The 72,089-nt window shown below is 43.3% G+C and overlaps 1 protein-coding gene across 1 annotated transcript; it reads right to left on the bottom strand.

Annotated features, from left to right (window-relative positions):
- Positions 1-13,221: 13,221 nt before the first annotated feature.
- Positions 13,222-58,534, bottom strand: PSMB1 (proteasome 20S subunit beta 1). Its single transcript, XM_085612030.1, has 6 exons — positions 58,291-58,534; positions 45,021-45,128; positions 35,064-35,145; positions 15,350-15,479; positions 14,175-14,281; positions 13,222-13,518 (listed from the first exon to the last, which is right to left on the bottom strand). The coding sequence occupies exons 1-6, from the start codon at positions 58,389-58,391 to the stop codon at positions 13,333-13,335; spliced, it is 714 nt and encodes a 237-aa protein (XP_085468156.1). The 5' UTR covers positions 58,392-58,534; the 3' UTR covers positions 13,222-13,332.
- Positions 58,535-72,089: the final 13,555 nt, after the last annotated feature.

Genomic DNA, 72,089 nt, shown 5'->3' on the forward strand with positions numbered 1-72,089 from the left:
TTAAAAAGCGAAAACAAAAAAAGGCATTGTCATTTACAATGTCAATAGCTCAAACTAGCGTAAATGCGAGACCTATTGCATTGCAAATGCTGGTTACATTCTGTGTTTCAAAACACCACTTTTAGAAAGTAGGTATTTTCTTTCTCAGTCATCCTGTGTGCCTCTGCTGGAATGTGGATTGCCTGTCTCGATTTTGGATGACAGAAGGCTGGGGAGCAGGAGTGGCTCCAGATAGTCTAGGTGGGTCAGGAAAGGGCTGAATAGACCTGGGCTGCAATTGGGGAAGAGGGGAGGAGATTTCCTTGCACCTCAAAGGGCCTGGTCTGCCTCTGGTAATGCCGTCTCCACCTCCTGCCAGGAAATTAAACCAGAGAAGGCAGAACTGGTTCTGGCTGGACACAGACACTCTCTGCCTAAGAGAGCAAAGGATTTTGGGATATAAATATTGGGGCCCAGACCTCTGAACTTTAGAACTCTTTTGGACCAAGAAGACTCCCAAGAAGAAGAGCCGGAGAAGCTGTGAGGAGGAACTACCACCTTGCTGTGTGGGCCAACAGTGGCTGTTTCTGTCTTGGGCAGTGAAAGGACTTGACTGAACTTTCTGCAATCTACTTTGTGAGTTTCTCCAAGGGCTTGAGGTAGAGCTTGCCCCCTGTTCTCAGGAACAGCAAAGACTTCAAGCTTGTCTGCCCTCAGCACTGGGGACTGTGTGTTTTGTGCTGCAACAGAAGAAAAGCAACCCGACGACGTCTACGAAGTCGCTTGCAACTCTGTGTCCTGAAGGCACCGCAGAGGGCACTGCCGCAACGTACCACGACCCTGGTCTCACCGACGACGCCTGCTAATGCCGCCTCTGAGCCGCTGCTCGCACCTCAACCTGTGGGCACCGCACTCCGCCTCACTTCACGACGACGCCTTGGTATCCCCAACAACACCGCTCCATGCCAAAACGACGCCGCTGCTTGCACTGTGGTTCGAAAGCACCGCTCATAAAGTTACACGATGCACAGCTCTCATCCCGCACCGCAGCCTTGGCCTACGGACGCCAGCACCATTGACTCCAGTTCGTCAGCCGTCGACAGCGCTTCAGCAATGACGACACCGCTGCTTGCACCGTGACCTGCCAGCACCGCGACGAGCACTGCATTCACCTCGCACCACCACCCTGGTCTCACCGACGTCATCTGACGCTGCCACAGAGCCGCTGCTCGCACCACGACCTGAGGGCACCATACGACGCACTGCCACACTTTGCACCGCAGCACCCGACACCTGCCGACGCCAGCGCTCCTGACTCCAACAGAGAGGAGATTGATCTGCGACGCGTGTGACTTCAAGGGCCCCGAAGACTCATGCACCGACCTCCGGAACCGACGCCTGCGCACGGCGTGATTACGGAAGCCCCACGAGAGGTCGCAGACACCCTGCATTCCTAAAAGGTACTATTTGCGGGTCTTTCTGACACCGTAGCTGATCCACGACATCGCGGTCAGCCAGAACTGTTTGGATTTGTTTGCTTACGACGCCGTGATATCAAGGAACTGTTTTTCGATATTTTGATAACCAAAGATTTTTAAGTACTGTATTGTGGATTTTTATCGTTTTTGGTCTTGTCTTAAGTATATAAAAATATTGGATATTTTTCAAAACTGGTGTGGTGTCCTCCTTTTGTAGTGCTTACACCGTATTACTGTTGGTTGTGTGCTAATGCTTTACACACTGCCTCTAAGATAAGCCTGACTGCTCGTGCCAAGCTACCAAGGGTGTGAGCAGGGGTAACTCCCTTATCCTGACTAGAGTGGTGGTTTCTGCCTGTCTTTGGCACATGCCCTAGCCTACCAAAAATTCCATTGCTAACAGCCATCTATGATTGTTTTTGTGGAGCAAGTAGTCCCTCCCTGCACAAACACTATCATCCCTGCAACGCAAGCACCCTTGTACCAAGGTGCAAGGGTGCCTGCATTGGCAGCTTTTTTAGCACCGGCACAGGGGTGAACACAGGAATTTGTTGTATTCCTAATATGGTGCATCCCTGCGTTTTGAAAGTGACACAGCTCGGCGCAGCAAAATTGCTTGTGGCACCACGCTGTGCCATTTTCATGTAAATATGCACCACTGCGACTCTCCCTAAATATGGTCAGTAATCTTGAGTCGAACTTAACAGTTTTATTGGATCAAACTAATATGGAAGGCGAGGTCAGGCAAAACATTGTATCTAAGTAAGACAGGGAAATAGTTCTTAGACCAGAACAGCTCCAATCGCTTTGGGAGGGGATGGAGGAATAGAATTTAACCCACCACCAAACGCTCAATTTGTTTCAGGTGTGGCGATTTCTAGGTGATAGACGTTATCCCACTGCCCAAAATCAATGACGGATACGAGAATGATTGGGATTCACGTTGTGACGCGGGATGGCTTGCAGTTGCCCCTAGCTGCTACCCCATGTGCGCTTATTCAAAAGTAGTCCCCTTGGATTCAAACCAGAGGGAGGTACAGCAGGTCCTCAAAAATAAGGGGACACATTGGATTAACTTAATTTGGGTGTAAAATCAACACTTATTATCATGCTGAGAAGGATTTTCAAGGTCAATGCTTCTTAGTTCACATTCACTACAGGAAGGCATCACTAAGATTAAAGTGGTCCCGCTTATTTTTAATCAGCCAATGGATCACATTGGGAGGAAACTAGTGGCCAGTTGTAATGCGGATACCCAAGAAATGCCATACACCACTCCAACTGCAAACCCTTTTGCACCATTAGCAGAGTTAGAGGATACAGACTGACGTGCAACTGGAAATGAAGGGGTATCTGGGAGGGACAATAGGAACGAAACAGAGAACAACTCCCCTCCCACCATACATGAGGGTAAATGAAAACCCCCCTCGAAGTCTCTTTCACAGTAGTAGTACCCTTCTTTTAGCATCTAACTTGGGGTCTCCCGGTATTGGATTCCTTTCATGGAATGTAGAATGTCTGGTCACAAAAGTGCTATGATTTAGTGTTACCTCAAGAGAATTGGGTTACAGAAACAGTATATCTGTATGGATATCAATTCTTTTTTTCCTCTGCTGTCCTCTCCACCAGAGGTAGAGAACAAGTTTCCACTTCCTTACAGCGCAAGCTTTTATGGTCAAAACCGGATTTTACAATGCATTAGTTGCTTTTTTACTGTTTTGGACATCGAACTGTTATGTTTCATAGGGTACCCCAATATAGGCTTGAGTAGTCCCCTACATTTAGGGTACCATTACACTACATAACGGGTTTTTGGTATTGACCTTTTGCCTAGTTAAGTGCTGCATAAATGTCGTATGGTTTCCCGAAAACTAGCCACATTAACATAACCGGTGAGGGTGTCTAGAATCAGTCTGGACACCAATCCCACAGTCTATGTTGTCTAAACGCGTAGATCCTATATAGATTTATAGGAACTACATGACATGGCTTCGCCAACGTTGGTTTGGTTCTTATTTAACGGTCAAATCTGAGTAGTTCAGTTGTGCTTTCCTCAGAAGACACCTACTCGCATCTACCCAGAGACGTCTGGAGTGGGAAGGGAAAAATCCACCACAGTTGAGTAGGCAGATCCTATTTATTGACTGTAGGTTTATTCAAGCTTGAAGTACAAATAGTTCCTTTTGTGCATAAAACCTTCTCTGTCTCCTTGAAACCTTTTCAACAATGGCTGTCGAAGATCACGTTGCGCCAGTAGAGCAAGGAAAACATGAAGGTGAAATAAACATTGTGGAAAATGTCAGAACTGCCCTTAGTTTAAAACTAACAGACTACGGAGTCACAGACAAAGGTGGGACAGTAACTTTTGTTATTGAGGCACATGAGTCATATAGAACAGAGGTATTCTATTCATGGCTTAAATTCCCACTAATGAATGCACGCACAAATACATTTCATTCATACACGGAGGATGAAGTACCAGATGAATACTGTCCGCATGAGGACATTGAAGTTCCACTCACCTACCAGGCGCACATAAGCTGGTTTAAAGGCACCCTCCCACACACAAAAGACAAAGTTAGACTCGGTCTGGTCAGCAGAGACGGAGCGACTTAGCCGGTCCGGACGGCTTACACACCGCACCCAGACATTGACACAATGCCTGTTGCAGACTTATGTCCCCTACACAAAAAAATAATAAAACTTTACAGAAGCCTGACAATCCATACGGTCTAGTTTTAGACTACAGACATCTAAACACATGCACAATGACATTTGCAGTACAGAGTGCAAACAGTGCCGCATTAATGAACATTGTGCGGAAAAAAATAAAAAAAACACTAGACATCTTGAATGGATTTTTCTGCCAAAATATAGCGCCTGAGAGCAGATATTTGACAGCATTCTTAGCCCTTAGCTCTCAGCGTCAATTCTGCCAACTACCTCAAAGGTATAAAAATATACCTGGGTAACTGAGTTACTTCAAAATTTAGATGAGAAGGCATTGTCCTACATAGATGACATTTATCTGACGGATGATGATCTAAAAGATCATTTGAAAAGAGGGAGCAACATAATTTTGGGGTTCGCCTCGGAGGGTTACAAATTCAACTTTAAAAAAATTTGAAAATAGCCCACCTCTATGTCCTATTTTTGGGATACAAGTTATCAAATGAAGGGAAAAGTCTAGCAGCTAACTCTTTAGAAAAGTGTGCGCTGCTCCAACCTTGAAAAAACTCTGAAAAACGTAAATCTATTTTGGGATTCTAAATTTTGGCAGAGCATACATTTTGGATTACGCAGAAAAAGTAAAACCTTTCTACGACACATGGATATCCGTTATTCCTTACAAGCAGACATGATAGCTTCAAAACACCTACAAACGTATAAATACCACATATCTGGCAATCCGTATAATCGCGGGTCAATCAGGGTACACCTACCAAACCTTCAATAAAGGCGAAACTGTACCCATTACGTACAAATCACATCTGTACACAAACGCTGCGATTCACTTCGCATCTACTGAAAAGATTTTAGCAGCGGTACAGATGGCTGTAGTGAGAGAAAGAGCATTGGCTGATGGGAAACAAATAATTGTCGTGACTCCAGTACCAGCCTTAGAGGCTGTTAAAAAAGGCTATCGCTGCAAATGCTAAAGCCTTTTATCCAAGATGGATACAATGGGCTAATTTTCTCACAGCATCAGATATAGACTACAAATTTGATTCTACATTAAAAACACAGGCATTCCTGCAGTACAAACAAGAATATTGTCTCCCGAATTAAATTATGTCTCTAGATCAGTATGAATACATCATTTAAATTGACGGTTCTGCTCAGCCAGCCATAGGAAGTAAACAGCAATAAAGAGCAGCTTGTGCGATTGTAAAAGGACGTATGCAGGAAGGCAAGTTCCATCCTAGCAGTACGAAGACGAAGTATCTAGGGGATTGCATGACACAGCTGGCAGAATTAAAAGCACCATTACTGGCACTAATAAATACAGATCGAAAATTCCCTACACTCATTGTGTGCGATTCCTTTTATTATGTCCAATCCTATAATGAATATCTTAATCACTGGGGTCAGAATGGGTTTAAAGACATAAAAGGTTGCACAATAAAGCACAAAATGCCTTGGGAACAAGTGCAAAAGTTGAAGAAAAACTTGCCGAGAGCTCAGCTGATACACACGCTGAGTCATCAACGTGATGGCATTCACGTTGAAGGGAATTAATTGGCTGATGAAGCCGCAAAAAAGGGGGCCGTACGAACTGCTGCAGTAGCTGCAATCACTCGTTCTAGCACGAGAATAGACGGAAGCATAATGGTAGCGGTTATTGCTTCACGCAAAAACAGCAAAGCCTTGCCAAAAGGCTTTCAATTCAAGTACTCCTACAAGTAAGATGCAAAAAATATTCTGTATGCTCAAATTCCAAGAGTGGGGGATAGAGTTATACCAAACATGGATCGCACATTAGGCTTAATTATAGCTGCACACGAGGGTTTTGTGTTCTGCACACAGGAATTACTGCAACTATTTCATTACTGAAACAACGCTATTGGTGGCCAGGTTTAACTAAACAGACAATAATATTTGTCCTTAAGTGCAACGTGTGTCAGCAGATGAAGGGTTCCACCGTAGCACGTCCGGCTCAAACACCACAACTAATTTCAGACAGACCTCTTGCTTGTGTCTATTTGGACCACTGCGGCTCCATACAATCTGATGGGGCTTACAAGTACATCTTGGTTGCAGTGAATTCGTGCTCTAGATTCCGGTGGGTTCGGCCTCAGCACTTGGCTGAAGTTTTGCGAGTCTTCATAGGGACATACGCAGATGGCACTTTACATTCTGACCATGGCCCTGCGTTTAGCTCTAGGGCTTACAAGGAAGCTATGGGAAGTTTGGGTGTTGCATTGCACTACTGCTCTCCATACCATCCCGAGGAAAATTTGGTTGTGGAGAGGAAAAAACGGGACTTAAAGCAATCTTTAAAAGGAAGGGTATAAGGTTTGGTTGGTAGTTTGGTCCATCATCTATATGGGGTCCAGGAGGCACTGAATAATATGCCAAGAAGTTCCCTAGGAGGTGGCACCCCTTACAAAGTCCTATTTGGGACACAAATGAGGGTACCAGACCTCGACTGTGAAAGCACAGTAGTGGATGAAAAGCATCAATAAACGTTTGCTGTTTTACAGGATCTCAATGAATTCCGGGTACTACAAAGCAACGTGCAAGTAAAACGCACCGCTACTGGTGAAGTGAAATCAGCCACAGCAAGACCTGCCTGATCTCAAAAGTCGGGGACCTGGTCAGAGAAAAGACTGTGGACAAGAAAGAATTAAGACAATCATGCAGAAAGCCTGTAGCTGGCTGTCCTGGCTGTTAAAGGAACAAGCAGTACTTCTCCCGCCTATTGCCAGAAAAAAAGAGAAGAGATTTGTCTCCATTGATCTGATCAAACCACACAATGTGGCTGATACTGAATAGTAGGCCACGTGGGCTCCTGGGTAGCCTTCGCTCTCCTCTCACTACAATACGGGAGGTGCAGATGGAAAGAATGATAACATTTGAATATTTTACTCTACGTAGTAATGGAGTTACCAACGAGATGGAACTCGTTCCTATTGAAATTGAACAACAACTAAATTAAAATGAAACGCAAATATCAATTCAGCCTAACACCGACATCTACATCAACATGCTTCCACAAGAGACATCTGCAAGTTCAAGAAAACCTGCTGAGCTACCAAAGATAGTTTGAACTGCATCTGGCTACCTCATTGATTTCGACACCTTTTCTCTGGATCCAAGTGAACCTGAGTCACTGTCCGCTCCAGTTTCCCGTACAAATCAATTTCATGATTTTTACATCTTTCTGAAAAAGGCATACCTCACCATGGCTACAGCTCTAGATAATAACAGGAATACTGTTCCTACTATTTTGGATAGACTTAGTGACTGTCTTTTCCTTACTTGTGAATGGACACTATCTCCCCAAACACTCTGCAGTATCACAAGTGAACTTGTTATTGAAACCTTATACGTCATCTCACCGTGAACAGAGAGACCTGTCCTATGTGAACATTTCAGCAGTTCCAGTTCCTGACTGAATAGTTTGGGATACGGTTTCATATGATGTGCTTGGTCCCAATGAACTTTTAAAAACTCCACATGTATTCACCTCAAGTACATATTCTGACGATTGGGTTTGAAACTGTTAATAATATGTTATCTGATTTTGAAATATCTACAGCATTTTCGAAGAACGAAATGTTTGATGGCTCATCTGATTTTTATACCATGTACGGTTACCAACATTATGGTCATTACTTTCTGAATAAAACAAATGCACCACGTAATGTTTTCACATACCACCAATGGTATCATTGCCCAACACCACCGAAAGGTAGCTAACAAACGTTTGCACAAAAATTTGCTTATTTTTCTGGGTTTAATACATCAGATCCACGCTCATATTATTATATATTTGCACCTACATCTGCAAAGAAAAATATGCTCACTAACACAAAACAGATATATTCTACGTACTTCATTGCCCAACTGGCTGAACATGGTTTTAACTTAAGGAAAGACACCATTGACATAAAAACAATCTGGGGTACTAAGGAACGGCAGGTTCAGGGAACAGAGGCCCTATTTAGAGCATGTCCTAAACCAGAACAGATGATTTTCCTGAACAAAACTGTGCAAAAGACTTCCTGTCTTGCGTTAGCCAAGATGAAGGACTTGAATACACCTTGTGTTCCCTCTCTTTGAACAACACTTTGCAAAAGACTTCCTGTCTTGGGTTAGCCAAGATGAAGGACTTGAATACACCTTGTGGTCCCTCTCTAACACACTTTGAGGTATGGCAAAACTATACAGCAAATGGTGGGGGAACATCAGATGACATCTTGCACAAAGTTTCATACACTTCAACAAGCACACAATTGGAAGGAATGGTTAGTTTGGCCCATCAACACAAATTGGTGTTAATCAAGATTCAAGGTTACCCCTTAAGGGTTTAGTATCCATAGGCCCGACTTACGCTATCTACAACGAGAACATTCGGGAGTGGTGACATCATACAGTATTGGGAAGTTATGTTTAGATAGGCTAAGCAACTCAACACAGTCACAGGTGAAACAATTATCCCTACTGTCAGATGACGTAAATCTTAGGGATTTTTTATTAGGTCCCCGAAAGCCACGTCAGAAACGCTTCCGGTACGCCGTTTATAATGAAATTTGGAAAATCTCTCAACAGGAAGCTGCGGAGAGATTGCATGAGATTGACAGAATTAATCTAGAAAAGGCTTTGGCCGTGGTGGACAATGGCATGACCACACTGACATCCGAGATTTAATCACTCGTCGACATTGTATCTTCTGCTATAGATATAATGGAACAAGATCTGTACGTCTTACTACATGGACAATCATAGTTACATTCTATTGTGTTATTAAGCTGGATGCTATAATCATTGCACTCTGGTTATGTTCCCTCGCGATATATCAACAGTACCTCTCTGTTCTCTGCATAGAATTTGATGAAAAGGCAGAAAAAAATGGCACATAGGGATGTGAAATATACAATGCTGCGCATTGAAAAATTAGACCAATTACCTTTCACCGTGGCGGAATCGCCACCCACAGAATGGTTAATTCATGGCCATATAACATTGCCAATACAAACTTTCCAGTTTCAATTTTGTCTAGTACATCACCAGGTAGGCAGATATGAAGCAATGGGTAGGGAATTCATCTATGAATCTTGGGAATTACCGTATAGGTTTCGATTCAGGAACGGCGACACTGAAGTATTTCTCAGTGGTACAGATTGCGATCTCTAATTTGCCAGGATATTATGCTTCACGCGGCCTGCAATGGTCCAGTAACTAACTTATGCTGTCATTTGAAAGTATCCCCAGCTGCCATGATTAATCCAGTGTTCAGGCTACTGTTAAATGGGAGTTACTTAATGCTGAATGATCAAGGTTGCTGTGGGATGCTTCCAGGCATCGCATATCTGGTCACTGCAAGTTCCAGGGTTACTTGTGTGCAAGTATTGTTGACAACGACCCACACAGTCAGGGAGGCGCTGTTAAGGCCTTCGTTTAAGGTTTCCTTTAGACTGTTTGATACTCTGAGTCGAATGAAAGCCATGCTTTTACAGAAAGATGTGCCCTTAACCTAAGCCCGAGAGACTTTTGATCTCCAGGTTGCAAGCTCCTCAGCTGAGATACAGGCACTGATACGTAAAAAGTGCCCTTTCCATTTCGGAGAAATGGTACAATGCATCTTTAACATGTCTGATACGAAGGTTATAGTACACCTATTTAAGACCATAGGTTCTGGGCTGTTAAGCACCTTTCAGACAGTCTTTGGAGTGACTCCAGCTTTTACACATACCGTGGGTAAAGGCACATTGGGAGCATTTTTGGAGGACTTTGCTAATTCTGCTACTGATAATGGGTATCCAGATTAAAAAAATTCTGCTACACAATGGACGTCCCAGTCACCAAGGAAATGGTAAAAGCACTCATGTAGAGACGTTACTGTGATCGCCTGGTACTCCATCTTGGCACACCTCAACTTCGGGAGCTAAGCGAGTCTTGGTTCCTATCCTTTCGACCTGTGTGCATTGACTGGGTTTTGTTTGTCTTTCGCTGCTGCACCATGGCTTTCAGACGTACTCAGTGGCTCAGACTATAAACTATATATACTATTAGAGTTTATTTTTTTGAGATATTTATGAATTTTTCAAAAAATGTAAACACCTTTTTAGAATGTTTAATGCTCGATTAGTAGGACATTCCCTTTTTAGTATGCCGTCCGGTCGGATGAGGAGTGGGTGTTATGTTTCATAGGGTACTCCAATATAGGCTTGAGTAGTTCCCTAACCCTTCACCTACATTTACCTTACCATTACACTACCTAATGGGTTTTTGGTATTGACCTTTTACCTAGTTAAGCGCTGCATAAATGTCGTATGGTTTTCCCCTTAAACTAGCCACATTAATTATGCAAATAGTGCACACTATTGATCGGAAACGCAGAGGGCTTACACGTAGAAGTCTCCACGCATCATATGCGAAATTGGGTATTTTGTAGAAATAAGGGAGTGCACACAGTCTTCATGCGAGTGGATTGGAAGTGGCTTCTACGGTTTGCCGGTCAGGTTCGTATAGTTGTTTTCAGCGAACACGGTCTCAGAGTCATTCTAGAGTTCCCCTGACTAAGGGTTTTTTGAAACCCGAAATGCTTTGGGAAGAAGAAACTTTTTATTTGTAAAATTTGGATTGTGATGTAACATTGTTGACAAGACAAAAGTATTTTTACAATTACAGATGGGATGAAATATAGGATTGGATTTGATTATATCCTCATTGAATTAAAACTGTTAAACACAGTAAAGAAAATAGTTTAATCACTTTAAATTTTGATTAAGAAAGTTAACTACTACCAGAACCTCACAGGTCTAGGAGTTGTGCACCTTGTGTGTTGTGTACATTTTTGTACTCCATTCAAATATTGATCAATCCAGTGTTACGTGCAATTTTAATTGCACAGTGGGCACTGGACAGAAACATCTTGAGGAAGAACTTAATCCAGCTGAAATCCATAGCGCTTTTGAATTGCTAAGAGAGCTAGTTAGGTTATTCTTATTTGTCACACCACAAGTAGCCCAAGACAAGATACGCAAATGATTTGATCACTCTTGCACATCATAGTTTGAGTCTTTAAGAGATACGGGCATGCAGGAAAGCATATAAAGTTGCATTGGCTGCAAGACAGTAGGTTATTAGGGAAGAAGCATAAGAGGCCCTGCTGTGTGCGAGTGAAGTCAAAGATCAGCAGATTTTCTAGACAGTGATAAATGCTATCTATTTTGCTGATGACTACCCCCCAAAATGAAGAACTCCATTCCACCCAAAATTTAGGTTAACTATTTTAAGGCTGCATATTCTTCAATCCTTTTGAGCGAAGCAAGTAGCACTTTTATGACGTCTAGGGACTGGAAAAAATAGGTCCTATTCAGATCCAGGTGGGACAGGCAATAAAACCAAGTCTCAGTAACGAAGCCCTGATGGGGAACGGGTTGATATATTTAAGGGGAATGCTGAACTCTGGGCTCCATTATATCAAATGTGTTCAGGGCAGCTTGGCCAAGGACAATCCTAAGCCCGATTTTTAAGAAGAATGCCAGGAACGATCCAACTTGTTACCATCTCATCTATCTCCTCCTCAGTAAAGACCTTGGGGAGAGTCCTGTTAAACAGATTAGAAACGTGGGTGAAGGAGAGAGGAATGCTGTCAGATATTCAGTACAGGATTAAACCAGGGGTCGAAACAGTAGAGCAAATTTGAATCTATATTTGTTAGCCAGTAAATATGCACAAAGAAGTTCTCTGTGTAGATTTAATTTATTAACCTCAGTTCAGCAATTGACAACATTTATAGATCAAAATTCTGGGGACTGATGCTAGAGATTGGGAACGCAAGCTCAATGATTAACTACTCAGGGAGATGGGTTTGATACAACAAAATTGGGAATTCATGGAATCATTTTATATTAACTGGGGGGCACCAAGGGTGCATACTGTCCCCCTTCTTGTTCTCTTTACATAAAGCAGAGAACATGCTTTACAAAAAGAGTGAGAACCCCGTAAGTGAACAGAAGATCAATCCCTGTACTACTTTATGCAGATGACGCAGTAGTGTTGGCTAGGAGCCCAAACAGGCAAAAAATTACTGGATTATTGTAATTTATTTATGAGAAGTCTCAGTCTTTCAACAACCAGTGTTAATCATATGTGAAGAGATGTGGCCAAGAAAGGACCAAACCAAGGATATACCACATAAATGGCACTAGATAGATGTGTAGGGCTCATTTTTAATAACACTTTAGCATGGGATAATGAAATGGAGATCAGAAATAAGAAGTGTATTAGAGCAATTGAAAAAGTTCATAGATTTCCGGGTAAATTGAGACCTAGACGCTGAAGTTGTATAAAACTAAATGTACTACAGTGGTGACTTATGGGGCGGGGTTAGAGTGAACCTCTGACTACTGTGAGACAGTGCTCCCCTCGCTGTATATTGCTGCATCAATCGTGTCATTTATCCAAGCTGCTGTTAAGATTTGGAAAAGATCTGTCTGCAATTCAATGTCAGACGGTTTTGAATATTTTAATTGTAAAAGTATGTTTTTAATCCAATTCTGTTGCTATGATAGGCCGTTTTATGTGTATTTTCTAATGGTGATCCCCATAATTTAATTAGCTGAGCAGCCTACAGAACATAGAGTGTAAGATATGAGATTTAGACTGTTATGAAAGTAGCGCATTGCAAATTTACAAGGAGGCCTAATAAAGCGATACGTAGAGTTAATTCCCTGAGCGTCTTAAAAGGAATAATTGTTGCTGGTACAGATTTTTTTTTCAAAATGTACTATTTAAACTACACTGTATTGATTATCCAATAAATGTAGGTCACTACTAAGATCTGATGTTGTGATTTTTAACATAGTTTATAGTAGGTTATTACTCATTTTATCGTTTAAATGTGTTTTTATCCGTTTATTTGTTTTTATCATTTTTCATTTATGGTCAGAATTGGTCTAATAAAGATAGAGATATAGATCAGATTTGGTACAATAACATGCTACTCGGGTTACATCTGTATTGTTTTGATTGTTCATTGATTTACTAGAAGAAAGCATAATTAGATGCAAATGACTTAATGACCATTGAATGTTTTTTTGTTTGGTTTTATTTAGTTTTTTTACATTAGAAAAAATTGACAGTAAAATTCTGAACAGAGCAGAGCACTTGTTTGACTAAACGCCAGGAATAGAGAAATAAATCAGTCCTTCCGCAGCAAGAATGTCTCCTCTTTTACACCATCCTTGGTGACAATGCTAATTTTAAGGGCATCGCCAGTGTACACGTCTCTCTCTGCAGCTGAAATGAAGACATCTTTAACAAGCTGTATGGCTCTGTCCAGAGTCAACTCCACACGCTCCACATTCTGCATATTCTTGTAACCGATCTAGAAATTGCCAAAAATAAGAAAAAAAGGGTTAAGGTTCTGAACACCTATGAAATATTAACATTTCTAATGGGTGATTTGTATATTTCTGGGCCACATAAAATTAAATTCACATGGTGAGGGCAAGAATATAAACAGTTAAAATAATTTTTATGGGCTGTAAAAACTTGCACTGGAACCCTTGACAGAGGTCATTGAAACAGCTTGCATATTGTATGAAGAAGCAGAATTACAAGGCACCGTTTTCTTTTTCAGGATTACTTGAAAATGCTACCAAAACGTAACTGCCCCCAAGTGATGTTTTAGAAAAAATGCGACAACTTTATTTTACTCTTCAAAACGTATTTGTTACTGTGTACCTTCTAATTTTAGGTTTTAGGTGAAGGTTGCCCCTTACAAGTTTATCTTTTTAATAGGAATTGTTTTTCTTCATCATTAAGGTTAATTTGTCTGCATTTCTTCTACACAACTCCAGATTCACTTCAGCCCCAAAGGCAGAATTATTTTGGAAGATTATCCCCAAATGCATATCCATCATTGGTATTCCTGCTGTAATATGAATTACACCAAAATATGAATTGCACTACTGTTGTTATGCACTAGTTCTCTTTCGTGACAGGCGAGGAATTCATGACATTTACAAGTAGAGATCTTACCTGGTTGTCTAACAGTGGCTGAAGCATGGCACTTGCAGAGCCTCCAGCTTTGTATGCATCTCGTTGGTACGACCCAACAGGATCAAAACTGTAAACTGCTCCTTTTCCTTCCAAAAGCAAATAACATAGCAAGTTAATTCAAAAACTTCAAATAAAACGGCCATTTAAAAATATGTGGCTTAATGGTAAAGTTACACAAAGTGCGTGTGCACTCCAACTTGAACCAAATTACATTGGGAATGTGTTCTCAAGGTGCTAAGCATGTGGGAAGTTTGTACAATTAGAAAGTGAAAACATCTGAGCTCCTGAATAGAGCTGCATCTCAGAGCAAGGTAGCACTGCTCGACTAACTAGCAGAACCAACACAGCCAAAAGCATCTATAAAAAGTGTGCACCCACTCATGGCTGAAACAAACTGAAAAATATGAAAAGCATGGCTCAAAAACTGCACTTAAGTACAGTGTTACCATCAACTCTATTGACAGATATTATTCGGCATGTCATCAAACTTGAATAATGTTCAACCATAGTGCAAATGAAGCAAGCCATTGGAAAAAAACAATTCTCCAATGACACTTTCATCATAAACGGTCTCAGTCAGTAAGGAGTCCAGAACGGGACTGTGTGATATGGGTTGGCAGGGCTGAAACATAGCGGGACGTTTAATTACCATCACTTGCATTTAGCTTAACTGACAGTTGCAAATGTTTTCATTATTTTCCCCCAAAATGTATGCCTATGTCTGTGCAAATGGAAAATCTGGCCCCATAAGTTACTGGGTGCAAGTGGTGGTGGATAGACACTTCAGTTCTGTCCACTGCAACAGCCAGTGTTGTGCTCAAGGTTTATGGCGACCGTTCTTGACGAAGCAGAGTTTTCTATGGTACTATGAACTTTGCTGCTTTCCGTACAATATCACTTCTAGAGTCATGTCCTAGCCAAGGACATTCTTTCATGGAACTTTAAAACAGTTATGAAGTATTGAAGACTGTCATACATACGTTGGAGCAAATCTACAAAACATATGAGTTAACTGCAGATGAGGCTTCCCTTTCATAGGGATCAAGTTTAGATTCCACCACTAAAGGACAAAACATTTTTACACCAAGAGAAGTAGGTCTTCTTTCAAATTAATATCTTTCATTCATTTCCTTAAAAAAAAGACAATTCATTACCTTCTTCATCAAGTCCACCAATTATGTTATAGACATAGTATGGAAAGAAGCGTTTTGAGTAGAGGATAGTTGACAGCATTGCAGCGATGGCTCCACTTGTCATCGTCTTATTATTTGAATGTTTATACATCTGAAATTATAATAGAAAAATTATTAGGACGCAAAAATGTCATGAATTAATTTAGCTCAAATGCAAGGTTTATTTACAAAGAAGTTAATCATTATTTGATAAAGGGGGTTACAAACACTACAAGAAAAAAAGTTTCCAAATGGTTTAAACCTCCCTTTTTAGCACTACAAACATATCAAATCGGGAGTCAATCAGCTATTGCTCACACCTGGTTCGTTAAGCTGGTGTCCTGTAAAATAAATTAACCAGATCTTTTTGCGAAATGTCCGTGATGTAAGTAGGACACACTACAAATTATGTTAAAGTAGAAGCTCTATTGCACAATAGCAATATCAGTAGTCATCCTAATTATGATACTCATCATGGATCCTTCATATTACCAACGTGTGAATGGCAGCCAGGGCAGAAAACAAATGCAGTACTATCTCAAAATCTAACAAGCATTGGCAAAGCCAATCGGTCTCTGCAATGCGAGAGCCATTGGCTTTGTCACTGCCAATGTGTTTCAGCATTGCATGGCCAGATGAAAAGTGTTCCTCAGGCAGATGCAGCACCCAAGCGCCAGCAGCTGATGCACCATTACTCCTTTGTGTAATCACGGGCATACATAAACAAGGCATCCTGAATTAAATTTACCATTTGATAGAGAGCATAACATTATGAAATGTGTCAATTCCCTTTAACAAATAATGCTAAAATTACTTAGCATAATCATGATACTTATTTTGTTAATCTCTCAAGAACAGAATGTACTGTCTGCCTTAGTGCAATTCATACTTGTGGTTTGCATGTTACAAACACTTGCCTCACTGGCGTAATGAAAGTTAAGGGGCCCCCCCTTCAAGGTACATGAAGGGCCCCCCACTCCGTATTTAATATGGAGCTCTCAAGCCGGAGTACGGTGCTGAGGGGGCCCCCTGTTGCTGGGGGACCCCCCACACAGCAGGGACAGCAGGGGCTGTGTTACGCCCCGACTTGCCTGCTGTAGGCACTCAATCCACTGAGCTATCAGATTGGCTAGAAGTATCACAGCTAACAATGATCAAAATGTGGATGTGTAAATTCAGGAATCCTTTAATAAATCTTTTCCCTCTTCCTACTACATGGTGTTTTGTGAGCCACTGTAGTATCTATCATGGTTTGACAAACATGGTATAACCATACCTCCCTTACAGTCAGTGATTGGACTTACAACGACCACCTAGAAGTCAAGGCCATTGGAAGAAAGAGGTAAGCCAGCTCATTAGACCACTGTACTGCTATCACTGGGTCACGTGGCCGGGTCCTGACAGGGCTAACTTGGCATTTGGACGTTGGGAAGTTGGTAAAATAATCCTGTTAATTTGTGTAAAAATAAAGTGTTCTTGCAGTACTTGGATATGTCAGCCTTAGAGTGTTATGCAATAGTATGTTATTTTTTTTAACCACCGTTATTATGGTTCGCATGGGGCTTAGAGACCACGCATGTGCAAAGTGAAAAATCTGAGTAATGTGAATTTACTTGGGTGCTGGCACCAACATTTAGCAAACCTACATCTCAAAGGTGGGGTGCAGTCTGTTGAAAATACCTTAGTTTATAATATTTTGCAATAAGCCTTTTACTGATCATTTGCTTTTAACCTGTAACTCTGCAACTTAACAAACCATGTGCTTATGTACTGTGTGCTGTATTCTAAACCACAAAACGCTTATACAGATGCACTCCAGCGCCTAGGAGTGCATTTGGTGGCATGTGATGCTTTAAAATGCTCATCCAGTGAATTGAATCAAGCCCTTCCCGCAGACTGTTTCATTACTAACCAGCGAGGCCATTATGATGTGTTCTTGTTTTTTTGTGACTATCTCAGGTGTGATGATGGCATGCGTTATATTGTCACACATCCGTCTTGGGGCAATTTATCAGCACCCAGCATGACAACACTGGGCATGTCCTTCAGCACTGTGACAAAACAGGTCACTAGTACAGGAGAAGTATGACTCAATTACCAGGTTGCTTCTTCGGGTGTTGACTTTCAGCCAGGTGTAGATATTTTATTGGATGCTCTGGTAGAGCAGGCATGAGCCACGAAATACACCTCCATTTCACCAGAGAGAACAGACTCCGAGGAAAGAACCCTTGCTGTGTCCGCCTGGAGCCGAGTGCAATGACAAGGTGTCCAGATCATGCCACATCAACTACAGCCGGCAGGAGCTGCCCATCAGTAAGGCACTCTGCTAAAGCAGTTTTGGAGTAAGTGTGCGAGGGTGAGTGTGCATCATGATTGTGGCACAATTGTTTTGTTTTGCAAAAGTGAAGAGACGAGATTGGCTTGGGCACGATTTGAACCCTTTATATTGTGGTTCATGAAATGTAGTAATGACGATGGATAAAGTAGAGATGTGATGCAGCAATTCTTAGCTGATCCCCAAAGTATATCCCATGGAAAGTCAAGCAAGTTAAAGATTGAGGTGACCTCATCTATTCTGGAATAGAGGAAATTCACAGAGATTGATGGCAACCAGCCTTGGCTAATGCTATATTAATTCTAACATTATTTAGATTTTTCCTGAACATTGCCGACCATTGACGTTCACAGTCAAATTTGTATGCCCATTTCAGTCATCAATGCTTTTGCTAATAATACTGCCCATGTGTTTTGTGAAAATCATTATCACAGGCGTATACTAAATTAAGGTTTTGATCTTCACATTTTGTGATACGAAGAAACGTTTTGACATTACGAAGTTGAAGTTTGCCAACTTCTCGCAATTTCCCTAGCAAGTGAAATTTACAGCTAGAAAAAGATTGAGGTTGAAGTTTACTGTTTTCAGGAGAGCTCTACCACAAAATAATGATTTAGCATATATTTTTCCCCACAAATAAATTTATTCAAGTTTATTTTTAATTATATATATTTTTTTTAAATCTCCAACTTCATAACCTTGCCTGAAGCGCCGAGCTTTTGACAAGTCACAAACTTGACGGGGGCACACTATGTTAATTTTTCACACCCACTGGCGAAACTAATGTGTTACATTTAAATTACCTGTATGAAGCCACCTGTTTACTGAAAAATCTATTAAATATTAGTTCTGAATGTTCACATGACATTCCAAAATGTTTGTGGAATATTGATGTAAGATAGCGAACAGGCAAACAATAGCACGCAACATATAAAGGGTACAGTAGACCGAATTTGACATTTTCTATAAAAAGACCAATTTTTAACTCATTTTGGAATTGCTGTAAGGGTTTATTAACTATACCCATATTACAACATCAGTGCTGAATCAATTTCTCAGTAACTGTCGCCAAAGCCAATGAACAAATGACTACAGAGTCTTACACATACTGATTTGAATGTGAATTAACAGTGCAGCCTAATTCTTAATTGATTTAATCATGACTGTTGCTTCAGTGACACAGCAATGCTATTACCTAACCCAGGAAAACGCGTAGTTGGGGATATAATAATAATAGGAAGGCCTATTAGTGAGATGGTGGAGGCAGATCATAAGGTGCTTATTGTGGTAACCAGTGTTTTGCATACTAGTCGAGAGTCTCAAAGAGCTAGTTTATGGATGTAACCAAACCACCTCAGAATGAGCATTAGCACATATACTCCAGTTCTCAGCTGGTGGACAAAAGGTGAACCCTATTCATTTAATTGAAAGAAACACACGATTTTGTATGAAATAAATCAGGATTTCATACATAAAGAAACCCGTATCAGGGAGGGAAGGAAGGATGGACTGCAATTTGATTTATTGTCAGGGTTGGTTGAACAGCTTACCTAGAAAGAAAGAAAACAGTCTGCAAGAACCAGGTAATTCATGGTGTATTGAAGCCTTGCCAATATACAGCTGTGACAAAATAGTAGATTGTGTAAGAACAACGGAAAGGAGGAAGAGGAACCATAATGTTGCAGATTTAGACCTGCTTTTTAAACAAAATTTTATTGAACGTAATGTCTCTATCCTTTTCAAGTTTTGCCATCCACTAGTCAATTATTGTGAAAATTAAGAAAGTGAATAGAAGACTGCAGTATTATGAAGAGTACTAGCTCCATGTCCAACTGATAAAACAGGTAATATTTTTTTTAGGTGTGCAATTGTACATTTATTCAGTACAGTGCAGCGGAGTACAGACTGCTCCAATACAAAGAGACACAATATAGTTGAAGGAACAATAAAAGAAGTACAAGAGACTCCATATATTGTTAGAGAAAGGATGAGTGAGTGAGATGGTAGGCCGCCGTGGCAATTAAATCAGAAATGGTTACTACACTTTGTTTTAAGTGCCTCCTTTTAGCTAAACGGTTTTGTATTGTAACATTTATATAGCACTAAGACTAAGTGGGGCACCGAAGAGCTTGCCAACATGGATAGCATGATACATCATGTAAAGTGTAGTTGAAACTGTGGTCTGCTTTGATCCTATGCGGAAGGGTTTACATGTTGCGTGTGAGAATCACAGAGGTGTGGCTGTCGTGTTATGGGACCCAGCAATTAGCACTGTGATGGATAAAGATATGAGAGAGAGAGGGAGAGATGCCCAGTTCATGGTTTTCACTAAGCTAGCAACTTTGAACCGCTCTGCAGGCCCCTTTATGGTAATACCCATTATCACAGTTCAGCTAGCTAGTTACTGCACTGGGATGTCCATTCTGAGATATTCCATTTAAAGTTTATGGTCCTAAACAGACACAGGTTGAAGGAAGACATGGCGGAGAGATCTGCTGGTATGGACTCTGGTAATTTTATTCCAATTGTCGTTGTGAGATACCTGGTTAATGTCGAACTTTTAGAATGACCAATGACAAAATAGGACTTGTCAAATTATTTGAACATAAAGGTCAAAACCCATTTTTAGCCAACATCCTGCAACGTACTGTAGGAAACATGGAGAAATTAGACAGTTTCTACAAATTCTTTCCTGAGTTCTGCAATGCCAACACACTAGCTCTTCATTGGAAATGCACCAGGGTGCTTTTTCAAAGGAAGACAGTAATAATTTAATATAGAGACTAAAGGGAGGAAGCTTTGATTTTTGCAAACAATAATTTTACCTTGCAACTGCTAACAAATTTATAAGATTACATTTCAAAGTTTTGATAGCTTTGAAGTCAGACCATTTAAATCATTTATGGTAAAGAATGACCACACAATCTGAAGAAATGTCACGCTCCCGATTCTTGAATCCACATTTTTGTTCCCAAACGAAGAACTTACTTGGCGTAACTACTTTAATACCTGCTTATCATAAGATGATGGAGAACTTCTCTGCCCAATGCTAAGTGAGACCAGAGCTTTAAGATGTAATAAAAGATCTGGAAACAAATAGGAAACAGACTCTGAAATGAAGGTGCCACCATTAACAGCAGCACAGTAAACCTGGACTTTTACACTTCATGAACTGCTTGCAACTCGTATGCTGTATCCTACCTGCCTGAGCAGTTTTTAGAACTGCAGTATATGCTTCTCTAAAAGTAGGCACTTATCCCGAGAGTTACGCCTCTCAAAAACTGTAACCTTTAATGCCCTTTGTACATTCCAGCCGACCTCCTAAGAGCCATCCAACTCTTGCACCAGGATACAGGGGTCAGGATTAAGGTCGGGGACGGCTCAAGACTATCCCCACCTAATTCCAACGGGAAAAGGCTTAAAACAGGGCTGTGTCCTGGCCCCGACACTTTTCAACTTATTTTTATCCGACCTTCCAGAAACTGTAAATAAGGTCAATTCTCATGCACCCAAAGTAACCGGCCTTTTTCTGTCAAATCTTCTTTACGCCGACGACGTGGTCCTTCTGAGCAAAACTAAGATCGGAATGCAAAGGCTCCTGGACGCCACTCTTGAATACTCAAACAAGAACGAGCTTGTGATCAACAACAAGAAGACCAAAATCCTGGCGGTTCGTCCAGGGAAAGCCAAGACTTTGTCCTGGACCATGAATAAGGAAAGCATCGTCGATTCAAACTGCCATAAGTACCTTGGAGTCATATACAATAATAACGACAAATTCAAATCCCACTTAGAAGAACAAAAAAGGAAGGGCGCTGCACTCGCCTTTGCAATTGGCTTAATTCAAAAGAAACTACAAGGTCTAACTCTTGCACCTATCTTACAGGTCGCACAGGCGAAAATCATCCCTACCCTAACCTACGGCAGCGAAGTCCTCAAAGGACTAGACAGCTGCCAACTGGATAAAATAATCTCAAAGATCTACAGATCAGTGTTCAAGTTACCAACCTATACATCACCGGCACAAATCAGGCTGGAACTTGGAATTTGCCAGCAACCACTTGCCAGAGCTATGACCTTCCTCGTGTGCTGCCACAAACTAAGGTCATCTAAGGAGGGAAGTCTAGGCAAGCACCTGTGGGCCAGTCTCGACACAAACACATGGCAAGCAGGTCACAATTATTTGGTAAAAGGCTTAACAACTCTAGGCCTAAACGATCTCTGGAGCACGCACATAAGCCAGAAGGAATTCAAACGGCTAGCGAAAATCAGTACAAAACAACTTTCAACGGTGGAAGACAAGGCTCGCCTAGCCAAAAGAAGTCACGGGTGGCTGACGCTGCAATCCTATGCCTCGTCGACCCCACAGCAGTACTTAACCGTACCCTTTACTGCACTATGCTTTTTAAGATGGAGACTAGGTGTCATTAACTTGCTGGTTCACTCGCCAAAATGGAAAAGAGAGCATGGACGAGACCTCTGCCGACTTTGTGGCGACTATAAAGAAGACATTATACACATTATATGTCTATGCCCAAAATTACTGACTAAAAGACGGGCCCTCCTTAAGCATCACTGGAACACAAAAACGATCAGAACCTGTAGAGCAGCAGTCTTGGCCTGCTTTGATCCTAAGAACACTAAATTAAACTGTGCCCTTTTAAGGTACATGGCTCACGCAGAGAAAAAACTCAGTGAGGGACCCCCAGTCAGGGATCCATCGTCGGCATAACGTTTGGCAGGCTCCATCCGACACCCCTACTTTTACTGGACTAAATTAGTTCTATCTTTAAATGAATTTTTGACATTTTTAACTTTGTACTTGCAATGGTTTTCTTAATCACGCAATAAAGTATTATTATTATTATTATTATTATTAAATACATCCTGGGTGAATCACTGCAGACTCATCTGTCTTAGGCAATGGCCATCTACACCTGCTTACCGGCTTGAAAATGCAAGTTGTTAAAATAACAAACGTCTGACCTCAAAGTCATCCAAAGTCCTTCTTCCAAAGCTGGGAAGAAATTCAGGGGGACTGGTGATGTGCAGCATGAAGAAATTTCACTAGCTAGCTATGTTGCCAGAGCCACCTTTGAGGCTCTCTACCCCACCCAAATAAGTAGCCGTGAAAAGGGATTCAGGGTGATAGTTTACTACAATTATCTTAAAGCACAGATGTCTTTTTCAAATGTATTTGCAGCCTGAGCTTCAATGAATGAAGAAAAATCAAGTAATGCTCCACATTATGTTGGATTAGAGGGCACCAAGCTAAGGGCTTTTCCAGTTTGTGTTTTGAATCCCGGTGCTGGGATCTCTGCCAGGTTATCTATTAGGATACAAATCACCAGGGCGGCGGCGAAGCCAAAAGCTAAGTCGAAGCCACCAGCTACGAACTCTAGCAAAATCACACTACATCACAGGTGGTAATGTGCAAGGCAGGTAAACTCTTATCTGCTTTTCAAGTTTTAACTGGAAGGAAACTGCAGTGTTCAAGCAAAGGATATACAGGTTAGCAGGCAGGCAAAAGTCAAAGATCCCAGTCTCCAGATGTCCACTACAAGGGAGGAAATGGAGTTTCACAGACCCCTAATGAGAGCAGCTGCACCAGTTTAGAGAGAGACGGAATTTCTCACATTATTGAAACAAACTGTAGCAAGGCCTGCTAATTCTAGCATAAAGTATCTCTACATACCAATACAGCAGCAAAGTATTCATAAGGGCTTGCAGGCAAGGGCTTTAAGATCCCTAATGAAAGGATCACATCTGCAAAGTAGGAGGTATCAACTGAGGATTTTGATGCACTGATGCAGTGCGTGTATCTGTGGAAAAGGTTGATGTTCCTCTTTCTCCATCCTCAAATGACTATTATACCGACAGGTGAATTTCTTTGTTGGAAATGTCAAGGATAGAAATAAGGAGATGTTTGAAACAAATCCAGGTGTGAACAAGAAACAGGCTGCTGAAGTTGACACTTTTGACAAGCATTGGGTGTTAGGATGACAGGTTTCCCTGTTTCTCAGAATATGGTCAAGTAATTCAATCATAAAAAATAAAAAAAACGTATCTTGTAGGACTTGCTATGAACAAGATCAATTTAAAATGTGGAAAGCGGTCTAATGTAGGGATACTCTCCAGTGTTATAAGCTACACATGTTACAAAGATAGTCCACTAAGTGTGAACCTAATGCTGTATCAAACAATGAATTGAAACAATACTGATCAGAAGTAAACTAAGGTGTTCCACTAACTACATAAAAGGTGCAGTGACACAGTGCTTGTGAAAAGGTGAATACTAAAGTTGAGGTGCCATAAAGTACGAATTGAATCAAAGGATATTGGTGTATATAATAAACCCATAAGCACAGATTGTGTCACTCTTTACTTGGAATGCCAAATTCAGGTCTTTTAAACAATACTGATGGCATTTCGACCTGTAAATAACCCGGGTCATTATCAGGGCCAAAAAGATGGATGCACCTTCTTGGGCGTTCTGATTGCAGACAACTGATTGATTCAATCTTAAAGATATAAATTGATGGGAGTCACTAGGGGCTACATAATTAATGGAGAGAACACCATAAATACATCAGTGTTTTACAATTAATAGAAAAAAAGTGGTAATTACTTCTTCTTTTCACAAAAGGTGTGTGCTATCTGGGTAATAATTCACAACAGCTGTGCGCTTGTGTTTGAAAGGATAAATGAGTTATGAAAAACTGAGGTCATTACCCCTAATTCGGTAGATGCAAAATACAAAAGCACATGGGCATGGGTGAACGGGTTCTTTAAGGATGGAAGGAGGAACAGAAAAACAGGACTGTCAAAAGAAAATATGACGAGCTTCAGCAGAAGATAAAAAAAAGAACTTGGGGCTTTTTAAAGGTAAGAAATGTGTTAGGCCAAGCAAAGTTCCACTGCAGTTATTGTGGTCCTCAAACACCATCTCACTGCAACCCTCCCAGCATATCTGAAAAATTTGTAATCTAGGAGAGTTATCACTCAGCGCCTCAAGGTCCACGGTAGAAGTCCTGAAAACAAAAAAACACAAAGTGGGTAGAGGAGCGATTATTCAGGTAGATCTGAGCGAAATTTTACATTAATTCATTTTCTAGCATTATCCAGCTATCAAGAAATGATGCAAGTTGAACCGTTTTGTGGCCTCATCCTGGGTATGAGACATTAGGTAAATGCTGCAATACAATCCATCTGTCTTGAATTAACTGATTTGGACTCTGGCCTGTTAAAGTCTACCACATTATCTAAATCGTAAACAATTAAAATGTTGCATTAGACCCACTTTATAGATCATCAGAAGGGTCCCAAACACATATGTGGTAATGTCCAGAGGTAAGTCTCACAGCATACAATTGAAGCTGCCCTCGCTAATGGGCTGAACAAGCCAGAAAAATTCTGTTGTTGCATGGGTACTCCCTAACGAGGCCAGGCGGCCTGGTAATTTAGCTGGAGCTTCCTTTTAGTGGTGTGGCTAAGACTGATATGCAAATACAAAGTAGGTGTCACTAGCGGGACTGTAAGCACAAAACCAAGAGAACAAATGGAATGCTGACCAAAGCAACTACCCGTGGCTCGGGACACAGGGAAGGTGACGTGCCTGTGTTTCTTCTGTGCGAATATCATCATGAAAGATGTAAACTTGGTGGCCGCCATGCAGAAACTTACTGGATAGGTCTCAGCGCTCAGGTGCTGGCAGCTCATTATAGTTTACTGCGCTGCGCGGTGAGGCTGTTTGCTTTTAAAATTCCAGTTTTTCATTTCTGTTTGCTATTGTTTGCTTGACCCTGCTTTTAAAATAGAGGTATTTACTGGGCTCTCCCTTTACCTGCACACTAAATTGTGAAGCTCCGCTGCTCGAGCGGACCCGGTTCTGGGGTGGTCGGGGGTCCCCCGAGTTGGTTGAACGGCCGCCATTTTGGGAAGGGCATTGACGCTCTTTGAGCGCCATCTTGTGTGTCCTGGTGGTGCGCTTTGACCCTCACCTGGAGGCACTATTTAAATCAGTCCCCAGAGCGTAGCGGGATCGCGTAGCGGGTCGGCCTTCGCTTTGCCTGAGTCTTGCCAGAGTCCTGCCCGTCTGCGTCCGTCAGCGTCTCGGAAGCGGCGGTAGGCTCTGGTGGTATTTTGTTCTTAGGCAAGATGATTTGTTATTCTGCCAGGGAACTTTTCACATTGCGGAAATGTTCCTGTACATGCCGATCCGTGTTCCCGGGACGTTATAGGGGTAAGCGGCTTTGCCCAGGGTGTGGTTGGGTGCCTAATTATGCCCCCGTTTCCTCACAAGGGAGAGATGAGGATCGAGTGAGACATCTTTTCCTATTGCTCAATACTAGATCGGTAGGCAAGCATGCTCTGGAGATCTTTGATCTCCTTGTGAAAGAAAAGCCACTCTGCCTGCTGCTGACCGAAACCTGGTTGGGGGAGCGGTCTAATCCGGATATCATGGCAGCGATTCCCCCGGATTATAACATCTTCCGGCAAGATAGAGCCAAAGGCAGGGGTGGGGGGGGGGGTAGCGGTGGTAGTGAACAAAGCAGTTTCCTGCTCTATTCTTCCTCTTAACGTCATCGCAGGATCTGAATCCCTTGCTTTTACCATCAGACTGTCCCCGCAGCAAGCCCTGAAAGGGCTGTTGGTGTATAGATCCCCTGGCCCAGTTGGATCCTTTTTTGACGATCTCCAGGCCGCCACTGATGAGCTGGTCTTGAGTGCGCAGCACTCTCTTCTGGCAGGAGACTTTAACGTCCATATGGATGTTGCCGGTGATTCGGATGCCAATAAACTGCAGGATATCACGGCTTCTCTGGGCCTTGCCCCTTTTCTCACAGGTCCTACTCATGATAAAGGACACACCTTGGACCAGGTCTTCTCTTCAATCCCTCTCTTTGATATCGAGCTCCTTCCGGTGCTTTGGACTGACCATAGGCTGGCCAGATTCTCGATATTAGCCAGCAAGAAACCCCCTTGTAGTGGGCCGAGACAGCATGGCACGGCGCGGAGGGCTCTGCATAGAGTTACACCTGAGATGTTAAGTCAGGCGGCCGAGGACCATCCGTGCCCTATATCAGGCAACTTGGAGCAGGACGTTTAGTCCCTACAGGGATGGTTGACGGAGAGGTTGGATGATCTTGCCCCAGTTATGGCCCCGAGAAATATGATCAAGAGGGTCTCGGCCCCCTGGTTCACTGAGGCACTGCTGGCCACTCGTCGCCAATGCAAGGTGGCAGAAAGGGCGTGGCGCCTCCATTATGATCTGGAGGCCAGAGCGGCCTATAGGTCAAGGGTTAAAGCCTACCACTGTGATATTCTCCGTGAAAAAAAGGTTTTCTTGGCCAGGAGGATTGAGGCCGCCTCAAACTCATGCAAGGAGATCTTTGCGGTAGTTAGGGAGTTTATGGCCCCCAGATCCAACCTGCCCCAAGGGGTTCCATCTGAGTTGTGGGTCTGTAACCTGGCCAGATTTTTCACGGATAAGATTAAGTCCATTCAGGACTCTTTCGCAGTGGGCTCAGCCGTGGTGCATGTGAGCGTGGTGGTGGGACCGGTGTGGCGGCCTTCACAGGCTGTGGTCCTCGCAGAGTTTCCACCTATTTCCACCGATGCTTCCTTGGCGCTTCTGGCCAATCTTAAGTCGGGTTCGCCATTAGATCCTTGCCCGGCCAAATTTTTGGCTAAGATGGCGACTGTGGTCAACCCTGTGGTCAACCCACTTGTGAATTTGTCTGTGAGGGAGGGGCAGGTTCCATCGCCCTGGAAAAGGGCGATGGTGATCCCCCTCCTCAAGAAGCCTGGGCTGGAATCGGAGGTATTGGCCAATTACAGGCCGATCTCCCTCCTTCCGGCGCTGGCCAAGATCACGGAGAAGCATGTGCACGGCGTTCTTTCCAGCTTTCTTGAGTCCAGTGATCTGCTACACCCTTCACAGTCCGGTTTCCGTCCTAATTTAAGTACGGAGATGGCACTGTTGGAGGTGTCTGAGATCATTAGGGAGACGCTGGACTCTGGAGGTCGCGCTATGCTTGTCATGCTCGATCTCTCGGCGGCCTTTGACACCGTCCCCAACGAGATGCTTCTCGCCAGACTTTATGACATCGGTCTGAGGGGGGACGGTGTTGGATTGGTTTTCATCTTTCCTGGAGGGCCGCCGACAAACGGTCTGGGCCTCTCCGAGCTCCGCCGAGATGCCGCCATTGGGAGTCGGTGTTCCGCAGGGATCTGTGTTGAGCCCGACTCTCTTTAACATCTTTATGACACCTCTGGCGGCACTGGAGTCTTCTGGGGCCCAGATCGTTTCCTACGCCGATGACACGCAGCTGCTTTTCGCGTGTGGGAAGGATCAGGCTTTTGATGGGGAGAACATCCGGGGCTGCTTGGAGTCGGTCTTTAGCTGGTTCCAGTCGAATGGCCTTAAGGCCAATTCAGATAAATCGGAGGTGTTGTTTTTTGGCTGCTCCCTCGACCCCGATTGGTGGGCCTGGTGGCCGTCGGATATGTGTCCACCCTGCCCTGGCTTCGCTGGTGGCAAAGAATTTGGGTGTAAAGATGGATAATAGCCTGACACTGGTGCCACATGTTCGTGGTCTAACGGGCACTTGCTTCGGGCTACTCAAGATACTCCGGAGGTTTTTGCCTCTGCTCTCGGAAGAGCACAGAAAGATCACTGTACAGGCCTTGGTTGGTTCCAGATTGGACTATGCTAATGTCCTGTACAGTGGTCTCCCGGACTATCTTGTTCAGCGGCTGCAGGCTGTGCAGAACGCTGCAGCTCGCGCTATTTTTGGCCTCCATAGGCGAGTTGGAGCCTCCGGTTTGTTGCAGTCGCTTCATTGGCTGCCCATCCGGAAGCGGATCATGTTTAAAGTTCTGACGCTGGCGCATAAAGCGCTTTTTGGCGTGGGCGCGAAATGCCTCCAACGCAGGCTCGCCTTCTACCGCCCTGCCAGATCCTTGCGATCCGAATCTCTGTTCTTGGCTGTGGTTCCTCAATTAGGAAGGCACGCTCTGGAGGGTGCTCCTTTAGTCTGAGGGCCCCTCAGTTGTGGAACAGCCTCCCTTTGGCCCTACGGTCCTCTATTAATCTGCTTCACTTTAGGAAGAGCCTGAAGACCTGGCTTTTTAACCTTTAGTATTTCTGCTGTTCTTTTTTTTCAGTTGTTCGCTGTATGGTGTTATGTTTTTTATTCTGAGCTGCCTCGATAAAGCGCCGGGACACTCCTTTGGAGTAGCCGTGCGCTATAAAAATAAATGTATAACATAACATAACAAACATACATATTGTGGCAGTTAATTAGTCTTGAAGCAAATATTTCCTATTTCATCGGAAGAACGGAGTAAGCCTTCCTGGAACAGAACACCCTTGTCTGTGCATGCTGGTATTAATGAAAGGATACATTTTCACTAGGTGAAAAACTCTGTGGATCACACAGTGGAGCCTTTGTAAAACAGTACTGCCCAAAAAAGTATCAAGGATTTGTATGCAAGATTTTTGTGTGATGCTAATATGGAATATACAAGTGCAGACAGAAGGCACAACTCCTAAATGGTTTGTATTCTCAACTGAATCAAGCTGCAAGAGATGCTGTGAGAAAATTGGCTGATAAAGTCAGTGTTTAAGGAAAATATCTTATTAATCACCAGGCTTAATTAACATGTGTAACCAACAGCTGAAAAAGAAGGGATATATAAGGAGAGGAACAGAGCGGATTCATTTTCAGTCTGACATGGTAAGCAGATGTAAGAAAAGAATCTTCATAGAGGTATTTCAGCCACTTACAAAATCAGTAACAAAAGGGACCCTAAATTAATTCAATCAACTTCATCAATTAAGTCTGGAGTATCCTGGCTTTTATACAGCAGTAACTACAGGTTATCTAGAATATGCTGAAATCAACAGATTACATTTGTTCCCACCAACTGAAGATAAAGTGATGCGTGTAGGCATCTTCCCTGTGACAAGAAAAGGATAGGTTAGAAATGAAAAAAAATGTTTTTTTGTTTTTTTTAACATCACCACATTTGTCTAATGCCCTGAAAAATCAATTGTTTAATTGGATGGGGGAAATCATTTTCAATTAATATTTAACTTCTTATAGGAAATTAAAAAATAAAAAAAATAAAAAAGAAATGTAGTAGCAAGGCTCGGACTTCCAAGTTGGTGCTAACTTTCTTTGTGTATCCCAGGATGGAATTTGGGGAAATGGGAGTGGAATTCCCAGACCCACTTGATTTAACAGGTACAATGTTTAGGAAGTTTAGGCAACGTATCTGCTCTCTTCTAATTCTACACTACAAGAAAGCAGTGCATTGTGAAATATGAAGTTAGACCTTAACTGTCCTTAGATGATAATAAGGACGTTAACAAGAGAATATCTTTTTGCTGGAACTTATGGACTTATAAGTGCTAACCATTCCTTTCTCCTCTGCAGTCATATGCTGAGAGGCACTCCATTACCTTATACATCCACTACGCTGCGACTTAGTTTGGTCCAGCTCATGGAGCCAATAACAGTGTTTGCTCTTAAACCCGACAGCCAGCCGCCCCATTTTGAACATTGCTATCACCTCTGCAGTGATGTTCAGAGTCACTGGACTGATCTGTCTCCCAGAAGCTCAAGAGACAACCCCTTTAAGAAATGTACAGCAACTGTGTGGTACCCTAGGACTTCTGGTTAACATTGGTGTACCAATTTGCTTGCACAAGCTGAGAGATTTCCGAGGGAGATTTCCTGCAGACTCGAAGAAATAATGTTATTAGATTTTAACAACACACAGTGTGCCTGTGGTTTGGTACTGGACATTTCTGTAGTCAATAGATAACTTTTCAAACAGTTTTGAACCTTACATCACAGACTACCCCAAGTTGATAATTTTAAAAGTGTTGTAACAGAAAGGACAAAGTCAAAATGATGGTCCCAAGACCACTGCGTTTTGTGATTGTCAAATGCAAGCAATGTTTTCATTTTCGATGGCTAATGAAGAATTAACACTGCATACCAACAGCAAATATTGGTGGCTATGACCATAATTGTGTGGTGGTAACTGTTCCTAGTGGAATTAACCTTTAGCAACACCCAGCAGATCGCAAAGACAGGCCTTCTAACGACTTCCAATGAAACATTAAATTAGGGCACTGTTGATTTTTTTGGCTCATTGATTTGGAAGTAAATCTAGGCTTCTTACATCAGATAAAATAACTGGTTACACGTGCTCGCATATAACCAGGGCCATTGGAATCATCTGACTCTGCGGTTGTGGCATTTTTCGCAATATTATGGATTTAGCACACCTGCCACATCATCTTCTTTTGTTTCTAGATTAAATGGATCAAACGTTACTAAAAACTGCTACCCCACGTGTTGCGGCTCAGTGACAGGCCTTTTGACATGTAGAGGTAGATCACCTTCCAGATACTGCTTCTGCATTTAGGTATTAAACTTGTATTAGTGATGTGACACATTTGCCTATACAGGGTTAACAATGATAAAAAAAATTACAACGTTTTGAAGTTAAAACTGCTTTAAAATTGTTGCTTTATGTCACTTTTCTTGGAGTTTATTCAACCACATAATTTGGCCCTCCCCAGCTACATACTTCCATTGGCTTTAGAGTGCTAAAGAATAGGGAGATCCATCCTGAAAACCTAACTTTTGAACCAATGAATATTGTTCAACCCAGTCATTCATTCTCAATGTTTCAAAAAGTAATGTGAATAGCCATTGTGGAGTTTATTTTTAGTGTCGGCTGGATATGTGCCACGCAAGCACATGTACAATTGTGTTCAAGAACTACTATGCATACTTTTAAAGTGTGTAATGTCACAAGAAAATGTCCTAAAATGTTAGAACAACTGCTTTTGCTCTTGCTTAAGCACAGGTTTTTCCAGCCAGCTAAGTTCACATTTAAACAGTTTTAGGCCTGACCCCTCGATAAACAAGCATTGGCAAAGTCCACAGTTCTGGCCACAACAACAGTCATGCACAAATGCTGCTGGCATGAGTAAAAGCATTTAAGCCAGCGCTTTTGGGGGGAAGAGAGAGAGAATGGAGTAGTGAGATAAGTGATGCTGCCTTCATTAGCACACTAAGATTAATCGAAAAAAAGCTAAGGCCTTTTAATACTTTGTGGTAGAGAGCTATGCTGACTTTTTTGCGACCAATACAGCTTGTGCATCACTAATTGACCCAGTTCTTGCTGCTTTTTCAATAACACATTCTTTTTCACCTGTGAAAATGTATTGTAACCTGACATCAGAGATTTACAACGGCAGAAGCGACAGGTTCACCTGCAATCTAAATTGCCTGAAGGGAAGTATTCCATGAATACTGTGCTAATGTTAACTACATATCATCTTTCAAATTGATTTTTCATTCTCTGAACTCAATTTAGTTTTATACCATGATGTATTTAATTGTGCACAAGTGGGTGTTTCGGGTAAATAGTGTACTGGCTGCTAACTATTGCAGCAGTAAGGGCAGGAACAACCTGCTGACTGTATTGACGGGAGTGGCTGCGAGCGAGTCACAATAAACAAAAAGATGTGCCAAGGAAGTCGTAATTCAAAGGTGGGTTTCACCATTACAATCAACACAAGTCACACACGCATCAAACTGGATATAAAATAGATAACTATGTAAACGATAATATTGGTAAGGTTTCTTTTTTTTTTTTTTTTTTTACAGAACCATGATTGTCATTGTTAATGCAAGGTTTTCTCGCACATGCCAAACAATGTTCCTGCAAATTATAACGACACATATCATTGTGCAGTCATACTTGATTACCCCAAACTTCGGTTATTCATGGTTTATTAAAAAAAAAAAAAAAAACACAATTATGCAAGGGGGACAAAAGATAGAGGGCGGGAAAGGCGGGGTAAATCGATCAATATAAATCCAGAGAGAGAACCCACCCTATTAGATATATGAAAGGGCCTAAAACATAGGTCCCTAAATCAGGAAACACTAAACTGGAGCTGAAGGCACAGTATAATTATGAAGTACCACCAAACAGGGTTACTAAATAGAAAAATATAAATTTCTTGTTTATTGTGCTTTTTTTATATATACAAAAACAACATCAATTTTTTTCCCAATACTTTTTGTAAATTTTTACACATCAACATATTGGTATAATGAGACAAATATAAATACAATACATAGTATTGGTGTAAACAATTTGCTACATGTCCCACACAACACTCAACTCATGCATACAAACATTCACTCCATCAACATTCCTCTAACACATAGCAGTCAAGATGAAACAACTTCAGCAATGTGATCGTATGGGTGGTTGACTCATGTATCATCCAGGTGGAGAGCCTACGATACTACGAAGTAGAAAATGCCGGAAGTTCAGGCGCCAACGCGCGTTTTGGTATTGGACCCGAACTAGGGTCCCACCTTCATCAGGGCGCAGACTGGTGGGTAGTGGGGGACATAGGCTATACATGCTTTTTTTAAAAAAACGTTTCACCTACAATAGGGGTTTACGTGCACATCTTCATAGAATAGCAAATCTCAATTCAACATTTCAACTCGGCGCAGGGGTGATCCAATTAGCTGATATCGGGCCGATGTCTTCATAGAAAACTGTGTGCCGAATCAGGTCGGGTTCAGAGTATTCGGCAAGATATAGAGACGGATGGCTCACAACAGTGCGGTCCAATCTGTTAATAAATAAACAACAGCTACGCAGTGATGGAAATTCAACTGATTTTCAGGCTGTCAAGGGGTATTCAGATATAGGTAGGCCAATGACGTGGAGGGTATATCAAGTCGCTCAATGTCTTGACCAGGACTTTCCCGCCGTGGTACATGACGTACAAACAACGCTTTGCTTCTAGCCAAACACGCAAACGAATCAGAGACATCCGGTGCCTAGAAGAACCCAAAGACATTGAGCGACTTGATATACCCTCCACGTCATTGGCCTACCTATATCTGAATACCCCTTGACAGCCTGAAAATCAGTTGACTTTCCATCACTGCGTAGCTGTTGTTTATTTAACAGATTAGACTGCACTGTTGTGAGCCATCCGTCTCTATATCTTGCCGAATACTCTGAACCCGACCTGATTCGGCACACATAGTTTTCTATGAAGACGTCGGCCCGATATCAGCTAATTGGATCACCCCTGCGCTGAGATGAAATGTTGAATTGAGATTTGCTATTCTATGAAGATGTGCACGTAAACCCCTATTGTAGGGGAAAACGTTTTTTAAAAAAAAGCACGTATAGCCTATGTCCCCCACTACCCACCAGTCTGTGCCCTGATGAAGGTGGGACCCTAGTTCGGGTCCAATACCAAAACGCGCGTTGGCGCCTGAACTTCCGGCATTTTCTACTTCGTAGTATCGTAGGCTCTCCACCTGGATGATACATGAGTCAACCACCCATACGATCACATTGCTGAAGTTGTTTCATCTTGACTGCTATGTGTTAGTGGAATGTTGATGGAATGAATGTTTGTATGCAAGAGTTGAGTGTTGTGTGGGACATGTAGCAAATTGTTTACACCAATACTATGTATTGTATTTATATTTGTCTCATTATACCAATATGTTGGTGTAAAAATTTACAAAAAAGTATCGGGAAAAAATTGATGTTGTTTTGTATATATAAAAAAAGCACAATAAACAAGAAATTTATATTTTTCTATTTAGTAACCCTGTTTGGTACTTCTTCATAATTATACTGTGCCTTCAGCTCCAGTTTAGTGTTTCCTGATTTAGGGACCTATGTTTTAGGCCCTTTCATATATCTAATAGGGTGGGTTCTCTCTCTGGATTTATATTCATGGTTTATAACCAGAGCGTGTTGCTTTTAGTGAGTAAGCATGCATATTAAGATGGCTTCGAACTTAACGTAATTAGTTCCTGCCAGTTAACCACAATATATCCCTATCGTTGCAATGGAATCACAAAGTAGAATACAGAAGGATTTACCAGGCAGTCAACAGCATTATGTAGGAGAGCTATACTCTTCTGGACTGAGCAAAGACAACAGTCACAATATTTCAAGCCAATGGCTGAGAGACTAGTCAAATAAGTGGCAGATCCAAACCCCACCATAATAATATTGGAAATAATTTGCCTATTTAAACAACTATGTGGTCAAACCGAGACCTAAACGATATGGGAGGACACACATTGCACGTTTTGTGCTTGCCTTTAAGAGTGTGACTACAGACAATACTAAGTAGCAGGGCTAATACTGCATGGGGGATTTTATTTCTACTTACGAAGCAACGGGAAGCAGACTATGCTACAGAAAAGTCAAATAGCTTTAAATACCATATAACCACTAAACCGAAAGTGTTATAAAATTAGGCATCTAAAATACCTTTAATCTGGCTTCGATAATCTTGGTAAGAGTGAGACAGTCGCCATGGAATCCACTGCATCCAATTACTGTTTTGTCGGTCCTGTAAAATACAAAGTTGTCATTATTAACTGCGGTGGCAGTTTGAAAGGAAATCAGCAATAGATTACAACTGCTGTATACAGAGATCAGAACACCAAAACTAATTAACCAACAAAACTATAGAAAGCTACTGAAAGTCAGTTAGCCAGCCATCCAAAAAGAAGAGAAAGATGCCTGGAAACTGAGCAGGTTCCTCTTCTCGCCTCGGTGCGTTTCATTTAATTTAGTTCACAAAATACCTGCCCTCAAATCAGAAATCATAACACACGAAAAGTACTTTTGATAATTAAGAACTGAAACATAGTAGCAATGGATGTTATCATGTAAACTGAACCTTCTAGTTGAAACGTTAAACTATGCAGAGAACGCCAAAACGTTCTTGTTCGTTCAGCAAGAAAACTCTTGGTCATCAGGGCTTTTACCAGGATTGCACATGTAGAACGTCAAGGAGTTCGGGTATAATTCAGGATTTGTTTTTTTTACTTTTTATCTTTTTTAGGTCGAGCCTAGAGCCTGCGCTGCTCTGCAAGACTAATTGTAGAGGAGTAGGAAATAGAATCCCCGCCCACTCTCCGCACATATTGGCCATTGGCTTGTTCCATTGTCCGTCATAAATACTGGCTTCTGATTCGTCAATAGGCTTGTTGGTCCCTCCTTAGTACCGTCTCCTCTTCATTTGTCACTTCCCATGGAGACTGGGCCCTTTACTTCGGTTGTTACACCTTATGTGTTTTTTACACTGTGAGCACTATTTTCTTTAATGAGGTTCTCCTACTCCCCCGCCCGCCCTGTAGCTGTAAATGCACATATCAGATTGGAATCTTTTTTTTTTTTTTTTAAACTCCTCTTCCTGATTCACGGGTTTTAGCTCTGCAGCACATCAAGGAAAAAATGCAGGTCAGGTACCCCTAGATGTTACATAATTCTGTGCTATGAAAACATCAAGATTGAAAACTGAAAAGCTGTTCTTGCAGCCTCCTTTCGATTACACGGCAAGGAGTTAACAAGCATTGGCATAGCCAATAGGTCTCGCCTTTGGCTCCTTATAAGTGTTTAGCCATGCAACACTTGATGTTGTTGCACCAAGGATATTGTGCTGCATAACTAAATACTTATAAAGTCCCAAAAGCGAGACCTATTGGCTATGCCAATGCCTGTTTTGTTATGCCACTGCTTTACTGTGAGTGAAAGCATTTTGTTAATGCACGTGTACACATCTGCCTAAAAAGAAACCAGCTTCAGGGCCAGGGCTGTTAGGCCAATCTCTACTTTCATTTCCGTTTTCATTCCATGTTTTAATTATTTATTTTTTACAATGGGTATTTTGTTGCAAGCAAACGCATGCCACCTTTGCCTAGTGCCAATTTTACTTGTTATTACCTTCACAAATGTAATGCTCACTGCACGGTTGTAAAAATACAAGCTTGCCAATGTCAGACCGATTGACTTTGCCATTGCTTGTTTTAACCCGAATGTATGCCCCAATTAGGGTCACTAGTATGTCGCCTGGACAGTAGCTGCTACTCAGCTTAGTGTTCGTGCTGAGAGGCGTTCAGAGGAAGAGCTAATGAGTCTAGAATGGTAACCGGCTAAAGTGCTTCTGTACTCTTTCGCCAAGGTACAGGCCTCCATGAGCACTACGCTCCGCGGGACAGATTCAGCCTGTGGTGTGTTAGGTACCTTGAGAGTGCATCTGTATAAACATCTGAGAGCCACCTATACTCTTATCACATTTCTGATTCACTACACATTCCACCTCCGAGTTGGAGCATATAAGTTTACATGTGAAACTTCTACACTAAACACTCACACATTCGGATCACAGCTTCCTGTGAAAATGAACATTTATGGATCTTTTCTGCTCTACTAGTTTTATGAATAAGGAAACAAAAAGAGAAAGACAAAATAACGAACATTTCAATTAAAAGTCCGCTATTTGGATTTGCCAAGTTATGCGTTCTTAATACCACCATACAAAGCCCGCTCATAAAGATCTTAGTATCAGATACAGAAATCGTTTAGGTGTACAATGTACGTGGTGCGGTTTTAGAGAAGCACATAAATATCCTTATACTTTAGTCTAAGGAACAAACTTTTAAATTCAGAAACCGTCTCAGATGCACAACACGTTTATAAGGCTCTTCAGCTGACGCCGTGAAAATTGATAACATAAGATACGATTTGAAGCTAGAGTTAGAACATTGTTCGATTTTCTTGCAGAAAACTGATGCATGGGCACAGGAAGGCTCAGTGTGTTAAAGTGCCTGCTGCAGAGGTCAGTGTCTTCCTTACAAGTCACAGGCTCCCGTACCATCAGGATCACACAACATCTCATCCATCCGGGGTGCAGTGGCGTAACGAAATAGAGGAGGGGGGGGGGGGTGCCTGCAAAGTATAAGGGGGCCCCACGCTCCTGACAGAGTCAGGAGTTCTGAGCCCAGAGTCCCGCCGCCCGTGAACTGTGCCAGAGGGGGCCCCCTGGAGATTGCCCCTCCCCCCGCACTGCGGGTGCTATTTTTAAGCGACTGCTGGGGTCAATAAAATGAGCTGTATTGAATTGGCTCAGACGAAAATGCACAAGTTTGCCTATGGTTAAAAATAAAGCGATTACATTTAAAAAACAAGCAAAAGTGAAGTGAAACTGATCGCGATCATGAATAAAGGGGGGCAGTAAGAAGGGGAAAATGGAACTGACGAGTGGGAGAAGGGGGGGGGGAGGGGAGTCACGCGAAATAAAGCGATTACATTTTAAAAACAAGAGCGTGGATCTGTTTAGGGGGCATCCCAACTGTGCGCCTTCCTGCTCCCACCAGGAGGGTGGGCTGTAGGCTAAGCGAATCACGTATTTGGCGATTTGCTTAGGTATTTAAATGGTTGATTCTGACTTTTAGTTGCATGGTGTGAGTCCTACTCTCCTCCCAGACAACCTGGCTGCTGCAACAAAGCGAGCATTTATAAAACTACGTGTACCTTATATATTCCACTGAGACTGTTTGAGGGCTACATGCATATCGCACCTTTTCAAACATCCTGTAGATCGCAGTAAGGTTCAATACCTAAACAACGTTTTGTGCCTGGTCTTGGTTTGTGTGATGTGCACAGTAAATATTTGCGGTCGATTTTAAGAACCTTCCTACAATAAAATAAGATACATAGGCGCACTTTAACCTGCAAACCAACAGCGTCATTCGGAATTTAACAAAGTTCCTGGGTAACCGATATGGACTTCAAACTGCGGCCGGTTGTACGCAAGAAATCGTAGTCTCGACCAATTAGGTCACCACTGTTTATAAAATGGTGTCCATCAGGCCTTAGGGCAAGGCTTATGGTTACATTTTAGCGTTTTATGTGCTTTTGCTTATATATTTTTTGTGATTGTATAATTGAAAGTTGTATATGTTAATTTTAAGCGATTTTTATAATTGTAATGAATTTTAAATCTACACCATATTACTACTACTACTGTATCAAGATAAACCAAGTAGGTGCGAACGTTAGATTGTAAGGATGAAAGGGTTGGTTAGGTGTGCCCAAATAAGAATTAGAGGGTAAAGTGAAAGTAATCATTTCGCGGGCGCTTTGATGTTCGCAGTGGCCGCGCGGCTCACTGAGAACATCAAAGCGCCCGTGAAATGTACATGCAGGCTGCCAAATGGGGCGCGCGCTCGGCACACATGCACTGTAGTTGGGGGCCTGAAAAGCACTCGTTTGCACTTCCAAATCCCAGTTTTCTATAGCTCTCGCCAGAGCAGCGCTAAAGCGCTGGCTCAGGCGAGACCTAAAAAGGAGCAAGAGATCCAGATTTGTGATAAGGCTCAGGAAAGGTTGTGATGCAATTTTTTTGGTCTTGCCTAGGCAGCACTTGTGCAGTCTCTTCGAGACTTGCAGTATTCAGGAGATGAGCATAAAGCTCCATAAACTTTCCGCCCCTCTTTTCAATTGGCTCATGTCCCTGTCCATTGTAAATTGTGGCTTTTCATTGGTCAATAGGCTTAGTAGTACCGCCTTGTCTCTTCTTGTAACCTCCAATGAGGACACCCCGTTACATGTGTGGTTACTCCCTAGGTTTTAATTACAGCTTCAAAGCACTTTTTTCTTTTTTTTTTTTAAAGGCTTCAAGCAAGACACACACTTGGTTCTAAGCTAGGCTGGCAGTGGTTACTTCACTCACTAGAACATCTCACATTTATATGAGACCGTCTATACATTTCCCTTCATCAGCTCCACACAGAGTACAACCTAATCCGAAATTCACGTAATAATTCTTGACAAATTTCAAAGCTACTAATTGTATATATGGGCATAGATATTTGAATGTACTCATAGTGCTGTCTTGCATGCAATGCATTATGGGTAGGATGGATTTACCATATTTTCTGCAGGGTGCAGTACCATACGCTACCATAAGAGGTCCCATGGGCCCTTTTACTTCAGTTGTTACGCATAGGATTTAATTAGAGCCTGGGAGCACTATTTCCTTAATTGGCTTTCTTCTGCCTGTTGCAGGCAGGACACGCTCGCTCTCACAATGCTTTTTAAAAAAATGTATGCAGTATGACCGCCTCAGATGCGATAATGGCGGACGTGCTTTTCTTTTACCTGAAAATGGGCATGTTTGTTATGTTATAGTGGATCTTTAGCTGTCCATTGATGTCGCAACGGCCTTACGACTTTAAACATATAATTGCTCATATTTCAAACAGCTGTGCGCTGTTTCGCTTGGGTAGTTTATGTGGCTCACCAGGGACCTCTAGGAGAAGTTTGCGGTACTGCACCCAGACATGCAGTGCTGGTGCCTTGCTCACTAGGGACCTTTAGGAGCATCTTACGGTACTGCACCTAGACCAGAGGTCTTCAGACTTTTTGATGCCGAGACCCCCATGCCCCCCCACCAACCCCCCCCCCCCCTGGAAGGACCCCATCCTGACAAAAATGTCTAGAACCTGGTACTCCTCATCCTCGACAACAATAAATGTCCCCAATTCCCAAAGCAAATCATTTTTATGGTGGGGAAACAATATTATACAGTGTTTAGCACACCAAAAGTTTGTGGCTGACTGGATTGGTATCAGAGGCTTACTACACAATTCAAACAAAAAGTCTCCAAAAAGAATTACCCGAAAATTCACAATGGTACTTTTTCACAAATAAAACCTTTTGGCAAAACTTATTTGGATGATAACACCTTTCTGAACTAAAGTGACCAGTGTGCTTGTTTTTCTCCAAAAGACAGCCAATTTGTGATTGCAGCTTATAAATACCAGTTTAGCACCCAAATATAGCAATAAAATGGTGACCAGTCAAGTTTTGCAAAGGGCCCTTACTGGGCAGCAACACGTGTCGCTGCTTTTTAGTAACTAGTGAACCGGTTGAGCAATAAACACATTTTTTTGTTAAAATCAGAAGCTTGTGTGGCAGATGATTGACTATGTGACAAATCTATAAGTATGTGAAAATCGCTGCAGTTGCACAATCGCAAAATCCCAGCGGCCCTGGGTTTAATGGCTGTAATGCATGGGCAGCAACTTTAGTGCAAGGCATTCAAGGAGAACCATACTATATTTCATGAGATGCTGGTGGCTTGGCTTTTACAGCTGCACGGAACTGGAGGTTGCTGAACATCATTAATCATCATTGAAACATACCATTTATGGTCATTAATGATGAACTGTAAGGTCCAAGTAGGATGCTTTCTTTAATTCCAGGGGAGGAAGTGGTCACTTAATTTTCTTTCACACTGTTTTTCTAAAAAGGTTTTAATTTCAACATTCTGAAAACAGACACTTCTATTTTAGCAAAAACTGACTCCTGGTTATATTAGTTTGCTGCTGTTGTTGATTTCAGTCACGTTTGGGGGGACGAAAGGAGGACTTGGGTGGGTCAAAGGTTTGGCTAAAAACAAAATATTATGTACATTTTTTGGTTTTTCACCATCAGGTAGCTACATCTAAATTAAGGGGCAGCTTAAATTGAAAATAAATAAAAAAGTGCTACTCAGTGGGCAATGCAATATAGTGCATTATTAAACCTCTAGTAGTTAATCCAACTTAATAAACGGTCTGTGTGTAACTAAAGAGCCACAGAATTAAATCTTGATTGGTGCAGTGGAGAATAGGGATTTATGTATTTGTAGTGCTACTAGGTCACAGCCTGTGACAGAATACACTGGGACTATGTAAGTCATTATTATACTAGCATTACACACAGTACAAGATAAACTGCTACAAAAAGGGCAAACCGTTTCACGATAAAATGGTACTTCGAAAATGTCTATTTTAGTAATACCCAGACCATACGCAATGCAATTTTTTTACATAACTGTCCCTTCAACACCTCCTCAGGGATAGTAAGCACTATGTAAATACAATCACAATTAAAACCATGCACTTCAGAGTTCAGTTGTCCATTCAGAAATTCCTTTTCTAGTAAGGTCTTTCAGTACATTGATACTTTCTGTGAAAATTAATTTGAATATGAAACTGAAATACCTCAACATTTTAACTTGTCAGCTCCCATAAAATGCATCAAGGCTACTGATCTTCTGATAAAAAGTCAGCTACAGAAAAGTCAGAATAGGAATTTGCAATGTGCCTGCCAGGTGAGTGACAGTTTACAGAAGCAATCTGTAGTGCATATTACCGGGTGTTTGGGCACTTCTCTCGATATAAAACACTCCTATTCTTCCAACACATTTCACCACAATTTCTTTTCCAGCCTGCCTGTCCTACCACAGCTTTCCTTTTTAGGTCTCGCCTTGCTACCGCGTAAGCGATCGCAAAGCGAGACTATTGTAAAAGGGCATTTCAAAGTGCTCCCAAAAAGCGGATTGCATTGCTAGCACGCGCACAATCACGCGCTTGGTCACGCCATGCACTCCGCTTTTTGGAATGCGCTCCCCCGCCCCCAAGCTCCGCCGGGCTTGTCCTTTTTTTTGTTGTTTTTTTTAACTTTAAGCGCGAGGCGCGCGTGCGGCCAATGCTTGTTCGACATGGGTTCAGAATCTCTCCTCAGGTTTGATGCATTTTCATTGCTCTCCAAATAGTTTTTCTGGTCCTTAGTGCAGTCTGCCTACGAATAAAGTAGGTTTCTTCTACAAACATTTCTGTGGCTGTTTCCTGCGGGCGTTACTACACTTCTATTTGGCGACTATTTGTAGAGCTGCTTTAGGACCCTTGTGCAGATGTGCTGGTGTCAACAACCGAGCATCCATAACCACAAGTACTGTTTGATAAAATCATCATTACCTCCCGGTGGGGTTTCCCGTAGTCATACGGACGTGCTTCCTTTTCTTCATTGAGATCGCTCTTTTACTGTGTAATGACATTTGCAGTTCTCGTGTTTATAACGACAGGCGGCCATTTCACGGCTCTCGCTCTGTGACGTTTCACGCTGCCTCCAGCGAATCCTCTACGTGCCATGTCACGTTTCATAACGTCGGCCCATTGGTTGCGTTTGCAGTTTATATAGCAACGTCCCTCACAACTATTACTTGGTGCTGGCTTTTCCTGTTTAGTGTTTCGCCGATGCGCACATCTTATGTGCACTTTAAAGGGCGCATCGTGCAATTCTACATGATTTCGCCGATGCGCACGGCTTTATCAACCTATCCGACATTGATCACAACCATTACTCCGTGCTGGGATTTCCTTAATTAGTGTTACACCCATGCGCACGGCTTATGTACGCTTTAAAGAGCGCATCGTGTGGGTCTACACGATTGTGCTGACACACTGGTGTTTATTGTATTTTTTACACTGTTCCTTGTTTTTGCATGCAGCACAATTACAACACGGGCCCAGATACAGCTAACATCTAAGAAGCTTCTAGCAGGCGACTGTGAAGGCCATAAACCAACCCCCTTTCAGTGCGAACACAAGGGATTGTAAACATCAAGGGGCCTTCATGCGGAGCTCAAAGACCTCATAAATCAGGTGCTTATCTCTGGGAAGTTCATTCCTTAGCTGCCCTCTAAGCAGGGACAGGAAGGCAGGATTACGGTTCCAGCAACAAACAAGCATTTGCAATGCAATAGGTCTCGTATTTACACGAGTTTAAGGTATTGGCATTGTAAATGACAATGCCTTTTATTTAGGTTTTAAAAACAAAAATAAAAGGCATTGTCATTTGCAATGTCAATATCTCAAACTCGCGTAAATGCGAGACCTATTGCATTGCAAATGCTTGTTTTCCATGCTCCTTACTGGCCTTCAACACCTCCTCCGGGATAGTAAGCGCTATGTAAATATATTTACAATTAGAAGCACCCACTTCACAGCTCATCACATAGCTTACAGGTACTCGATCCATGAAAGCCAGTACCAACGTCCAAGCATTCTTTACAGCTTCAAATTGCCCTTTACATTTTCAGATTAACTCGTAGCGCATATTTCCATGCCTTTCAGGCAAGCAGGCATCCTGGAAGGAAACCTTGTTTAGCTGACTGATCAGCTCCGGTTTCACAGCACAAGAGAACACTCCCTATATGGAAATGCAGCTTTTAGTATTTTAATTTCATAATGAACTGTCCGGGGAGTTTTTTCTTCTAAGAGTCCAGGCAGAAGCGAGGACAAGGAATGCGCGACCCCCTTTCCATGACTCCACGGCCCCGGTGCGGGTCGCGCCCCACAGATTGAAGACCTCTGACCTAGACATGGAGTGCTGGCACCTTGCTCATTAGGGACCTTTAGGAGCAGCTTGTGGTACTGCACCTAGACATGCAGTGGTGGTGCCTTGCTCACTAGGGTCCACTAGGAGCAGCTTGTGGTACTGCACAGAGACGTACAATGCTGGTTCCTGGCTCACTACGCAAGCATTTGAAATGCACTAGCTCTCGCATTACTGAAAGTATGAGCTATTGGCTTTGATTTATTATTTGCAACACCAACAACGAAAACTATCATTAATGCGAGACCTAATGCATTCAAATGCTTGTTTATTGGAGGCACCAGCCAAAAGCGCCCAGCAGAGCAGTCTCCATGTAAATTCTACATTCCTCACCGCCCCTGTGTTTCATGTAGATGCAGTTTTAATGATAGTGTTGGCTGCCCGATTTTGAAAAACAGCCTGCTGTGGAAGAGACAACAATGTTCTGTGGGTATTCTAAACCTTTTCCATTAAATGTTGTGTACACAATGCAGACTTTAATTTAGATTCGTCAAAAGTATCTTAGCACTTTAATGCTGGATCCTTTAAAATTTCTGGTTCTTTTTTCAGTGCCCCTGAACACAGATGCCCTGTTGCCCATTTGGGGGAACACAGCGATTGTAGTCTGCTTGATCCAGTGCTCAGACTGTCGTACGCTGAAGGTGGTTTCTTTGTGAGGTATGCAGTCTATTGGACAAAAAGTAAACAAAACCCTCTTATAAAGAATTTCTTTTTTGAGCCATAGTGGGCTCAGCAATCAGTGGACGGGAGCGTGGAACAGGATTTCTTTAAACAACTTATTCCAGTAGGCCAGTTCTGGTTAACGCTACAGCACCCACGCTTCTTGTAGCAGAGTCGTCCGAGTAAATATGCTAAACTGCTGAAGCTACCATTTCCAAACTGTGAACTCAACAAAGGTCCCACAACACAAGCATAAAAAGTTCTGTAAAATAATATTTACACCTGTCCATCATGATACCAGACGTTAGAAGTGGTATAAAAACTTCTGGTTTAGATAATCAATTTAGACATTCACGCAGACCCCAGAGTAACAAATTACATACAGTCTTCATGCGCAGAAGCAACTGATCAACTCAAACATGTAACACCCATCTCCAATAAATCACATTTGCATTAACGAAACACTGTGGCAGCCGACCTAGAGCCAACCACAGTAACATGTCATTCCAAGCACACATGTCCACTAAAGTACATGAATAAATGACCACTTACAATTTATAGCATTTTGGAGTGTCCCTGCTGTGAATCGAATAACCTTCACTTAATCGTGTATCTGAAGCAACGAGGGCAAAGTCTTCGCCGGCAAGTGCCAGCACCGTACTTGAATAAAGAAAAACAAATACATCAATTAGAAGGATGAGAAACAACATAAAAGCTATTAGCAATCTCAAAGCAAGTGCAAAAGGAACATGCATCTATCAAGGTTACCAAAGTGCGGCCTGGCCTTCACATGCTGACTCCTCATGAGCGACCGCACTGGTTTGCTGTTTACTTAATTTAACCTCTCTAAAAATTAGTGTTCTGTTAACGGGCAAGGGTTTATTTACAAGCTAACCAAAGAAAAAGAAAAGCAACAAAAGGTATCCTCCACCACTTAACTTTAGGAACACACTCATTTTTAAGACATTTTGCAACAAAGATGTATAACAAGCATTGGCAAAGCCAATAGGTTTCACATTTGTTAATGTGCTTCACCATTTGACTGGAGCACTAGACATGCTAACAGGGGAGGTGACGAAATGAGAAATGTGTGTGTGTATTCTTAAGTTCAAATAGCTGAAGACTAGCGAAGCAGAGGGTGCTGAATAAATGGTGCCCAGTACTATTACTTGTAGGGAACCTCAGCTATTGCTCAGATGCCCCTCTCTGCTGGAGTACACACCACAAGTCTCACTCACCGGCTGTGAACTTTACATCAAAAGGATGCACTATTCAAACGATAAGTTATTCAGGGGTGTTCTCCCATAAAATGCCAAACCTAATGTCGCTCACAGAAAAAATCCTTGTAAATGTTTTTATCCCTTATGTGCTCACCACTTGAATTAAAGAAAAAGCATGCGGAAGCTTGGTGGCACATTCCTGAGATAATATATCTGCATTCCAGGCATGAACCATATTTGTTTAAGACGACTAAGTAGCGTTTTTCAGCCATTAGCTTAACATGTTTGTTGTGCCAGAATAAAAACTAAGTGCAGATTCGCAACGGTGCTTTTAAACCGTCATGACCAAGCTCGTTGTAGGCGAAAAAGTACTGCCCTTCAGTATTTCTGAGAGAAGCTCAGAATTTAGGGCATTCCTCTGCCACAGTATTATATGGCCTGGATGGAGGCCCCCCCTTGCTGCAGTGCAGCCATAAACATATAGGCAACTGTACACAGAACAAGCATTGGCATAGCAAATAGGTCTCGCCTTTGGGACCTTGTAAGTGTTTATCCTGAGTCGTTCAATTACAGCTTAACTTCTGAATATGTGTAAGGCTATTTCCATCCGTAACTGGAAAATGTGGAAGCTCGTGGCATAGGGAGTAGTGGCGAGTAGTTTGCAGTGGTGATGGGGCACCCAAGAGAAGCTTGCAGAAGTGAGAAACGTGTGGAAGCTCAAGTCATTGGAAGCAATGTCGGGTAGCTTGCAGGGGTATAGGGGCAGCTAAGAGAAGCAGCAGAGCAAGGAGGGAGGGAGTAATCACAAGGCACAGGCAGCCTCGGAGTGCTCTCAGAGCCGCCCCCAAAGAGTCATGCTGAAAAAAATGGGTTTTTTTGTTTTTGTGCTATACAGATGCTCAGCTCAGGAACGTTGTAATCAGCACGCCCGTGTAAGACCACCCCAGTTACCATTCCTACAAAGTAACGCAGAGTTGCACGCATCGGCATTGACAAAGGAAATCTATTCATATTTGATGGTATTTCATAGCAGTGGAAGTCCTCGTTCATGCCCGCCCAGTAAATCTTGACCATTAATTAATGCCATTATAAGAGGTTCGCAACACCCTATATGGGTGCACTCTGCACCAGTTTCCACGCTTCACACCCCTAATGACACCACTGACTCACCCTACACCCTAAACAATTAACAGCACTCACCTTCTAGGAAGCCTTGTAGTGCAACTCTCAAGGCTTTTACTGCTTTCAGGGGAGGAAGTGAGCAAGAGGCAGGACAAGTTTCGGCGTTGGCTCAACATCCTGTGATTCTGGGCAAATCCCTTATTCTCCCAATGCCTACCAAATATGAATGTGTCCTTGAGTAAAGTAACTGGTGCTCACGTAAAGAGCTCCAATACCTTCGGGTCGAGTTTGATATAAAAAAAACTGCAAAAAAAAAAAAACACACTAGCAGGGAGCAGGGGAGAAAGGGGGAGGTGGTCTGCGTGCACAGAGTGGTGAACCAACGCAGTATGTAACCATTGAAAGAAAGTGTCGCCCCCAAGCACGATATTTGTAAACACATAAGTGAGTTCACACCAAAGCCTTTAGTAGAACAAAAGGGTGCAACATGAAACTAACAGGTAAATTAAGTACCAAACCGACAAACCACCAAACTAAAAACTGTTACACTATTGTTTGATTTGAGCTTCTTGCCATTTCAAATTAATTCTATTTGAAAATATATTAAGAAGCAAAACAGCATCTCCATAGGTTTCGGATAAGACGTTATGTATCAATCAGGGTTGTGTTTTTCTTCCACAGTATCCAATATACTTCCCTTTCCATCTCCCTCACCCTCCAGCTATTGAGGGACGTGTAATGTTAAACAAGGAAACAAAAAGGCGTTTCGCTACATTGCTACTGATGCACAGGATAAGCGGCGATGGGACAAGTGGGAGCAGCGGCGGGCGCCAAAGCTGAAGAAATGCTACCACATAAGCGCGATGCGCTGTGGCAGTGAATCGGGTGCCGCAATAAGTGGGAAGTGCTCCAAAAAGCATAAGCATATGAAAAGAACATTGCGCGAAGCGCGTGTGTGCCACAACAAACACTTGAGAGCAGCGCTTCATTACACTGAAGCATAGCGGAAGTGCTTGGTGTAAATGTAAAAAGAGGTCTAAAGAGAGGCAACAAGTGGAAGAGTACTAGTCCTGAGGGTGATCTATCGGAGTCAACAATTGAGAACAAGCACTGGCATAGCCAGGCGCGCAATGCCCATTGGGCTCAAAGGGCTTCAGCGCCCCCCCCCCACCCTCGTGTGTGGCAGCCCGGGCTGAGACAGCTTCCTGGGCATACCCACAGCCACAACCAAGTACTTCAAAAGACCATTTAGTTGTTAATGAGGCTTTGTTGTTTTTTCACCCCTTCTAGAATCCCTGCATCTCCACTCTGAATATTGCTGGTAGAATTAGCCCCCCCCCACCCCCCCGAAATATTTCTCAGCCCCCCTGAAATTTGCCTCTAGTTGCGCCTCTGGGCATAGCCAATAGGTCTCGCCTTTGGGACCTTATAAGTGTTTAGCAAGGCAAGACATTATCAGAATAGCCAATGTGTCACAAAAACTAAAATAATTATATGAAAACGGTCTGATAATTATCAACTACCTTGGAGTGTCCTGGATGGTCTTTGTTCCATCATATGTCCAGCGCCATTATGACTGTGCCCCGGGGCTAGTCTAGTTCATGCACAGAGGTAGCTATTTACAGCTGTCACAGTTTCAGCCAATCACAGAGTAACTCCAAGTTGCAGCCTGCCCGAGGCTCAGCCAATGAGAGAAGAATTAAGGTGGACCTACTGAAATCTGCGATGTCCTGGGCCAAAACCAGATGATGGGAGTGTAATACTGCTACTCTTTCTAACCAATCCAAACTGGTAACAATTTTCAAACCAATTTTAAAGCACAATACAGTTTATGTGGCCCCACAGCCTATAAACTACTGACAAGCTCTCACAAGCCGTTTAATTCTTTTGGTTTTGTAGTCCTGCCGGTTATAACAGATAAACAAGAGAGCAAGCCCAGAATGCAAGAGCCTGCAAACTTTAGTGTGACGTTGGTATGGGTACTGTTAGCAGGAGCGAAAGAGGGTCCCAGGACTAGTGTTTGTGGGGTTGGGTGCATCACCTCGCTGACACTTGAGGGCAGAGGATACGTGTTTGGCCCCGGCTAAGACTGTTGTGGTAACAGGTGTTTTTGTGGCCATATGTGTGTATTAAGTGTAAGACAAAGGCGGGGCATCTCAGCCTGAGACACATTGCGAGAGACGGCGAGGCTGTCAAGGGTGTGTGAGGGGCCTCGCCAATAAAGCGCTAGCCAGCTGGGCTGTCCCTCGTCTGTCAGACTGTTTAATCGAACTCAGAGATGCTGCTGAAACGATTATATCATTGCAAACTGCTGAAGGCCAGATATTACACACACACCGGGTAATTAAAGCAAGGCACTGGAATTATGCGATTGTCATTATCGTTTGCCGCATTTAAAAAACACACAATGCTGCGTCATGTGCATATCTGAACAAAAAAGATGTTTCAAGCTCCAAACAAAGGTTCAAACGTTACTAAAAACATGACAACACATGCTCCCAGCAAGTGGAAGGCCCTTCGCAAAGGTTGACTGGCCATCTTTCATTCCTTATGGCTGTATTTGGTTCTTAAACTGGTGCTAATGAGGGGAAATCTTTGCTCAAACAGAGTTACCATGAGTAGACATGCAAAAATAATGAATGAAGTAATACCATCACAAAACGTACCGCATTGCACTGCATAATTGACTTTCTTGGCACATAATTTAGTCAACCATGCTGCATAATTTGGTCCTTCCATGCTGCATAATTCGTGGACCTAGTATGAGATCACTGAACATATGGTGCAATGTTTGACATCACTTGTAATCTTTGACACCACTGAAGTAGGCTGTTATTTGCTGAGATGAGTGGAGCTTCAAGATTGTCTAATTCACTGGTCTGTGGAGTAGTAAAGGTGGCTTTTTGTAAATTAGGAAATCCTTTTCTGCATTGGAAATCCAGAATGACATGGCATGAGCTGGTGTACAGGAATCGGAGAGAGTTTCGGAAGTGCTACAGCCTCTGAAAGTTGCAGCAGCGGCTTACTCTGGCCCAGCCCTACCGGCTTTTCACTCCCCTGTGATGAGGGAAAGGTCGCCAGGCAGCAGGTCCGCCTCGGTTCCCGTTTCGTCCAAGCAGAAAACAAACATTTAAATACCGAGTACGTTTCTAGTTTTTTTTCAATATGTGTCTGTCGAACATGGTGCAACATATGGACCAGCCTAGCGCTTCGATGTCACTTTCTGGTTTTAGCGCTCTATAAATTGAGATGGAATGTTGTTATACTCCCATAGCAAACTACGACACCTCCTGACTTTACAATTTTGTCCCGCAGTTACAGTGGCCACAGATCCAAAAGGCTGGGGTGTGGGCGAGTAGAGTGGGGGGGGGGGGCTGCTGCTGGAAGAGGGGTGTGGGTAGGGAGGCTGTGGAGACGAGGACTAGCAGGCATGCAGGGAGCGCAACATTGCAAGGAGACTGCGCAGGCAAGAGCCAGGACTGCAGCGGGCAGAGATGGGGGGAGGGGGGTGGACGTTGGGACAGAGGACTTGGTTGCACCCGCCCCTCTAGCCACATGATGCACACAGGCGCAGAGAGGCTCGTCGGTGACAACAGAGAACACCTCCTGGAGGCTGGGAGCCTCGAACCCGGGAAACAATAGCCTGGAAGACAGCACCGGGGAGAGTAGAAACCAGACTGTGACCCCAACGGGGGAGGGTGCAGATAGGCTGGGACCTGTTACTACAGCTGGGAGAGCTCGGTGGAGGCTGGAACCTCTCTCTGGGAAAGTACAGAGGAGGCGCAGAAATGCACACATGTAACCTGACCCACAAGGAATGCAGCTGCCACCCCTGCGTGCCGCTGCTCGCTCCAGAGAGCAAAACGCTCTGGGAGTGAACGTTTGCTAAAGAGGTGGGACATGCGCCCACCTTTAGCCATTTGCAGGCTATGAAAAATAAATGACAGGCAACAACCAACCTAATGCGTGGGTGAAGTTCTAGCCACACGGAGAAGTTTGGAGTGCTCACAAGAATCCACCCACAGAGCAGCGCATGCACGTTGCTCTAGGCTCGACCAAGAAAGGTGGGACTAGCAAGAAACATTATCCAATTAGAGGCAACTTTTTGTTAAAGGACACTGACAAAAGCCAATCAGAAGCTGGAGCTGGGATGTAAGCTCACAGATTGAATATAGCATCTTCGCACTCAGGCACTTCAGGGCGACGTGCAGCGGACCCAGCGCTGTCACGGGACACCCTCTACCTGCCTTCATCGCCGCTAGCCACGCCCACTCTGTGGCCACGCCCCCTCCCCGCCCTACTTAAGGGCTGAATTCACGAGCGTTCATTTGGCTCCGGTCTCCTGAGGCGAAAAGCCGGGAGGTGACATCGCTGTTTAATTATTGTGTTTTTAACTGGTGTGTTCTGATAAATAGCATCTTCGCACTCAGGCACTTCAGGGCGACGTGCAGCGGACCCAGCGCTGTCACGGGACACCCTCTACCTGCCTTCATCGCCGCTAGCCACGCCCACTCTGTGGCCACGCCCCCTCCCCGCCCTACTTAAGGGCTGAATTCACGAGCGTTCATTTGGCTCCGGTCTCCTGAGGCGAAAAGCCGGGAGGTGACATCGCTGTTTAATTATTGTGTTTTTAACTGGTGTGTTCTGATAAATAGCATCTTCGCACTCAGGCACTTCAGGGCGACGTGCAGCGGACCCAGCGCTGTCACGGGACACCCTCTACCTGCCTTCATCGCCGCTAGCCACGCCCACTCTGTGGCCACGCCCCCTCCCCGCCCTAAAGGCCCACTACTTAAATGTGCATTCTCAGAACGCGCAGCGGGCGAGCGCAGCGGGCGCGACGAATGCGCGCCGAAGTTGCGCCTAAGTTAAGCCCGTCTGCGCCCGTCCGCGACTGGCCGGGACTAGGGGCGCCTCACCCTGCCCCACTCACCACCTACACCCCGGACCTACTTCGTAGCTACCAGGGCCACTGGCCCATTCCGGCCACAACAATTTCCCGGATATCTGCTCTTGGCATAACTCCCCCCACCCCCCTGTCTTGCCCTGTTCCCACAGGTGATACCTCTCCTACGAGTTATGAGTCAGTCCCTTTGCCTATTCCTAAAAACTTCACTGCCTTCTATCTTAATACTCGGTCCGCTGTTGCCCATGCGCACGAACTCTCGGTCCTGTTGGACATTCATGCTCCCGATCTTCTCTTTTTAACCGAGACCTGGTTCGCCGATGACTCCCTCCCTGCCCTCCTTTCCACCTTACCGGCCTCCTACTATGCCCTTAGGGCGGATCGTTCTTCAGGTAGAGCCGGGGGCGGCGTGGCGGTCATCGCACGTACCGATCTCCCTTTCCAAGTTCTATCCTTACCTACCATTGCCACCACCGAATTTCTGGTGATTCGCACAGTTTCCACCTCTCCCCCTCTAACCTGCTTTCTCACCTACCGTCCTCCTCAGTCCCCCCTGCAGTTTCTCCCCGACTTTTTGGAGGCCCTGGCTACCATTACAGTCAATAATTCCTCCATCTTGCTCCTTGGCGATTTTAATTTCTGGCCCTCTGATCCCGCCGAATGTCCGTCAAAGGAATTTTCCAAAACCCTTCACTCCCTAAACTTTATATCTCACGTTCACTCCCCTACCCACATTAAAGGTCATCGGCTTGACCAGATCTGGTCCCTGAACTGCCCTGTGGAATCACTTTCTATCTCCCCTTGTTCAGGTGGTGATCAGACCAAGATCTCCTTTCTCCTTCCTATTCTCCCTCCAGCTAAGCCCCCCCGGCCCAAAAACACCTGGGTCCGCTCATGGGGCCGTGTCAACCTCGAGAATCTCTCCTCTCTTCTTACCCGCTCTCTCCCCTCTCTTCAGGGCCTTACCACCGCCTCCCAGGTTGATACCATAGATCAGTGGCTCTCCCATAGCCGCGACTCCGTTGCCCCGCTCAAGCGCATCTCTTCCAAACGCGACAAAGACGCTAATCGGTGGTTTAATAAAGAGCTCAAAACCACCAAATTAACAGTCCGTCGCGCGGAGCGGGCCTGGAGGAGAAACTATTGCCCCACTTTGAAACTGGAATACTCTAACATCTTGAGCCAGTACAAAAAAGACATCTTGGAGGCTAAAACATCTTATTTCTCCTCCAAGATTTTAGCAGCAGAGAACCAGTCTAAGGAGATTTTTACCATCGTTCACAACCTGGCGTTCTCAGACCGAATTACTCTAAAACCAGTCCCGTCTGAAGATCTTTGCCTCTCTCTCAATGATTATTTCATTCACAAAATTTTAACCATCAAGGCCAACATCCCTCCTCCTTCCCCCTCTTTTGATGCCCCTCGATGTCCTCCCCCCAAGGGCGCACTGACCACCCTTCCTCCAATCACTAAGGAAAATCTTACCTCTTTGATCCCTTTGATCAAATCTGGCTCCCCGCACGATCCCTGTCCTGCCCATATCCTCCGCCACATCTTTGTCTCTTGCCCAGACCCTCCCCTTCATCTCCTAAATAGCTCCCTCTCTCAAGGCATAGTCCCCAGCTCCCTGAAATCTGCGGTAATTCTGCCCATTTTGAAAAAACCGGGGGCAGATCCTTCTGTCCCAGCCAATTTCCGCCCCATCTCCCTTTTGCCATTTTTGGCTAAAGTGCTCGAGCGCCACGTCACTCGCGCCCTGAGTTCCTTTGTGGAGAAGCACGAAGCCCTTGCCTCCCGCCAAGCTGGCTTCCGCCCCGCACACTCTACGGAGTCCGTTGTTATGTCGGTTCTAGACACCCTCAGGGAGGGCATGGATACTAATCAGCACCAGGCCCTTGTGCTCCTCGATCTCTCAGCCGCCTTTGATACAGTGGATCATAACATTCTACTCTCCCGTATCGGGGCGGCGGGGATCGGGGGGACTGCCCTGGTCTGGCTATCCTCCTTCCTGAGCAACCGCACCCAGGCTGTCCGCCTGGGTGAATTCACAGCGGACATCCGGAAAGTTCAGTGCGGGGTTCCCCAAGGTTCCTCTCTCTCTCCCCTTCTGTTTAATTTGTATATTGCCCCTTTAATTTTTTCTCTTCAACAGATGGAGGTCACCGTTTTCAACTATGCGGATGACCTCCAGCTGGTCTTTAATCTCTCTTCTCCCTCTGCTGTTCTTAACTTCCAAACTGTCATGCTTCATATCAGGGACTGGATGAACCACAACCACCTGAAACTCAACCCTGATAAAACAGAGTTGGTGCTGACGGGTGGTTCATCCAGCCCCTGGTCCCCTCTCTTCTGGCCCCCCGCCCTTGGTCCCTCTCCTGCTCCCTCTTCCTCAGTTAAAACTTTAGGCATAAAACTTAATTCTCAACTCACCCTTCACTCCCAGGTCAGCTCTGTGGTTTCCTCTTCTTTCCTCTCACTGCGCACTATACGCAGGGTGTCCCGCTTCTTCACTTTCTCTGCCCTCAAACTCATTATCTTGGCCATGGTGATGTCCCGCCTGGACTATGGGAACGCCCTGTATGCCGGTATCCCCGCATACAGTTTGCGTCGCCTACAACAGATACAAAACCAGGCTGCTCGCCTGGTCTTTAATCTCCCTAAATTTCACCATTCCACCCCACTTCTGAATTCACTACATTGGCTCCCCGTGCGAGCTAGAATTCAATTCAAGCTCGCATCCATTACCTTTTTGGCCCGATCGGGCTTGGCGCCAGCCTTCATTTCTTCTGAAATTGCCTCATATATCCCCACCAGGACTTTACGTTCCTCCTCCCAGTTCCTCCTCACCATCCCACGCTTCCGGAGAAAGAAGTGGGGAGGATCTAAATTTGCTATCCTTGCCCCTACCCTCTGGAATTCCCTTCCCCTTGAACTTCGTTCCATCACCCTCTATTCACAGTTCCGCAAATGCCTTAAAACCCACTTATTCACAAAATCCCTTGTATAAACACTCCCCCTTCCCTCCCTGTTTTTAACCTCAGTCTCCCGTCAGCCATAGCGCCAAGAAACCGCTGGTATACGTGCGCTCTATAAATACTTTCAAACTCAAACTTTCAAACTCAAACACACAGCATACCAAGAGACAGAGCACGCGCTGCTTAGGCTCGACCTAATAAGCAGAGCGGAGAGGAGGGAGGACTAACAATGGGGATGCAGGAATAATAAACAACTATACACTGAAAAAACAACAAGCAACAATGAGGGTTAGGGATGGACGGGGTTGCAGTAATAATAAAAATAAGAAAGACAGGCTACACCAGCAGCATGGGAAAATGAAAAGAAAAAAAAAAAAAAAACTTTAGGCCCAAAGATATCCCGCAAGTAAACACGAAGAGAGATGCACATGGGTGCGGTTCGCAGTTTTAACTGAACTAGCCTAAGTTGAGGGCCGCGAAAAACAAACATTATGGGACCAGATGCTGCTGACTTGAAGCTCAAGGCAAAGGGAAGCATTTAAGCAACAGAGGTTTGTATTCGTGTCCTGAAAGACTGAACACCCACAAAGTGGGCAATGACGTCCTGTGTACACAGTAAACAACTACTTGAAATCTTTCCACAACAATACACACCAAAAATTAACCCCCAAGCACACAAGAGCATCTAGTTTGATGGCTGATGATTTTTAAAACAGTTTATAAGCAAGTGCAACACCAGAAGACAGTACGTCTCCTAAGAAAAGGATGTGACTTTTGTTTCTGCCCAAGTGCACACAATTCTCAAGCTTTCACTTTCTCCTTTTTATTGCATGTTTTAGTCAGAAAGAGCAGTGCTGCAACACCCTCACTTTACATTTAAAAAAATAAACCTAGATGTTTTTACTGTCTAGTCCTCTTTTAGCCTGGGCTGGCCGATTTAACATGAACATTACAATACTTTATATATTCTATGAGATGATGTCTGAGCTCAGCACCATACCCAATTAATAGTCATGCCCATAGTAAATAGAAACAACATGTGCTGACCTTGTGCTTTAACCCCTTCCCCGCTCATGACGGAACCACTCCGTCATGAGCCACGGTTGCGCTGTGCTCATGACGGAGTGGTTCCGTCATGCTACGGCCGTTGGCGGCCCCTCCGCCCACGCGGCGCTAATTCCCCACCTGTGCGGGCGATTAGCGCAAGTGGGCGGAGACGTGACGGAACCACTCCGTCATGAGCACAGCTCAACCGTGGCTCGTGACGGAGTGTTTCCGTCACGAGCACAGCGCCACCGCGCTGCCCCCAAACCCCCCCAGCGCCGCGGCGGAATTCCTGCCGCGGCGAAGGGGTTAAATGGCATCGTGGGTGCAAAGAGGTTGCAGTAAAGAGGGTGATTTTCAATCTTTTCCTCAGCATCCCAACCCCCCCAATATTTTTTCGTCCAATGCATGTCAGGATCCCTATCCACATCTGTGTTGCTTCTTTCCCCTCTCACTCGCCACCCCATTCGTGTGGTTTCATTTCCCACGCATCTGTTTCGTCTCTCCCCAAACTCCCTTGATAGTGTTCAACTTTTCCACATACAAGTCTGCTCCTTCCCACCTGTTTCCTGTATGTTGTTACACCTCACGCCCGTTAGCACAACTATGCAACAAAACAAAGTGCTATGAAGCGTACACTGCTGGCTGTGTCGAAGCTCTTTTTTTTTTTACCTTCTCACTACATGCCCTACACCCTCTCCCATGTTGTGTTGCTTGTCCACCCCCATGTTGTGTTCCTTGTACCTCCGCTTCTTCCAGACAATAAGGAGCAATGGCTCAGCCAGCGCTGGCTGTGACATAGCGCTTTTCCCCATGATTTTCAGCCATGCTGAACAGCTTATGTGCTGCTATACAACATGGCTGAAAGACACAGACAACGACAATAGCTCTCGCATTGCTGAGACCTAAGACTTTGCCAGTGCTTGTTTTTTAATATTTAAAAAAGGGCTATTAGTGCAGGTGCAGTGGCACCGAGACCAGGCCACACCACAATTGTGCCTGTCTTACTATAATAAAATAATTTTCCTTGCTAGCATTAGTCGTACGGTCACCCTTATTCACAGGGAACAGGACCCAAGCACCACTGGCAAGAGATGAGACTTTTCTCCCATTTTTTATTAGAAAGGGGCAAATAGCCTTCTTTGAGCCTCAGGCCTAGGCGTGATGGACCAGTGGAGTAGGCACAGGAAGCAGCCTGCTTCGCAGGGCTAGAGGTATCATTAGTGCTACATGCTTAGGAGAACCAGGGCCCATGGGTGTGAAGGGTCAACTAAAACCCAATTATGGTTGTTGTACTAGGCTTCCTTGTTTGCATTATGTGCCAGTACACATTTGCAGTGTCAGTGCTGCTTAGGGCCTTGGACCCATGGCCCAACAGAGGTGAAAATTCAAGCTGAGCAGACATCTTAGCTGTATCAAAGAGCGATGGAAGAAAGGGGGTAGGGCATGGGGGCCCATGCTGTTAGCAAAGGAGACCGCCTGCTTAGCAAGGCAGTAGCTATCATTAATGAAGCAGAAGCAGTGACACTGGGGCCCAGGACTGTCAGGGGCCTACTGCATCACAGTTATAAATATCTGCCTTTACAAAAGGGGAGCTCATTTTCCTTGCTAGTGTTAGGACAGAGCCGCCCAGCTGCAAAGAGAGAGTAAGACTGGGGAGTTCCTTTTTACTGAAAGACTGGGTCTGTTTCAAGATTGGAGTGATGGCCATTTATGAGGGGGAAGGATGAGAGAGGTGGAGAAGACACCCTGCTTCTCTGGGCTACAGCTACCATTAGTACAGCAGGTGCTGTTGCATTGGAACCCAGGCCCACAAGACCCAAATTATGGGCCCCCGTGTTTTTGTTCACCTTCGGTTTGATATATTTTCCCTTTTATGAATCTCACATTTAGTGTGGATTATGAACTACGGAAAAATACCCCTGAAATTATCGCATAAACTATGTCCTCTACGCTCAGCCTTGCCCCTCCTATTCTCCACTTACATTTCTGGAGGGGGACCGACTTCAAAACATTCTGATTAGGGGGCTCAGAGCAAAAGGTTTGAAGACCTCTGCAATAGAAAATCAATTCTAAAATGCATCTGTACGGAGGGGGAATCCAAAAGGAAAGTAACTGACTTTATCACTGCCCAAACTAACATCATTGTCAGAGGACCCTTTTAAGAAAAGCGTGGGTAGTGGGGAGCATTCCATGTAAATTTCGCTTCGAAGTTTATCAACGCATTCTTAGATTCAGGTAATCTCAACTGTTGACGTGTTCGGTGTGCCAAGCTAGTAGGGTACAGGTATGGTTACTACACGGAGCAACCTTAGTGTCTAGCTTTTATTAAAATGAGGCTTTGTCACCAATTATGAAACTAGCAACACACAATGGTTTACAATCTTGACAAAGTCAATAGGTAAACAAGGAACTTGAAGAGCCAAAGAATAAGGGGGGGGGGGGGGGGGGAGAGATCGCAACACTCAGTCTCTTTAACACCTCCTGAGATGTAAAGCACATCATGCATGACAGGGCATACACTCGACTTCCACCCCACTCCTCCACACCCTTACCCGCCGTTGAAGGTGTATGGGGAGAATCTGTGTTCTACCGGTCCACTGTAGTGATAGTCCGCCATGCGCAGACTTTCCTCGTGCCGCGGGATGGACAGCATTGTCTACCTCAGCTCACACTGTACTCCGGGGCTGTTCAGAAGCTCTTGACACTGCGCTGGATCTACCGCTTAACCCGTTGCTGAGGGCTGCTGGTGCTGTCTCATTCCAAGATGGCGCGAAAGCGGAAGCGGATATCAGGCTCTGCTTCCTTTCGAAACCGAAAGGTATCTGCATTTATCACTGCTTCAACCAGCGATAACAACTAACTGCCAGGAGGAGATAACATTAAACTTTCATAGAAACATAGCATAATACAATTATATCGGTCATTTTTTAACCTTTTTAAGAGGCATGCCTATTTTTTATTCATGAAGACATACACTTTTTGACGTACAATATTTACTTTACTGCTCGTATTTAAAAAATGTGCATCTGTCTAACAGTTAATTATTTCGAAGTTCAGCCAAAGTACAACAACTGTCCCGCAACCAAATCCCAAACGCTGGTGAGTACACTAGCGCGTTAGTTACCTACCTCCTGGGCGTTTGTTTCAACATTTTGAGTAGGTGAAAACAATGAGGAAAAAACTAGAACGACAACTGCCCATCTCAACAGACACTTAAAGGTAGGACATTATAGATGTCCCTGAACTTCAATGTTGGATCTGAAACGCATATTGAAGGTATTGGGTAAAATATGATGGCATGCATATTTGAATTTGACATATATAAAAGATGACCAGCTTCTTAAATTCAGGAAGTGAAGAGTCTAGCCATTCAGAGAGGATGTGGTCCGTCGGCTTAAACTGCCGACTTTGGTATAGGAAACCAGGGTTCGAGCCTCGAGGTCGCGTCCACATCCTGTGATTCTGGGAAAATCACTTAATCTCCCCGTGCCTGAATGTGTAATGTAAATACGGTGCTCATGTACAGCCCTTCAATAAGGTCGAGTTCGCTCTATATAAAAGATGCAACAAAAAAAAAATGGGTGACATTCATTCAGCTATTTGATGTGAAGGGCTGAGCGCTAAAGTTATAGTTAAATCAGAGTTTCCATAGGAAAAGTATTTTTGATTTTGTCAATAACTTTGGCGCCTGTTTAGAAAGATCTTGACAAAACATTTTTTTTTTTTTAAATCACCTACCTCAGCTCCTTCCTGGAAATTTCAGGGTGATCTGTCAAGTGGGAGCTGAAAACAAGCATTGGCATAGCCAATAGGTCTCGCCTTTGGGACCTTATAAATCTTTAGCTAGAGCTATTGGCTAATGCTGGTGTGAAGGTGATGCTGAGTGATACTTAGGTGGTGCTGAGTGATGCTGTAGTGGTGGTGCTGCTCTGGTGCTCAGGTGGTGCTTAGTGATGCTAAGTTGGGCTTTGCTGATGTGATGCTGCGCTGATACGGAGTCATGTGACCGTAAGCAGCTGGGGGCAAAAAAGGACTCAACTTCTGAATGGAGCACTGTGCTATCAGCCGACACATTTAACAGTGGCTTCATGGGGAGACCTATGGGGTGCCGCAGGGGATTGGAGAGCTGTACAATTACTACACACTTGGTCATGTAGTCTAGTTCAGGAATACATGCTGCCTCACGAAACATTTATGGACATTTTCCGAGGCTTTTTAATGCACAGACAGAAAGACAAGTCCCTTGATGCAAGTCAACAGCACTATAACATTCTGTGAGCGACTGCATCAGTGGAGTATTGAACATAGGGAGACCAGGCGTCCCGGATTTGCCCAGGCAGTCCCCAGTTTTCACCAGCTGTCCCGGCAGATTTCGGCACTTTTGGCTCATGTCCCGGTTTTTAGAGGGGGTCGACTGAAACCAGTAAGAGGCACTTTATTGGGTGTTCTAAAGTTGTGCTAGTTAACAGCTGTTATAAGGAAGCAATTTAATTAACAGGTATGATGCTGGTTTTAGAAATTACAATTGTTTATTTTTTTAGTGCTTCTTCTGTATTCCTATGTTGATAGGAGTTGTCATTCTGCGCAGCACGGTTGATGTACCATTATAATCCATCTTCTATTTTTGCTAAATGTCCCTGTTTTTGGTTCTTAAGATCTGGTCACCCTAATTGAACAGTCTGAAGAATCAGCATTAGTGGAAAGTTATGCTTGAAATAATAAGATGACAGATTGAACACACCCCCCGCTGTAAACTTGTCACTGAATTTACAAAAGCCCAATTATTTGAGCAGAGCTTGAACCCTGCTATATGCAGTTCAGGCTGTCTCCGAAGCACCAGACCAGTAGAGATCTGTTCATAGATGGCGACCCTTTAATGCGTTGTATTGTAGTCCGTTGGGGGAACATCCTTAACAACGACTCCGGAACAACGGGTTCCGGAGTCACGCAAGCCGAACAATGACTTGCACGAACAACGACTTACCCTGAACCACGCATGTGTGTGGTTCAGGCTAAGACGGTCTAGTGTTCGGGATGGGCCGTCCAGAGGAGCGTCGGAGGAACAGGAGCGGTAAGAGGGGTTCTGGGGTGGGAAGGGGGTTGGGTGTTAGTTTTTATGGTATGGGTTCGGGGTAGATTTTAAGGGGTGGTGGGATTTGTGTTCGTTTTTAGGGGGTGGGGGTTTCGTATTTGTTTTTAGGGGTTGGGGGAGGTTGTGATCGTTTTTAGGGGGTGGAAGGGGTTTGGTTAGTTTTTAGGGGGTGGGAGGGGTTTGAGTTAGTTTTGAGGGGGTGGGAGGGATCGAAATAGTTTTATGGGGGGGTTTGTGATCGTTTTTAGGGGGTGGGAGGGGTTTGTGTAGGTTTTTCAAGGGTGAGAGGGGTTGGAGTTAGTTTTAAGAGAGTGGGGGTTGTATTCCTTTTTAGGGGTGGGGGTCTGAGTTAGATTTTAGGGAGTGGGAGGGGTTAGTGTTAGTTTTTGGGAGGTGGTAGAGGTTAGTGTTAGTTATTAGGAGGTTGGGGGTTCGTGTAAGTTTTTAGGGGGTGGGAGGTAGGGGGGTACAGAATAGATTTTAGGGACTGGAAGGGGTTTGGAATAGATTTTAGGGGTGGTTTACCATGCATTCCTTTATCACAAAAATTTGTGGTAAGAGAATGTGTGGTAAAACAAATCGTTGTTGGGACGCGGTCGTAGTACAGACCGCGTGGTTAAGGGAGTCGTTGTTGAGGAACTCATTGTTCCAACATACAACCAGTCCGTTGGGGTTCTCTGGAGACATTCGGCACATGCTTAAAGTAGAGAAGATGCTTGCTTCCAGTTGGACTGATAAACTGTGTTAAGTTGTTGGCCAGCCACTAAATAGCGTTATTATATGGGACAGCAGTTTCACATACTGGCTTACTTGTTATGTCCAAAGGGCAGAGAATTCAATAATATGCAATATATACACATGCGTGTACAGGTAGGGACAGTTAGTGACAGTCTAATGTGTAAAACAATTCACTTTTCCTTCGAAATAGAGAGCATGTTCCCATTTCAAGTAAAAGATTTAACTATTATCGACAATATACTGTGTTCTAGCATGGGTTAGAAAAACTCAAAATGCCATGCAGTTAAAACTCAGACATGTGTTCAATGATGCTAATCGTTATGCATATTTTTTGCAGCTTCCCTTAGGGTGAACGGGTTACATGAGATCATTCAAAACTTTTACAAATCCCCAGCACACTTCAAACAATATCTTTTGGATTAGAAATCAGTGCATAACAGTAAGCATAAATTATCTTGGACACATGTAAGTTTTCTTGTTTTTTTATTCCTGTGTGTCTCCAGGCTGAAAGATCTCTTCGGACAGTAGCAGCCGACACGTGTTTCGTCGCAAAAGGGCAATATCCCACTACTTTTTCAAGGCTGCAATGTACAAACAAACCAATGTATCTCCTTACAACAACAGGAGAACATAGTCTTATACTAATATAAGTCAAATTGTCATTACGTCTGAGAGGCCAGCATGCACAGGATGAAAAAGCAATAGATATAAGTAATAATTGGAAAATATCCCAAAGGGGACCAAAAGCCCTGAGTAGAGATGGAGAATAAGTAAAAAGAAAGACCGAAAATGTGTCCACACGTGATACGTGATGAACGTGAATTTAAGATTTTACTGAAACCTGAAATATCTATTCCTGATTTTAAAAAAAGGAAACAGGTGAAATGAACAGCCAACCATGCTGCAAAAAGAAACCTATGATCAGTGTGAATTTATTGCTACAGACTCAGTCATGCAACGGTGTTAATTTAAAAGTGTCGTACGTAAGCAAAGTGCACGTGAACACCCTTTGTGACCCAGAGTGTCATAGGCCAGTGAGAAGGTTATCAATAAATACCTCTGTCCTTTCATACAGAAGCTTCTGTAATGAGAATATATATAATGGATCAATAATGAATAATAAGGAAAAAGTAGCCGTACTCTAAATCAATGGGTGCTAAAAGAAGTCTGATACCTACATAAATCGTGGTTTTAATTCCGTCTCACGAGGGATTCTGTATCTTCCAAATCCTGACTGTATTGGGTCCGGATTAACATATATATGTAAAATATCTGATCTGGGAGAGAGGATACCAAAATCTATATCACTATCGGGTCATATAAACAAATCCCCTTCCAAAAGACGCAAGAGCTATCTGAGCGTGACCTCGTGATAACAATCAGGCAAAAGCTAAAAAACCAAACCAGTTTGTGCGCATTCAATAATGCTAATATTAGTTCCAGATATATCGTAAAGTAAGCAGACTTAATTTTGTCAAAAACATTTCCTTAAAATGACCACAAATACAAATTTATCGTTACGAGCGCATTTATCGTTAAGGTGGAACATGATTGAGTGATGAAAGACTATAACTAACAGTCTACGAAATACACGCCTAAGTCACCAAGCGGGCGTCTGCTCACTCGTAAGAGTACCCTAGCAGTATGCCAACATAAAATAATATAACCCGGATACCGCGCTTACCTTGTGTGCGATAACCAAACGTCATGGAGTCAGAGACGGTCTCCGTGTGAAGCCGAGTGCGGTACACAGGATGCTGTTTCCTTACCGGCGCTTATCTAAATTGCCCTCCCCTTGCAACAGCGATATAGCTGGGGGACCAAATCGGCAATATAGAAGAGGGACTAAAGTGCCAAAGACTAATCTGGCGGGCATCTTAGTTCAGGATTTCTATATCGAGAGATATATTTTTGTCTTGCCAATCTATCCTGGCATAGTGCTTATTGTAAGATACAAAGGCATGCAAAAGAGTAAACGTAATCGGCCACAAAGGCTGCTTGCCTGTGCAAATAAGTAATTGCATGCCTTTTATGTGTGCACAGTCAATAGATCTGATTAGTGAATACATAATCTACTGTGAGTGTGTAGTCATTATTTGCATATGCTCCATCTCTCCCGAGATTTTTGAAAAAAGATCAATAATTAAAGGATACAAAATTAACATTAAAATAATTAGCAGTAAGCAACAAGAAAACCAAAGGCCTAATATTGTGTTATGTAAACAGAAAGTAGTAAGCAGTACGTTTTCAGCACATTTGGATGTGTTTACATACTTAGATGACAGTCATTATAATATCCTGAAATTGCACATGGAGAGTGGCTGCTCCATGTCTGCTATTTACCCAAGAAATAATGTAATTTCTAGTCAATGTTAAGCCCTATGTCCGTGCTACGTAGTCTCAGCATCCACATCGCCTCTCTTTTGCGCAGGGCTCGTTCTCTATTGCCACCCCTGGGATGTCGTAGTGTTTGTTCAATGCCAAAATACTCAAAGGATTTATGGGTCAGTTGGGCAGGGCACTGTGCAATGTGCGCTGAGGTAGGATACCTAAGATCCCCTTGTTTGACAGCTCGTATGTGTTCATTTATTCTTTCTCTTAGTGTTCTTATTGTGCTGCCCACACATTTTCTCTTGCATTTGCATTCTATGATATATACAACATACTTCGTAAGGCAGTTGATGTTAGTCTTTATATCATAGGCTCTGTTTCCCGGTCCATCAAAATGGGTCTTTCTCTTGCATGCCCATTTGCAGGCTGCATAATGTCCGTGTCCAGATAGGGTTAACCGTGCCATCGTTTAAGTTGTCTGTTGATGTGGTCTGTCAGTGTCCAGATAGGGTTAACCCTATCTGGACACTGACAGACCACATCAACAGACAACTTAAACGATGGCACGGACAGGGACTATTAGATGACAATGAGATGACATACCTTAGGGTGGACCGACCGAGATACCCATGTATATACACACTCCCAAAGATTCATAAAAATCTCCCTTTCCCACCAGGGCGACCTATTATCTCAGGAAATGATGGACCCACAGAGAGGATCTCTGAATATGTAGACAACTTTTTGAAACCAATGGTGGTGAAATTGCCATCCTATATTCGTGACACGAAACACATCCTAGGGATCATGTCTGATCTCAATTGGGATGAAAACATGACATTGGTGACACTAGCCGTGACTGCGCTTTATACCAGCATCAGGAGGGATGATGGCCTCATGGCCATTAGAAAGATACTGAACACTAGATCAGCGAGTGCATGGGACCACACGGAGATGCTTATCGAGATGATAAAGCTCATTCTGGGTAACAATGTGTTTCTATTCAAGGACAGATGGTACAGACAAAAGCAAGGAGTTGCCATGGGCTCCTGATTCTCTCCTTCTTTGTGGGTTGGTTCGAGGAGATGAGAATCTGGGGCCACATAGGATCTGAGTGGAATGATTCCATATTATTCTGGGGCAGGTACATAGACGATTGCCTCATGATCTGGACAGGCTCTTCTGCCAAACTGATAAGTTTTATCGAACATTTGAACTGTAACAATTACAACATTGCCTTCACATTCCAACACAGCAGGAGTGAGATCCCCTTTTTGGATGTCCAATTTTACGTCAGGGACAACCTTATCCATAGCAGACTATACCGAAAACAAACAGCTTGCAATGCACTTTTGCATGCCTCCAGTGCCCATCCCTCACACCAGATTAAATCTATCCCATTTGGTGAACTGGTCAGAGTGAGCCGGAACTGTAGCTTTGACCCTGAGTATGAGGAATGCATAAAGGCATTATGACTAGATTCCGACATAGGGGCTATGATAGCAACACTCTTAGAAAAGCAAATCAATGAATAAGCAGAAACAAAAGAACTGACACCCTCAAAGAACGTACCAATCCCACTACCTCAGACACCAAATTGAGGATGGTGACAGGTTACAACAACTGGTCCAGCATATTACTGCAGAGTCTTAATAGACAAAACATCACATACAGACGTGGAAAATCCCTTAGGAACATACTGAGTCTGAGTTACCCAAGGGAGGAGCAAAGGGACAATTGGCTCACACAACGCACTAGAGGCTTCTATGGATGCGGTCGTTGTGCAGCCTGCAAATGGCCATGCAAGAGAAAGACCCATTTTGATGGACCGGGAAACAGAACCTATGATATAAAGACTAACATCAACTGCCTTACGAAGTATGTTGTATATATCATAGAATGCAAATGCAAGAGAAAATACGTGGGCAGCACGATAAGAACACTAAGAGAAGGAATAAATGAACACATACGAGCTGTCAAACAAGCAGCCACTCTCCATGTGCAATTTCAGGATATTATAATGACTGTCATCTAAGTATGTAGACACATCCGAATGTGCTGAAAATGTACCGCTTACTACTTTCTGTTTACATAACACAATATTAGGCCTTTGGTTTTCTTGTTGCTTACTGCTTATTTTAATGTTAATTTTGTATCCTTTAATTATTGATCTTTTTTCAAAAATCTCGGGAGAGATGGAGCATATGCAAATAATGACTACACACTCACAGTAGATTATGTATTCACTAATCAGATCTATTGACTGTACACACATAGCAGGCATGCACCTACTTATTTGCACAGGCAAGCAGCCTTTGTGGCCGATCACGCTAACTCTTTTGCATGCCTTTGTGTCTTACAATAAGCACTATGCCAGGATAGATTGGCAAGACATATATATATATATATATATATATCTCTCGATATAGAAATCCTGACCTAATATGGCCGCCAGATTAGTCTTTGGCACTTTAGTCCCTCTTCTATATTGGCGATTTGGTCCCCCAGCTATGACGCTGTTGCAAGGGGAGGGCAATCTAGATAAGCACCGGTAAGGAAGCAGCATCTTGTGTACCGCACTCGGCTTCACACGGAGACCGTCTCTGACTCCACGACGTTTGGTTATCGCACACAAGGTAAGCGCGGTATCCAGGTTATATTATTTTGTGATGGCATACTGCTAGGGTACTCTTACGAGTGAGCAGACGCCCGCTTGGTGACTTAGGTGCGTATTTCGTAGACTGTTAATTATAGTCTTTCATCACTCACTCAGGTTCCACCTTAACGATAAACGCGCTTGTAACATCAAATTTGAATTTGTGGCCATTTTAAGGAAATGTTTCTGATAAAATTAAGTCTGCTTACTTTACAATATATCTGGAACTAATAATAGCATTATTGAATGCGCACAAACCCGTTTGGTTTTTTAGCTTTTGCCTGATTGTTATCACGAGGTCACGCTCAGATAGCTCTTGCGTCTTTTGGAAGCAGATTTGTTTTTATGACCCGATAGCGATATAGATTTTGGTATCCTCTCTCCCAGATCAGATATTTTACATATATATGTTAATCCGGACCCAAAGGACCCAATACAGTCAGGATTTGGAAGATACAGAATCCCTCGTGGGACGGAATTAAAACCACGATTTATGTAGGTATCAGACTTCTTTTAGCACCCATTGATTTAGAGTACGGCTACTTTTTCCTTATTACTCATTATTGATCCATTATATATATTCTCATTACAGAAGCTTCTATCTGAAAGGACAGAGGTATTTATTGATACCCTTCTCACTGGCCTTTGACAATCTGGGTCACAAAGGGTGTACACGTGCACTTTGCTTACGTACGACACTTTTAAATTAACACCGTTGCATGACTGAGTCTGTAACAATAAATTCACACTAATCATAGGTTTCTTTTTGCAGCATGGTTGGCTGTTCATTTCACCTGTTTCCTTTTAAAAAAATCAGGAATAGAGTATTTCAGGTTTCAGTAAAATCTTAAATTCATGTTCATCACGTATCACGTGTGGACACATTTTCGGTCTTTCTTTTTATTTATTCTCCATCCCTACTCAGGGCGTTTTGTCGCCTTTGGTATATTTTCCAATTATTACTTATATCTATTGCTTTTTCATCCTGTGCATGCTGACCTCTCAGACGTAATGATGATTTGACTTACATTAGTATAAGACTATGTTCTCCTGTTGTTGTAAGGAGATACATGGTTTTGTTTGTACATTGCAGCCTTGAAAAAGTCGCTGGATATTGCCCTTTTGCTACAAAACACGTGTCGGCTGCTACTGTCCGAAGAGATCTTTCAGCCTGGAGACAACACAGGAATAAAAAAACAAGAAAACTTACATGTGTCCAAGATAATTTATGCTTACTGTTATGCACTGATTTCTAATCCAAAAGATATTGTTTGACATGTGCTGGGGATTTGTAAAAGTTTTGAATGTATTTGTTGGCCTTGGTCACAAAGATTTTGAGGAGGTTGGTGATTCTCCCCACCCTGTGAGCACCGTCACCCAGATATTACTACCCCAAAAAATAAACTAGTGGTATTCTCCTTAGTGGCGCCTAAACACCTACAACAAACATACCACTCTAGCTAGTCATTTACATGAGTTAATGACCAGCATATAATGTTTTTAGAATAACAGCATAAATAAAAGTGTGTTCACAGCATGTGGTCTCAGATGCAGTAAGTATTGGCTGGCTTCCTAACACAACAAGGTTTTAAAAACAGATTAAAGTTTATGAATTTCAGCATTCAACAAAGACGGACGGTGCAAAGCCAGCTTCCCACCCCTCCATTGAAGTCAAAAGTTTCAATTTCAACCAAGCATCTTGTCGATGCCGTAATTTTAACATTCCTCACATTGTTTTGTTTCACCAGTCATACATGTAAATCCCCTGTTATCCTTGTGCTTTTAAAGGAAAGGAGACAAAGTCTAATTACTTTACTGTGGCTGCCGTTTCCAGAAAAAAGCCACTACTTTGTAATCCTGCATTGCGGACGAGCAGAGGAAGGAGGGAAACCAAGGCTCCGAGGAAGTTCCATGGAAGGGAGGGCGATGTCAGATTGCCCACCTTGCCAATCCGAGACTGGGTGGCACCCCTCTACAATAATCACCACCCCCAGCGACATGTCTGAGGGCTCAGTGCCCGCAGAGAGGCTTTGTGCTCAGAAAGTCTCTCTATGTGCCCAAGATGTCCTGCTACACCATAGTTGGAAGTTGCCCTCTCTATTGTAAGCTGATACACTATGCAAATGTGTAATGATCTTTACATACTCATGCCTCTAAACCAGTGTTTGAAATGGAAAAACGGAAGTGCGAGTAACCTTTACCAGTGTACCTACTTGCTTCTGTAAAGTGTCAGTTCTCTCCAATTAAAACGATTTCACTTCTTCTGAGAAGTGCAGGTACACTCCCTCTCAAAATAATGTCTTGGCACCGGGTCATTTAAAGCACTGCCAACTCACTCCTCTTTGAGGGTGACACACTGGGGGAGGGAGTTTGGTATCTGCCAACCTCCTTACTTCATCGAACAGCCAACCCCGCCGGCCCTACGGGCCCCAGTCTTCCTGTTGCTTTTGCGGTCTTCCCCTACACCCCAAGGCTCTGACATAAAACATAGCGCTCTGGGAAGTCTGCCTACGAACAGCTTCACAGACAGAGATAAGAGGTGGAATGCGGAGGCCTTGTCTCAAATCAATACTATTTTATAAAACACAACTTAGCTAGACTTGATGTATGTTCAGATGAACACAAAGAATGAAAAAATCATCATTATCTGATAAAAATGGTTTAATAATGTTGGGTGCTTAAAAGCGGGACTTTTAATAGTCCAGAAAGGTAAAATAATTAATGGTTTACAACCATACACCACAACGTCTGAATGAAGAGCTTCGTGATGAATACTGAGCCAGGTAAAATGGGCTTTGCTTTAAGGGTGCAATTAAACAAAAGTTTTTCAGAAGCATAAACCGCCCATTGTTAATGTTTCTGGTCAGGAGAATTCCTTATCTGTGCTATAAAGGTGAGGGTTACTGTACACACACAGATGAGTTTCTGTACACTGTACAAAGGCATGTTGAGCACTTACCTATTTTTTTAAAATCCACACCGACTTTCACCTCGTCCTGCAGCCTACACGCTGATCTTCTGCTTTATGAACTTCTAGAGCCATCTAGTGAAACTATCCGGTATTGCGTAGAATAATGTGTTTATCGCTTTATGTTCTCTTCAATAAGTGCATTGATTGCAGAGGCGGAGCGAGGCGCGCGCGCTTTACGCGTAACCGAAAGCTGGTGGCTGACAACAGCCTTTGGAAGCATTTCCAAAAGCCACCGACTAAATGTCTTGCAGAGCAGCGCATGCGCTGATTCAGCGAGACCTAAAAAGTGGGGGGTCCCAAACAAGTTTTCCCCATGGAATTTACCATAGGAAACACAATTATACTAAATTTGACAGAAAGCTATATCTTTACTTAGGAAGTGTGCTTTTTAGGTCTCGCCAGGCGTGGAGCGCGCATGCGCTCCTCGCCCTGCGAGGGCTACAGTAAACAGTCTAAGAAGGGGACCTTTAATCCACGCCCCTGTGGCTCAACCCTTACCAACTGGCTTAGGTCGTGATTAATATTTTTTCGGTACTTTTGGTTTGCAGGCTGTCCCTTTTTGTTGACGCCCTTGCAGTTTTGTGATGCCGCCCATCGTGACAAGCACATCTGTTTTCACTCAGCCCAGATCCAAATACAAGCGGCTGAATGAAGACAGATGGCAAGCGTTTTTTTTTCTCTTTGTGCATTACAAAAAATGCCACCCCACACTTGAGTAATCCCTGAGGAGACAAGGCTGCCGGACAGATTGTTTGTTGGGTTTACACAGCATGCATATCTGATAGCCATTTTAGGGTAGGGAAGATAGCGGAGGTGGTTAATGTACGTACTGTGAGGGTTGGGGACACCTAGAGAACACACCCTTCAGTTGCCCTAGTTAGATCCGCTTTCGCACAGCTTAATTTAAGCTGAGAAAGCTGCCAAAGCTGTTGTATGCGTTAGATTTAACATTCAATATTTGTTTATTGCATGTGATCTATAGTTAACAATACGCAAGCATAACTTTTCCTTGGGGTAGCCCCTTTCATGATGCTGCTAACATCCGCTTTCCCACGGCTTCACATAAAAAGCATGCCAAGACTGCACGTGTGTGTACGTAACTGCAATTGTTTTAATGGCAGTGCTTACAATAGTTTTTACACTGACCTTTATAAATGCTTTTTTTAAATTTTGCTCAACTACAGCCCTACTGCAAAGTTGTTTAACTTAAAAAGTGAATTTATTGCAAAAAGTAACAATTGCAAAAGTTAGCTTGTCGTTATTCCAAGTGAGGTATTATTAACAAAAAGCAGAATTTTTAACTCGCGGTAGGCCCTTTTATGGCGCTACTGACATCGCTTTCCCAGGGCTTAATTTAAGATAAAAAACGTGCCAGGACTGCACATGTGCATACATAGCTGTAGCAAGTTCTCCAGACACAATGGAATAATAGTCCTTCGCAATGAAGCAGCTGATCTACAACCACGTTACAATAAAATAGCACCTTCCTGTACAGATTCATGGCAGTAAAGTCCACTAACATACCTCAGCAAGTTAATGTTCCTGCTGCAGAGATCTAATTATAGTCACCCGCAAGTCAAGTTACATGTTGTAATTGCTATGGGAGAGCTCACTGAATATATGCCTTCTGCAAATATAGCCAAACCATTAGAACTCTACATTCTAGGGAAGATAGGAGAGATAGTTAATATGCGTACTGTGGGGTTTGGAAACACCTAGAAAGCTGCAGCATAGGAAGATTAAGTTCAAACATGCGCAAGACGTATATTTTGTGCATACGTTAAAAAACAAAAGCCCAAACTAATATATAATAACAGACCTGGTCTTAATGAAAGCCGAAACTAATATTTAGGGGATCAGTGGTTGAGAGAGACACACTGCAGCCCTCATACGATGTAATGTCTCCTTACAAACTGGCACACACAATCCTGTTGGGAACCTCTGGACCCTGACAGTAACTTTATGGCAAAGTCGTATCTCAGGTCTGCCTTCTGAATCATCCTAGGCACAATCATGTATATCTGTCCCGCAGTTGCGAAAATAAGCAACACATCCTTTTGTTCCAGTAGTGTCACTACACAGGAAAGGAAAGGCACGGCGGGTGGGAAGACGTCATCTCTGGAAGCAGTTGTCACATTTCCAGTTGAGCCCTATTGCTTGCTTTATGTTCAGCATGTTAATCCTCCATGCTTTCTTACGCCGATTTCTGCCCGTAGTTAGAAATCATGCACCAATAACTGCAATAAGTGTGCATGAGTTACAGTACTAGTGTTACTCCTGTAAAACAGCTCCTACTGCAGACCTCCTATTGCCTTGCTGTTAAACTGTCCATGAATCGAGAAAAAAAGTTACTCAACCGAAAAAAATAAAAATAAATCTATCTATATTAAGTAGATGCCGCCAATGTCTACTAATTTATGCATTACTTTTGTAACAGCTTAGTTCAGGGGGAAAACCTACAAAGAAATGTTCCTATACACATTGTATGGCTGCCCAAACCCACGATAAACAGACTCAGCGCAACAATTCTTAGTGATGATGTTTTTAACAACGATTACTAAAG

This window comes from Triturus cristatus, chromosome 6 (assembly GCF_964204655.1).
Source record: "Triturus cristatus chromosome 6, aTriCri1.1, whole genome shotgun sequence".
Classification (NCBI taxonomy): Eukaryota; Metazoa; Chordata; class Amphibia; order Caudata; family Salamandridae; genus Triturus; species Triturus cristatus.

Excerpts from the sequence above, each read along its gene's own strand:
- PSMB1 (XM_085612030.1), bottom strand. The coding sequence starts at position 58,391 with ATGCTGTCCATCCCGCGGCACGAGGAAAGTCTGCGCATGGCGGACTAT. Across the intron at positions 15,480-35,063 it reads TTATCGAAGCCAGATTAAAG|ATGTATAAACATTCAAATAA; the intron begins GTATTTTAGATG and ends TTATAATTTCAG. Across the intron at positions 13,519-14,174 it reads AGCCACTGTTAGACAACCAG|ATCGGTTACAAGAATATGCA; the intron begins GTAAGATCTCTA and ends GGCAATTTCTAG.